This window comes from Patagioenas fasciata, unplaced genomic scaffold, assembly GCF_037038585.1.
Source record: "Patagioenas fasciata isolate bPatFas1 unplaced genomic scaffold, bPatFas1.hap1 Unplaced_261, whole genome shotgun sequence".
Classification (NCBI taxonomy): Eukaryota; Metazoa; Chordata; class Aves; order Columbiformes; family Columbidae; genus Patagioenas; species Patagioenas fasciata.
Window position 1 is genome coordinate 2767 of NW_027288690.1, and position 72089 is coordinate 74855.

The following is a 72089-nucleotide window of genomic DNA, read 5'->3' on the forward strand; positions in this document are numbered from 1 at the left end:
GCATGAGTGCATCCATAATCTTGAACCCTTTCAGCCTCTGAAGTGGGCTGTGGGCAAACAGCTCCTGGGCCTACAAAGAGTCAGCAGGTATGCCCTGCAACTCTCCAGGAGAGTGCTAGCTGACCCAGGCCAAATTGGGCCGGCGACTGTGGAGTCTCCTACTCCAATAACAACAATAACAACAAGCAGGTATATATACTATTACAGTTTACTACAAACTTACCATTATTGAAGCAAGTTTATCAACAATGTAATAGCAGATATGCTTATGGCAGATTACTTATAGTAGATCTATGATACTGGTGTCAAATGAATTAGATAGATTTCAGAAGGGGCCAAACCATCCTGGAGGTAGGAAGACAAACCAAATTGACCCCAAAAATGAGCCTAAAGGATGACTGATAAGACAATGGAGAGCATCTCACTTCAAAGGTGATCCACATTGCAGAGCCTGGAGTCAGTCAGCTGGGCCCTCAATGAGAGTCCAGGGTCTTGTAGAATGTTCATACGGAGAATTCAGTCTTTTAAAGAAAGAAAAAGTATGTGCAGTACACAGGGGCTCTATTTTGGATAAAAATTAAGCCCTTTTCATATCATAGGGACATAAGAGAGTGTAGACACTTCCACTTCAAGCAGCCAATAAACGCTGTAAATTTTGACTTTTCACATGAATAGTGAATAGACAATAGATGATGATGATGTTTTCTGTTTTTTTCAGAGCATTTTTTTTATTTTTCCAGACTTTTTTCCCCCTTTTTGGATGACAAGTTGCTATTACAGTCCCTTGTTTTTGCACTTATCGGTGGTATCTCAGGATGTCCCTAGTTTCTAGGTACCCCAGGTATACTTCAAAGAGGCCAACTGCTCTTTTCAAGGTTGTTTTTGGTTCCCAGGCTCACAGCTTTAGGCTGGAAGGAATTTTCTCTGTCAATATATTTCAGCAGACATTTTCTTCTGTTCAGAAATTTCCCTCGTCTAACCAGGTTGCCTTTGTGACTGCTCACATTACTTGGTCTAACACATACTGCCCAGAAATACTCCCTGAGGTTGTTTGAATTATAAAAATAAACAAAACCTATGATTTTATAACCCTCATCCTGGTCTGAAATGCCTGGCAACACCATATGAGAGTTTTTTCTGTGTACATTGGTCAGACTCTTTGAAATAAATATCTTCAGTAATAGTTTTGGGACATGATTCTTAGTGTTGTCTTTCCCCTCAGAAGAATCTCTGAATTTCATTAAATTGTTTTGAAATCAGTAAGACTCTGAGTCTCACTGGTATACAGAGCACACACATACACACGTTGTGAAGAGGACTTAGATCATCTCCAGAGTCAACTGTTGTGGACAACCTGGGCCAAGGAGAATAAGACTTTTTTGTTGAAACATTTACTATGCATTGTGGATGCTGGCAATAGGCCTTTGAGCCATATCTGAGTATACTGATTTCTTTGATATTTTCTTTTTTCTGAGTGAATTGTCCTGTGTTGTACTGATTCAGTAGTTCAAAAGGCAGCTCTTTACACTGATTTGGAGTCTATCCTGGGAGAAGAGAGAGAGCTCTAGCTTTTTGTAGGACAAAATGTTGTTCCAGGGAAACATGTACAGTGAGGCTGCCCTTGTTGTGGTGGGCTTTTTCCTTCAGGGTCCAGGTGAGAAAAGGCTGGTTCCCCATGAAGTGTCTGTTTTCAGAAAGCTCAGAGAGGGTGATCTAGGAGAGGGGGCGAATCCATTCCATTAATATGCCAAGCAGCTTTCAAATAATGATGGGACATGGAGATGTTATTTTGAGGAACACCTATATACATCTGTTCCTTGACCACCCCTCTTGTAAGTGAGAAGATTTTTAACCTGAATGAGGTAGTTGTTCTGCCGTCTCCCTTGTATGACACTTGGGTCTTGTCTTCTTCTGTTGCCCAGGGAACATACTTGGCTCTAGTTTTGTCTTTGTCCCACAGAGAGACAAACAGACCCTGAGAGGTAGCTGGCACTCGCTCTTCTCAAGATGGCCTGAGCTTTGCATCTCTACTCCTTGGGATGCTTTAGAAGGTCTGGTCTAGGCCTCCAGGATCACACAAGAGAGGGGCACCCCAGGAACACAATGGAGAAAAGTCACAGGACTTGCTGGGAGGGTCTGGCCACAGTGTATTCAGCAAGAGTTCCAGCTAATCCTGTCTCTTTTCTCTGACTTGGGCTGGTAAAAGAGGTTTAGCAAAGCGGTTTGAAAATAGTGCATGTGTGAAGGGACACTTCCTGAGTCAGAGATAATACCAAGACTGCTTAGCAGCTTTGGATGGGCTTTCTCCTCACTAACTTATCTAATAATTTTATGAATCAATCTGAACTTCAGGCAAACACATGATTGTGTGATGATTAATCCATGGATTAATCATTCACTTTACAACCCCCACCACCATCTCCTTTAATGTTTATAATCTGCTACCTGAGAATTAATCGGTTTACCTTTACATATTTTGTTGTGAGAAATACGGAATGTGAATTTCTACTCACTCTTACATGCTATTCATGACTGTGTACACACGAATGTACAGAGGCTCCTCTCTGAGCCTTTTCTTTCAAACATGAGAATATTTTGATCTCTTTAACCTTTCCTCATATAAAAGTTATTCCATATCTTTGACTGCTCCTGCCTTTCTGTGTTTTCTACTTCTGTCCTCTTGGAGGAAGAAAGAATCAGTACAGCACATAACATTCACAATAAGATCATGTTTTACATATGTACAGTGGCAGAGGATTATTATTATGTTTGTTCTCTGTTCCTTTCTTCAATATTCTTAATGTTTTATTTACCTTTTTGATGGATCTTGAGCATGACATTGAGATTTTAATGGAATTATCAACAGTAACTCAAAGATCTTTTTTTTTTTTTTTTCCTGTGTGCTGATAGCTAATTTAGAGCCCATCAGTGTCATGCATGCTTCAAAACGATTTTATCCATGTGCGGTTCTTTGTATTTATCAGCATCTCATCTGCCATTTTTTGCCCAGTCACTTGATATTGTCAGCCATCTGCAACTCTTCACAGTTGAATTCCATTTTATTGCCTTAAATAATAGAGTATCATCAGAAAATTTCATTACCTCATTTTTCCAGATGACAAATGAACACGTGGGCTAATGAGTTCCAGCACTGATCTTTTCAAAGAGCCGCATAGCACAAAGGCTGCCTGTTAACTTCGTGATTTAAGGACATGCAATGGGAAAAAAGAAGATGAGCAGGAGATGGTCTCTCTGCCTTTCCCTGTGATATTTTTTTTTACCATTAGTTGTTCTCTGAGGACTCAGATTGAAAAACATCTACAGAGGACATCACTGAATGTTTCTAAAGATTCTACCTTTTACTTCTTTGACTATTCCATTGATGCTACTTATGCATAACAATCTGCTTTGTTTCAGGGTAAGATCTTGTTTACCACTCAATAGATGCTACTGCTCCTTCACGCCATATTGTACTTACGCTTCTCATCATCTCAGAGATACATTTTTCATTTTCATCCAATACTTTCTACCTGCAATATCACAGAATAATAAGTCTCTAAGTCATGCCTTCCCATAGTATTTTCAAACAAGTGTTGCAAAATCTGTTGTATTTTCACGTTGTGTCTTTTGTTTGCTCTATTAGCTCCATAGCACAGATGAGCATTTCTCCATCCCCATCTCTGCCCTTTCTCCCAAATACAGTAAAGGGCTGCATAACCAAGAACTTTTCAGAAAGGACCTGTTGATGGCCTCTTAAACAACTAGATAACAGTCAGCAGCTTTTCCCCTTTCTTGAAGCCTGTTACATTGTATACAGCAGCTTTGTATTTAATCAGGGAGACTGGTGTACTGTTAACCATATCTCAGTTTTAGTGTCTGCTTTGAGACATACACACATATGCAGTTCCTTTCTCTTCATCAGCATTTTAGACCAGGCGTCAGTAATTACATTTTTTCCCAGGTAAGTTGCATGGTAGTATACAGTCCCAGTTGCAGTATCAAGAAGTGACAGGCTTCATTAGGCCTCTGAGACCCACCCAGCACAGTGGGAGTACCTAGCCACAAGAGCATTAATTTCTCACCGTCCTTGGGGCAGCTGGAGGAAGATTATATTAATGTTATTATTCCTCCTCTCTCTTCTTCTTGGTCTGTGGTATTTACAGATCAGGAGTGACTGTACATTTATGAAGATGCTTGCCTGCAGGAACTTCACCCACCCCATTAGATGGTTCAGGAAAAAGAGGTCACATTGGAGCCAGGAATCAGGGTACCAGAAACCGCACAGTTCTGTACCCTGTCCCCATACTGCTCTCCAGCTATTGCTGGTGCCTGGGCACACACAAGGGCAACCAGGATGCAACAGTGGGTTGCTTCCTTGTGTCAGGTGTGCTCGTTTCCCCCCGCCACCCACAGCTAAACCAGCAGCAGTTTGGTCCAGGCTCCAGAGGAGGGAAAGGCCTGAGCTGCAGCCTGGCCAAGAACTCCTTTCAGGAGACCCACAGGGAAGCAGAATGACACACTGACCACCGGTGACTTGTGGGTGAATGGAGTCTCGTGAAGACTTTTCCTACTATATGCAATTTGACTATGAGTCAACCACTTTGTTCTATAAATGCAACAGCCTGGATGAGGCCACTTTGAGCTCTCCCTGCTAAATAAGTGAGCTGTATGGCAATGATTTTACTATTCACGGGTTAGTGGATGAGCCCAGTTCAAGTTCGATATTGATCATTTAGCTTAAGTAGATGCACGCCAAATGTAATGCATTGTTTAGAGATATAAGGTTGTATGATTTTTAGTGTACTTTTTGATTCATGTTACTTGGTAGACTAGATTTGCTAAAATTTTAAACTGTAAGGTTCTACTTGTATTTACCAAAAGTAACTGCAGACTACACTAAACAGCTGGAAGAGAAAGTCTAGACTGCATTTTGCTGGGAAAAATGGGACTGACTGGGAAAACAACAGTCCAAGGCTAACACAGAGACATCACAGACATCTGGAAAGTGGGTCCTATTTTTTCACTCCACACTGAGAAGAAAGGATTTATGCAGACAAAATAGCACCTTCAAGGATATGGACCAAAACCAGTGTCTACAACTGAGCAGAACAGGGGCCTACATGAAGTCAGGGAAAAGGGTTCCAATGGGGAGCAAGGGACATGGTGGCAAAATTTTGCTATTGGACATAAGCTTGGTGTGAATGGTCTGTAAAGATATAAAAGTTTGTAGTTTTCTATGCTCGGGCGGATCTCTGTGCAGGTACCCACCTTGAGCCAACCCTTCTGCTATTCTACTCCATAATTTTTTTTATTTTCTGAGAATCTTGTCTCCTGAAAGTCTGCTCTGCATGTAGTCATAAGGCCTTGCCTGAAAGTTTGCCTTTGGAGATCTAAGTATAGAGTCCAGAGCGAACAGTTATCAGAGAAAGAGGAATCCTGACAGTTTGCACTGCGATGGATATGGCCTCACCTGAAAGTTTGTCTGCAGAGCTCCAAGACACAGCCCCCTGGAGTGAATGGTTATCAGGGAGGGAAGAAGCCTGAAAGTTTGCTTTGTGAATAGGAACAGGCACCTGGAAAGAAGGAAAGCAGCCTTCGGCTTGGCATATTTCCCCCATGCAGTAAATAATAGAGTGAACCTGCCATCGAACTCTTTTAAGTAGCGCTTCTCTTTAAGAAATCTAAACATTGTTCTGCAGCAAGCAGAACCCTAAATTACTCCCCTGCGACATCCCTCCTGGGGATAAAAAGGGAATGGCAGCCACTAGAGACAATGAGGATCACTGGGTGATCTCCAAGGTCTGCCTGCTACTGATGGAGCGCTGCCACGGACACCGCTCTGTGTTGAGCCTGTGCTTCTTCTAACTCTCTCTGTGAAACTTTGAGAATTCACTTTATCTGTCAATTGCCCTTATTTAGTCACCAAAATCTTCATATTAATCATGCGCATCGCTCAGGGAAGATGGAATAGGCATCTCTTTCCACAGAGCAGATGTACTTGGGCTCTTGTCAGGAAGCAAGGTATTAAACTGAGTGTTAGCTTGGATGGAAAAGAAAGAGGGCAGCTAAGTTAATGTTTGGTATTTCCTCAGGATAAAAAAAATCTGCTGAAGACACTCATAGTGGATGGATCTCTCTTCCTTGACAAACCAGAGCCAACATGAGGCTGCCAAAGGGATTTAGGGAGCGGACTAGTGTTCCTCATGTTTGGTGCGATGAGATAAGCCCTGTTTCTCAGCACACAGACATCTGCCTCTTTTCCAGTAGAGGAGTGGAATGGTGTTGTAAAGTGGAGTGGGATGAAGTGTGGACCAAACACAAACCCTTCACTGGGTGAAGCTATCCAAGGAGTAAATCACAATGAGAGATTTACTGCTGGATACAGAAAGGAACAGTTCAGAAAGGGGTCTGGCAAAATTGCTGCATTTAGCCACCCAAGGCAGCACTGACATTCACTTTATATCTGTCATAATTTAATTGGTTCAGACATCATCTATAAACAGCTCGGGTAATCAGACAACCAAAGTGCTACATAGCAGCTTTATATGTCTTTTAAATGTACACAAGACAATTGAGTAATACGCATATTTACAGTAAACTATGTACAACTGTTGTATAAGTTGGATACAGATCACCAGATACCTAATACACACACAAAATAGTATTTCCTTGAAACCCTGACTGAAGAAGAAGAGAAAAAGAACAAATTACCAGGGCAGCAAGAAGGAACAGCAGATACATGCTGATGGTGCCTGTGGTCATGGTAGTCTGACACATTCTGCTCCATTCGAGGATTCGGCTCTGGGAGCTCTGCCCATGTTTCCCAGATGCAGCATTCATGCCCCTCCCCGGTAATGGAGATGTCAGAACAATTCAAGTCCCTTCTCAGCCAGCTCAGTGCAGTGGGAACTGTTACAGGGAAGAAGCCCTTTTCATTTACTGCCCATTCACCCCTCCTTCTGTCACAGCTCTCTAAGCATCTCGTTTCCTAAGTCTTTTGACCTGGTGAACCAGAGTAATGGAATTTTCGTGAAAGGTTCACTTAGCTCTGAGAACATTGCTTGCTGCACATCACTGTGTGAGGTAGCAAAATTTATTACTACACTTTCTAACAATCAGGGCATGAACTACAGGTCACCAACACACAGGAGTGTTTTTTCATTAGCTGCAAAAGCCTTTGGATTCAATTGTCACAACCAGTTCCCTTTGAAGGGGGGGGCAGCATGAATGCGGTGTATACAGCTACAGAAGCTGATGTCACACATTGCAACCTGGCTGTTTTTTGCTGGGAAACTTTTCCAAGAGAGAGGTAATGTTAGATGTTTGATAGGCTGTCCAAAAGGATATAATCCAAAATATATTATAAAAAGTAAACTAAAGAACATTTTTTATTCTTGCTTCTGGCTTCTACTGGAGGGGGGGGAAATTATACCTCTGGAGTTAAGAGAGCACTAGAGACCATTTTACATTATCTGTTCTATCTGACCCAGCTAAAAAAAATGATTTATTAAGCTCCACTTCAGCCCCTCTGATTCCACAAACACAAGCATCCACTAGGGGGACAAATGCGATATATATATTTTTGTCTTGGTAACAAGTCACAAGAGCGGGAAGTTGAATCTACTCTTCCATCTGTTGCAGGTCACTTTGACTGACAGGAAGATCTGGCAGACAAAACTATAGCACAACAGATTTTTCTCTCACTTCTTCCTAGCACCTCCAGAGATATCAATATGGCAAGTAATCAAGATAACAAGCAATAAACAACCCAAATATTTATCTTACAGTTCCACAAAGGATTCTAGCTCACTGCTGTTTTTCATGTCCTAGTTTCCTGCATATTATACTGGATAATACCCTAATTTCCTGGTGATAATAATAATTCACCATTGAAGTGCAGACTAAAAATTATATTAAAGAAGATTTCTACTATCTACAACACTAAAATAATCCCTCAGGAATGCAGAGAAGGTTGCATAATTACTGAAAAATCCAAAAGATTAGCAAGTTCCAAAAGGCAATTTAGAAGTAGTAATAGAATTTGTGCCTAGAGAGATTCAGGAAAAGAATCTACAAAGACAGGAAGGATAGGTGTAGAATATCTAATAAGCATTTTACTCAGGGCACATGAGTCATAAGATACCCTGAAAGACTGGGGCATTTTGGAAGATGGAACCAGAGCAGATGTCATGATGAAATTTATTTCTCATTTTGGACTCTCACAAAGTGTCTTAGAAGCATGCCTTCAAAGCATTAATTAATTAATCTAACGGGAATTTCAGGCTTGGTGATCTACTTCAAGAGGTATAATAAGGCATCTCCTAACAAGGTTTAAAGAAGATTACTTTATCATGGGAATCGAAATTTCCATGGCATAAGCAATAAATAATGATTTTATGCACGGTGCTATAAATCTTAAATACAAGCATGTCCCCACTGGAAAATGTCCTTGAATCCCTCAGCATGACTGGTGTTTAGTGTTTTCTGTACAAAAACTGCCATACAAGGAGGTTAGTAGAAGGAAACGTGGAGTGTGAGCTTGGAATGCTCTCATACAGTAGAGCATTCACCTACTGTGTCTCCACGGTTAAGTGTGATGTTGCTGATCCCAGGGTGAGCAGAACAGGTATTTTGGACAAAGGGCTTGCACAAGGGCTGGTGTCATGATGTCCACACTTGACTGCTGCTACTTTTGCAGCTCCCAATGCATCAGCTGTAGGAAGACTAGAGGTGTTGTAAGACAAAACAAATTAACACAGCTAAATGAAAGTGTTCTAAAAATCCCAGCTTTCTGCGAAATACAATATTGGCATGAGATACCAGAAAAGGCTAGGAACACAGAGCTGTAAGAAGTTGGTGACAACTGATAGACCTGTATCCGATCAAGTGTGAATGTTGTTCACCTTTCCTTTAATCACTATCAGAGAGATGTATTTGTTGAAAAGAACTTTGGATCTACGATCCAAGTCTTCAACCTTGATGACATCAACACCAAAGATTAAACTGGACTTCAGTGATACAAATGGGAGCTGCCAACATGATGCCTCAAGATGGTCTGTTACCAATATTTGTGTCTAGAATATATGCTTTAAGTTGAGAACTTACTGTTAACAAACACTCATCACAGGAATGACTCATAATATATGTACATGGCTCAAATAACAGTTAAAATTGCAGTCTGAGAACCGTTTGTTTGTTAGTTTGTTTTCACTTTTCTACATCCACACCACCATGACTAGCTTCCACTTCGGCCTTTTACCTTTTGTGGAAAAGTGTTCTGATAAGACCCTGTACAACCAACTTAAAAAGTAAAAGGATTTGAGAGTGTCAAACACCAACAGACCTGCTGATGTGGAGTACTGGATCTCTGCCCTCCAAACACTGCCAGAGAAACACAAGAGCAACGATCGGTAGACAAGGACCATTCAGGGACATCAAGGGAAGTCCCCCACTCACATGCCTCTGTTCAGTATTTAAGATAGATTCATGTTTCTTCACTTTGAAAGGTGTTGAGGGCTATATTCAATTCAAAACAACATCCAAGTCCCTGTGTCTGTGTGTAAGAAGAGTCTAATGGGTTCTTACAGTCCTTGAAGCTGACAGACCATCCATCCCCAAAACGAGTTAGGGATGGTGCTGTGCTCTGCCATGCATCCAGCTCATAATCATTGCAGCACCCAGGGAAAAGATGAACTGTGTTTGTCATTGGGACTATGGTTTAAATTGATTGACAAGACTAGTAAGTGCTTAATCAAAAGGAATACTTTACAAAGGGGTTGTCAAGGTTTTCTACAACTTATCATTTAGAAGAATGAAAATTAACATTAGCTTTTTAATTTTTTCCTTCATGTTGGTATAAAGCCAAACCCTTCCCTGATGTTTGTGGAGATGTAGCTCTTGTAATAATGGCAGTTTTGAAAGCACAGAGCCAGTATTTTTCTGGTATTTTAATTTTATTTATACTGCACCGGTTTTAATCACAAAATTCACTTCAGTGAGAAGCAAAACCTAAAAACAAAGAATAATATTTTTTGTTTAGCCATGTGCCTTTGCTTTTTTTCTGAAATTTTGCTTAGAACCACCTTAACGACCTCCATATGCTGCCAACAGCTATGTCCAGATGAGAAACTGATCCTGCACACACAGAAGAAGTCAGCATAACAATTATGCACATTCAAATAATGTAATGAAAAAGGTTCATTAAATGTTTAGCAGGAGTGGTTTGACTCCCTCTTTTCACTGAACAGGGCTCAGCCAAGGCTAGGTAAGGCACATCTCTAGCTTACTGCAGTGCCCATGATGGAGGTCATGGCAGGGGTTAGGATGTTCTCAGAAGTGTCTTGATATTTTGACTCTGAAAAGGAGACTAGGGTAACCCTGTTTTTCACACTAGAGGAAATGCTGGCCTGTGTGACCTGCCACTTCTGCAAACTTCAGCCTTTGTCTTGGATTTCTCCATCCATTTTTTTTTTTTTTTTTTTTTTCTTTTCCAGCTGTCTCCCTGCCCATTTCCCCAGGCAGAGCAACTTGATCTGCTTTTCCTTGGGAACTACAGACTTGTCAGTCTAACCTCAGTGCTGGGCAAGGTCATGGAGCAGATGATTTTGAGTGACATCACATGGCACTTACAAGAGAATCATATGATCAGGCCTAGTCAACATGGGTTTATGAAGTGCAGGTCCTCTTTGACCAACCTGATCTCCTTTTATGACAAGGTGACCTACCTAGTGGATGAGGGAAAGGCTGTGGACATTGTGTACTTGGACTTCAGTAAGGCCTTTGACACCATGTTCCCCAGCATTCTGTTAGAGAAACTGGCTGCTCATGGCGTGGATGGGTGTATTCTGCGATGGATAAAGAACTGGCTGGAGGGCTGGGACCAGATAGTTGTGATGAATGGAGTCAAATCTAGTTGGCAGCTGGTCATGAGTGGTGTTCCCCAGGGCTCAGTATTGGGGCCAGTTCTGTTTAATCTCTTTATCAATGATCTGGATGAGGGGATTGAGTGCACCCTTAGTAACTTAGGTGGGAGTGTTTATCTGCTGAACGATAGGAAGGCCATACAGAGGGATCTGGGCCAGCTGTATCGTTGGGCTAAGACCACTTATATGAGGTTTAACAAGGCCAAGTGCTGGTTGCTGCACTTGGGTCACAACAACCCCAGGCAGCGCTACAGGCTTGGGTAAGAGTGGCTGGAAAGCTGCCTGGCAGAGAGGGATCTGGGGCTGTTGATTGACAGCTGGCTGCCCAGGTGGCTAAAAAGGCCAACAGGATCCTGGCTTGTCATACCAGTAATACCATGGCCAGCAGGACTAGAGAAGTGATTGTGCCACTGTACTCAGCACTGGTGAGGCCCTACCTTGAATCCTGTGTTCAGTTTTGGGCCCCTCACTGCAGGAAATACATTGAGGTGCTGGAGAGAGTTCAGAGAAGGGCAACAAAGCTGGTGAGGGGTCTGGAGCACAAGTCTGATGAGGAACAGCTGAGGGAACTGGGGCTGTTCAGCCTGGAGAAAAGGAGGCTGAGGGAAGACCTTATTGCTCTCTACAACTACCTGAAAGGAGGTTGTAGCATGGAGGGGGTTGGTCTCTTCTCCCAAGTAGCAAGTGATAGGACAAGAGGAAATCGCCTAAAGTTGTTCCAGGGGAGGTTTAGATTGGATATTAGGAAAAATTTCTTCATGGAAAGGGTTGTCAGGCATTGGAACAGGCTGCCCAGGGAAGTGGTGGAGTCACCATCCCTGGAGGTGTTTAAAAGGCCTTTAGACAAGCTTCTTAGGGACATGGTTTAGTGCTAGGGTTATGTTAGGTTATAGTTGGACTCGATGATCTTGAGGGTCTCTTCCAACCAAAATGATTCTATTCTATTCTATTCTATTCTATTCTATTCTATTCTATTCTATTCTATTCTATTCTATTCTATTCTATGCTATGCTATGCTATGCTATGATATGATATGCTATGCTATTCCTAAAAACTACCTTGCATTGCTTGAGAAGACTCTACTCATCCTTCTCCACAGTTTTTTTTAAGCCTTGTTTCCACATGGCATCTAGAAGACATCTGCTTACATGTCAATGCTGCCAGAAAGAGATGACTGGGAGTGTTTTACAGGGACTTTCTGTCACCTTTGTGCTTGCACACCCCATGTGCTCTGGTCCTCTGATCTTTCTTCCCAGTCATCAATCGGTGGATGACCAGCTTTTATGCTCATGATCCATACCTGCTTGTACGCACAGACATACAAGCAGCAAGGTCCTGCTACAGAAAGCAAAGAGAAGATAACACAATTAATAAAGGCAGAGTATAGGGTCTACAATAGTAGTGAGAGTTGCTTCATGTCCTGTTGTTTGCAGTAAAGAAATCTTGCTGTGTGAGCAGCAGTGGCACAGGTTTATGCAGGTGGACACATGATTTTATAGACCTGCTCTTGTGCTCTCTAACGCGGAGCTGAAAAAGACTTAGGTGCATTGGAAGGATTTGGGATACTCCTTAAGACTGATCTACCTCTACAGCCTTGGACTCAGAGGCTTGTTAACCAGCTACTTTAAATGAGATTTTATTGAATGAATGGAAGGCTTTTCCTTTCCATAGGGAACATTTTATCTCCAGCATTGGAAATGTTTCAGCTCAAACTTCTCAATTGCTGACACAGCACAACTGTTTGTAGCAATGTTTCAGTTGGTCCTTCCTGCATAAATTAGTGTTCCTGGAAAAGTTTTGTGTGTCAGGCAGACTTTGGAGAACATCATTGTAGAAAGTTATCCAGGGCTGACAAGACAGCAGGATGAGCATATTTTTCTGTCAGCAAACATTTGCCTGTTACCACCAACACCATATGCTATATTTCCTTTTTAAGTGCAAGATAATTTGTTGCTTTAATTTGAATTTTATAGTACTTTCTAAGATCTGTTTGCATTTGTATGACTGCATAGTGACCTCTTATCAGATCTGTTCCCTTTTTACGTGAAAGCTGCAGTCCCAAGTTTACCGGAGTGTCTCATGTAGTTAAAAAAAATCAGAAACAGTTACTACTAACAAATTCAAACTGATAATAATGAAAATAATAATTTATCTATCTATCTCAAATGCCAATATTCTCTGCTCCAGCAGGGCTAACAGGCAATTGAGTTTATACAATACTTTGCAGGACTGTGCCTTTCATTACAAGGGGGTGGGGAAAGCATAAGAATCAGTTCTAAAACATTTAATTAAATGGAATTGATTAAGTGGCCTGAAGGACTCTAGAGTAACTCCCAGTGAAAATATACTTAGCCACATTCGACCAGATCTGAATGAGAGTGCAGCTAATCCTCCTAATACCGATATAATACGGGAAAAGAAGCTTCATTAGCTCGATTGCCTGATAAGGGTCTCCTTTAAACCTGTGTCAGAAAACTTAATAAAGCCCAATAATCTGAGGAGTTTCTAGGCAAAGATTTGAAGTATTTTCTTACTGAATATCTTAATAAACCCTTATTTCTGTGATAGGAAATGTTGCAGAAGTATATTTTCCCCGTAGAGACTCTGCAAGATCTCCCATGCAAATGGGAGAACCACTTCCATTTATTAGCACTTGTGAAGTGGTAATAAATGTTAACATCCAACACTGTGCAGCAGAAATTAAGATAAGCACAGAAAAGTGGGCAGAGACAGAAGTTCTACTCTGTAACATTTCTACTAGCTGCAAGTAATTTAAGGCAGTAGACGCAATTTCTGTGATGTATTTCATGACGAAGCTGTTCAAGAATTGCTAATGCATACTACCATACAAAGGTACAAAACCTTCCTAGATTTATTAATAGCTGCCTTAGTGTCTTTTTAGAGTATACAATCTAGCATTAATATCAAATTCCCATTTAAATTTTAAAGCTATTCAGATAATTTCTCATACTCCAGATTTTTTTTTTTTATTTCAGTAGGCATTCAGATTTAATTAAAAATTCCAGTTTTAAAAGCTATATAAACATACTCAATTATTTCTTTATTCTTTCATGTGCATAATTCATGAGATTGCTGATGTGCCAGCACAATTCGTACTAGCCTTGTTTGCCTGAGCACAAAGAAACAAGAATGCAGACGTAGAATTCTCAGTCTCCCGGCACTTCAACACATGCAGTGCTATAGGAAATCTTGCAATACTTTTCTCCATGCTTCAGGTTTTCCAAGGAGTAACAGAGACTTTCCAATTTGTGCACAATGTGCTACACTGAAAGCAACAAAAAAATTGAATGGGAGAGTATTGGACTCTATACCTTTTCACGTCAAATTCACAGTGAAAGGTCTGAGTTTTGATACCCCTACTGCCTGAAAATACCACTCAAATGCAGTATTCTGCTTATTTCATGGTGTTTATTATTGTAATACACTGATCACTTGCACAAAAAAGCAACATCAGAAACGGTGTTATGTAATAATTTATAGCAGAACTGTAACCAACAGGATGAAAAAAGAAATTCAAGCTTTAAATGATGGATAGAGCAAATGTGTTGAGAGAATTCCTTCAATAAACAGTCTTTTGTCAGTTACCTATACTGTTTATGCTTTAAATAACATTATTAATAGTAAGTCAAACATGAAGCAAACTGTGAGCAGCAATATAAATCTGAATTAAACAATACCAAGCAGAAGAAACCGAGGTATGAAAGACCCAAAAAACCCCCATTTGTTAGTTTGACTTTCTGTCCATGCAGCACTCTTACCCATGGTGTTGTTTGTAATGGGGATGTTTAAAAGCTTGGTGGAATGGAGTGATGACCTCAAGTGCAATAACGCTCAACAACAGCACTGTCCCCTTCAAGCTGCAATTGGTTCTTGGAGAGACAGAACTGTTATGTCACAGATGTTCGAAGTAATGTGGATGTTAAAGCAAAGGCCACTCACAGTTTCTTTCTGGTGAGCCAGATGCAAACCTCACTGATGCCAATGTAGCACAGGAGAGCTTCCATAACATGCCATTGTATTTTTCCTTTAATTAATGAAACTAATGCAGCTGAGTTTCACAGCCAATAATTGTTAGGCACATTCAATTATTCTAACACAATTGCTCTGAGACTTTTGTTTTTATAGGAGACACCGACTGCAGCTTTTCATGGCTGTTTATTGCTGTGGCCTCCTCTGTCCCCTGCTACATCTACAGCCCCCTCATGCTGCATCTGCATCTCTGTTGCTGCTGGTGGCAGAAATGGGAGTAACAAAAATTTATAAAAACCTCTGTCAAGTCCTTAGGGTCTGTACATCTGTTGTCAGTCCAGTGTTGATCACGGGAGCAAAATGAATCTGGGATGAGGATACTCACCAGGAAAAGATAAATCCTGTTTATTTGTGTGTTTTGTTTTATTTTGTGTGGTTTTTTGTTGTTGTTGGTTTTGGTTTTGGTCTAATGCTTGAAAATTGACAAAAAAAGCAAGTGAATAAAAATGCTTATGAAATGAGATTTTTTTTTTCTGACTGGAAAGCAACAAAAGCCTTCTTATTTTGTCTATCATGCTTTATTAGCTGTCAGCTTTGTGTATTTCAGTATTTAACTTTTGACAGAGTGCTCAGTTTGACTCCATATTTCTCTAGAGGCCATTTATGAGCATTTTTTAAATCATGGTATATAAAATCAGAAAATATATCCAAAGGCAAAGAAAAAACATCAAATTAAAATGCATTCTTTCACTTTTTGACTTTTTTTTTTCTTCTATATTTCATTCTAAATGTTATTTCAAGGAAGTGGAAACATTTAACATTTATGCAGATTTTCATTTGATGAGGGAATTAGTTTTCAGTGCTTTTCACACCAGACTACACAGCCTCTGGAAAAGAAAAAGAAATGCGTGTTTCAAGTAAAATAAACTGCCTTGCCTTTGTATACAACATTTGAAGGCATTTGCATTCTATACAGATGGCTGAATGCATACATACATTACTTTACAAAACAACAAATAATATTCATAGACGATACTAAATTTACACACACTATATGAAATATGTACAGCCTTGTAGTTCATAACAAAGCTTTTGCACACATGCACTTGGAAACTGATATGAAGCAGATTGTGTCTTCAGCTGTCTTCAGAGTGCACTGCTGGTAAAGCCAGTCTATGACATGTAACTAACTGCTTTTCTCTGTCATAATTTTTATAAAAAACAAACACTGTGTGGTCTTGTTAAGATATTTTTTAAGTGCATGTCAGAGTAATGGATTGCCAAGCTTCCTGAATCAAGTCCTGGCTTGTTCTAGACTGATATTTCTTCCAGGAGCAACCAATAGAACTGGAAATGCCCATCTGGACTTCAGTGTTCACCTGCCATTCATAGGGCTCTGCTTCTTGGAAACAGATCAGTTCCTCTTGAAGACTCCTAATCACTGAGTAAGGGAAGTGTTTTTAAAGTTTTTTTCAACCTAAACTCAATCCCTCAGATTGCAGAGCACAGTTTACCTATTCCCTGAAATGCAACACAACACTTACAGTAAGAAATGCACCTATCTTGCCCAAAGAGCACCACTTCTGGACATCAATCAGAGTAATCTCAAGGGATGACTGTGGTCATCAGGAGTGTATTCACAGCAAGTTCCCTCTATCATGCCAGTAGGGAGATATACAGCTCAGGGAGTCAGCCAAGGCCTGAACCACCATCTGAAGAGGTCTCCTATGTGCCTCATTAAGATGACTTGGGAATAAAAGCCCCTTTCTCCTTGTTAAACCACCTTAACACCCTGCCCAATGTGGCATCAGATGGTGGTGACAGGGCTGTAGGCAGCAGTTAGTAAGAAAAGGAGAATGGGGTATCGTGTTTGACCTTCTGCTGGCCAGCATGGAAGCATGGCAGGACAGCGAGGGGCCCTGGGATGAGACTTGTGAGAGGTGTGGTGGGACTTAGATGGACAGACATCAGCTATTTAAAAGTTAGGCATCTCACCTGCGCTTGTCATCTAGAATTGGTCTGAGTGCTGAGAGAAGGGATACTGTGTTTTGTGCGAAGGGAGGTGTCTGAAATAGGAGGTATGATGTGCACTGGATGTGCTTGTCCATCTCCAGTGGAGAAAAGATGGCAACTCGCTGAGGCTGGGTGCCTGATTTTTCAGGGCAACAGGTAGGAGAGAGGTACCTCACCTCTGGGGACTATGGTCAACTTTGTTGCTGACTTCTGGGGACAGTAGGCCATCCATTTCTATGTGCTTTGGCTTGGTACTAGGTGAGTCATAAAACATGGATGGAAACATCACTATTGTTTTGCAAAATTCGTTGAACTTTTTGGATGAGAAGACTTGTTTGAGAGGCAGGTGTTACAATCATTCTCTACCTCATGGTGCAGAGATTAGTGTCAAGACCAGCTCCCACTAAAAAATAACTGCAGGGGTATAGGGAGATGGTGGTGTGAACAGCTGTAATACACTGACTCCAGAGCTGGAAATGCTGACACAAACGCAAGGTCCGTCTACTTCAAGGCAACATACTGAATGGACCTGAGGGACTGACTTGCCTTGAAAACACACTTACAAAGAGATGTTCAGCATAAGTCAGGCTTTTTAACCATTCAGTATAATTAATTTTCATTAAGATAGATTAGATCCTTTATTTCAAAAGAATTCTATGTTTAATTCTCTTTAATCCATATCCACTTATGGTAAAATAATCAAACTAATCACAGAAATAATTTCAAGTAGCTATTTCGATAAACAGGCAATGAGGTACTTTAAAATGAGTTTTGGATGTGATTTTAGTATAAAATTAGATATACCCTTCTTTGATAATCTTAGCGTTAAGCAGAGTGCTATTCAGTCTCTGTTCTTAAAAGATTTTCCAATTGCAGTGATCAATTATTATGAAGTGCAAGGTAGTCACATAAATACTCATCCATTCACCTAGCAATGACAGATTTTCACATGGGGGATTCTTTCCAAAGGGGACTCTTTCATCCCTTTTGTGGCATGACCTGCATGGACACCTTATCTGGGTGAGGACTCATGGGTTAAGTGTGAATCCACATCCAACTCCATCAATTTCAAGGTATTGAGCCCTGCAAGGTGGCCTTTGCAGTTAAACTTTGAGCTCCCGAGGGAAACTGTTACAGACGACAAATAAGTTACAGGAGATCTGTAACATGGACCCAAGTTAACTGCACATGGGGTACTTGGAGTGTGATTTGGAGATGACTAGCACCTCTTCATCCAGCTGAAGTCAGGATGAGTAGGGACAAAACCCTGCCGGGTCTTTTGGGAAGAGAGAGGGGCTGGGGACAAGGTGGTCTTTTCAGAAGAGGTGTGTGGGCAGGCAGCTGGCGCAGGGCTGCTGGCTTTGGGGGAGCAGCCTGGCTGTGGCATGTGCGTGTTGGATAGGCCATGGGCAAAAGATATCATGTGCTAGGGAGGGCTGCAGCAAGAAAAGCTCATCCACCTCACCATCCACCACAGAGACCCAGTTGCAGGCTGGCTGGACTCTCTTGTGAGGGGTGTCTGTAGCTACCCAAGATGGAATTCATTTTATAGCCCAATGACAACTTTTCTGTTCCTAAAATTTCAGCTTACAGAATATCCAAATCAACTATCTCTTTACATGCACCTTTTTTTCAGGTTTAAAATATAGTATATCGTGTGTAAAGATGGTGTCATAAAAATAAAACAATAAAAAAGGAGTAAGAATAGCACAAATATTTCAGTAAAGGCAGAGAAAACTTTCTGTTTTAAATAATTCCATCTAAATATTTCCTCACCTCCTTGAACTGCTGCTCTATTCCTCTTGGAAAGGGCAATATAATAAATCTCTAATGATTTATTGTGAATGATACAGGTCTATCACCTGCCGTGATTTCCCAGGACGGAGAGGATGAACTTCTCTGTTATCATCATGGTGCCTAGCACTTAGGATGAGCCATGCAGCTAACATTCAGGGGATTGCTTACTGCTCAGATAAGCAGCACCAAGCTTCCCTTTAAAGAAGGTTGAAAGACAGGTTTTTCCCAACTGAATACACACAGATGGTTTTCTACTGTAAAAAAATTGTATTTTGTCAGAATAATGAGGAAGCAGGTATATTATTTCTGCCAAACCATGCATAAAACTCTGATCTTTCAGTTTTTTAACATTCATTCCATATAAATCAAGCTAATTGGGGGAATCAGGATTACGTGTATCAATAGCAAATATCCTGGTATTTTTTGTTAGGTAAACAGAAGCTCTTCAACTTTTTTTTTTTTTTTTTTGTTAAAACAAAAATTCATTACCTTATATATATTTTTTTTCCCAATAAAATAAATATTTGTGTTCAACAAATATTTCCATAAATAAATATTTGTGTTCAACAATACAACCCTTCCTGTCCACCAGGAGGCTTTTTTTTCTTGGCTACAACTATTGTTGCCATGCAGCAGAATCATGCATCTTTGATTTTTCATACTTAAACACTTCCTACAAGGCAATATTTGGAAACACTGCAACACAAATGTTCCTTGTAGGCAGTGCTGAGGAACTTCTAATCCTTTACCTGGTGTCAGTATTAGGAAATTTCTATACTTTTTGATGCTTTGTAGTAATTTTCCAAACTTATAAGAAATCATTTTAGACCCAAAATGTGCTGAATAATTCTAAACTAAAGCAAGAACAGCTGAAAGCTGTGGTTTACTCAGCATCGTCTCCCACTACATTCAGTGGGAGCAAAGGGAAATCAGGACTCTCAGGAAATTCAAATACATAATGAAGAACACTGTTTCATCTTATTCAGATTCTCCTGAGAAATCATGGACATAATTCAACATGTCCCTGTCAAATATCAGTTTCATATTTCACACCGATTCATATAATGACAGCTACATATTTTTAATAACCCTCTGACCTGTAGTACTTCTGACCAGGGGTGAGAGCATGACTGCGCTGCGGTAAATAGCAATACTCCCCTGGTGTGAAACGTACAGCATCCTGACCCAGAGACCATTTTTCCCCCACCCACACCCTGCAGCTGGTTGAACATGACACAACTGCCACGTGTCAGATGGAAGGACAGCGAAACCAAACCCAAAAGGCTATTTGGTTCCAGGAGAATTTCACATGTTTCCAGTTTTGGGGGTGTCTGGATCAGAACCAGAGAATTCCTCAGCCTCCCAGGAGCGAAGGATGTAGCGTGCAGCTCTGTAGCTGCCTGCCCAAGCAGAGGTTTTATCTTGGGCACTTTGAAAATATGTCAAACACATGAAATGCTTCAGACTATGCTCCAGGTTGAAAAAATCAGTGCGGCAGGTGTGCCAGCAAACACTGAGACAGATCTAGATAAGGGATTAGGCTGTTGCAGCAGTGTGAAGTACATCATGTTTTTGAAACCAAGGTAATGAGACAAGGAGTGGGAACAAAAAACAAAACAAAACAAAACAAAACCCCACAAATCGAAACCAACAAAACCAATTACAGCTACAAATATTTCAATTATGTGCTGGGAAATTTCAGAAAACTTTCTTGAATTGTCTTTTCATGACCTCGACTGCTGTATTGACATTTTTCATTGTTTTAATACAAGGATGAAACAGAAATCATTCCAACCTCAGATTTGCAATGTCTATGGTATTAAAAAAATACTGTAATTTTGTGAAATACATGCCAAAGTACTTTTTTTGCAAGGAACCCTTTTCAATTTTTTTTTTTTTTTTCACAGAACCACCTAATTTTCTTAGAGATATTAGAAGGGAGAACAGGAGTCTAAATAAAATTAAGAATGTTACTGAAAATTTACATCTCATCTGAAAAGACTTGGTTTAAATTGCTAAAAATTGAAATAAGTTGTAAGTATCTTAGATTCTGATGAAAGGATTACATTTTGCATGGAACTTTCCTGAATTTTTGCCTGTCACCTCTGAAGAGAAAACAATACTAAGAAAATTAAGCAATGGTGAAGCTGTGACACATGTGGACACCTGCAGCTGCAGCTCTGGAAAGCACTTTCCAGATCAGAGCCAAAACCATCTTTTCTTTCCTCCAAGGAGTCACTAACTCCGTTAGGAAGAAAACGATAAAATCAATAGCAGTTATTTAATCCCATGGTGCTGAATTTTCATAACTTTCCTGTGTTCAAAATAACATGTTTATCAGCGAGGTGGGGTGCGTATTCAGCTTAACCCTGAGGAAGCTATAGCAATGCTCTTTTCCTCATAGTTGTGATCTTCCCACATCACAGCTGTGCTCTCTCCTTCAGAAACAAAAATTCAGAAACTACCGGAGTCTCTTGTTCGTTATCAAACAGGAGGACACATCATGTAGCACAGATGGTGTGGCTGCTGCTGAAGTATGTAATTCCTGCTTGCCTTTGATTAAATTCTTTCAAGGCTGAAGAAAATATTCAACAAAAATTACTCAGGCCAGATAAAATTTTTTCATTTTGCAATTAGAAAGTAGCTCAAAACTTGACAAAACTTTATGAAATAGCTGCAGACTGGGCTTCTGGTACTGTATGTAGCTTCATGTTAAAGCTCAGGGGAAGGGCCATCCTGCTGAAACTTTCAGGAAATGAGGACCTCACATAGCCCAGTAAATTTAAATTTACATCATAGCTACCCAGTCGGCTAAGCAAGGGAATTGCCTCAGCTGTAAAATAACCCCATCACAACAGCGTTCAGGCTGATTGGGGCATGGGGGCACTCATGCCTGCAGGAGGGGGTGACACGGGTGGTGGTGCCCACAGATGGGGGGGAATAGGGCAAGACAGCCCTTATCAGCCCATCAGCATGGTGGTGTGGTCACAAGCTGAGCTCGTGTACCTGTGTGTTGAACCTCATACAGAGATGCCTCTTCCAAAGGCAAAATCAGTTAGAGTTTTCAGAGCTCTGCCTTTGGCATCACAGCCCTTTTGTGGTCCCTGGAGACAATAGCTCCCACCAGCATCCCTGGACAGCTGCAGATGCAGGGCTGAGTGTTTTTACACTGCACATAAGACTTCATCTACGTTCACAGAGCAAGTGCAACACAGAGTCTTACTAGTTTTCATTTTTCTTTTGCTGTGGTAAGGAAAAGGATTATCATCAGAGAGGATGAGGGCCATTAAAAACTCAATATTCTGCTACATTGATTGCTTTATGGCCTCATTTTGCAGCAGCTTCCTTTATCAGGTGTGCAGCTGCATTGCCTGTCCTATAGCCCACGCACTTCAAGAGTTTTTATCTGTGGGACACTGTGCTCCTGTTTCTGAAGAGCTGATACCTGGCACAGGAACTGCTCTGGAGTGAACATTACAGAAGACCTGCTTCTCCAGTCTGTTGTCCCATTTTAGCACTCTGTCTCCACAGATTTCTGTGAAGACAGAAGGGAAAAACCTGTGGCTTGTAAATCTAGGGTGTTTTACAAAGCACTACTGCATAAAGACAGATGTGCTTAATTTTCTGTTAATTACCTGCTCTTAACCAAAACTATCTAAAGTTTTGTGCTGCACTGTAGGTGTTAAACTTTTGCTATATCACACCTTGAAGACAGGAAGGGCAAATCAGTGAGGAAAATGCTTTGCTGTTTCCTCTACAACATGGCAAAAGCTCACACATTTGAAAACTGTAAACATATTCCAACTCACATTTATTCAGGTTACTGCTTTCACATTGATGTGGTGCAAGATACTGCTCATTTCAGATGAGTCTACTGATTTAGCCCAGTAAACTCTTGATATCTTTTATACCATGAATTAATACTGTACTCAGAACAATAATAAATACTTTTGAAGTCCATAAATGACCTACACTGAACTCATTTGTAAAAGTATTTACCTTATTTAAATGTATTTATTTTGGTGTCAAAATATATTACACCACAAACTACTGGATGCAACTGTTCTGACAAATTTTGTGCACCCAGTATGGAATTTGTCACTGCTGTAAGTCTGCCCAAGTTCAGAATTGAGCAGAAAGTAACAAAAAATCTGCAGAGCCAAACTAGATTTGATCTTAAGATGCTCACTTTGCTCTCAATAAAAGCAGCAGGTTTTGAAGCAACACAGCGCTTCCTGAGGAGTTCCTGTGGGCTGGTGCTTAATGATCTGCTGCTTTGGCAATGTCTCGGTCCAGGATGAGATGATGGATGCTTCAGCTTCAGCCCAGGATGAAATGTTGGATCCTTTAAGCTCCTCTGAGTTCTCTGAGCACATCAGACTTCCTTGCACACACGTGTGCATGTGTCTGTGTGTGTGCTACTCACCATCCCCATGGACCAAAACCAAGCAGCCACACCAGGTACGTGATGTGGTTGCCCCTGACTGTGCCCTTTAGACGTAGCCTTCGTGGCATACATGGTTGCCATTGATAAGGCTGAAGGTGGCCAGGGAATGGTTGGTGCTCTTGAGGGAGGTCATTCGTGTGGTGCTCCTGGCCATGCTCTGGGACCGGATGAGGAGTCGAGCTCTGCAGCAGAACAGCTGGTTGTTGAACTGTTTCCGAAAGCTCTTGCTGAGCAAGTAGAGAGCAAATGGGTTGACACACGAGTTAGTGAATGCCAGGATCCGAGCGCAGATGCTGGCAATGAAATGCAGCACTGAGGTGTCCACCTCTGAATAGTGGTAGGATCGGTATAAATAGATGATGTGAGTGGGGAGCCAGCAGAAGGCAAAGAGGCACACAAAGACCAGTACTGTCCTGGCCAGACGCTTACGTGATTCGATCTGTAAGAAGAAAGAGAAATGCAGATTAGCAGCTATTCCTAGTTCACATCAGTAGCTGTTTTTCCCAGTGCTGCAGCTTTGGGGCAAGTGCGTGTCAGGTGTAAAGACAGAGCAGGGCAACCTGGACCACAGGTTAACATAAACAGGGTCAAGAACCCTCCTTGTTTCTCCTCAGTCCCCTTCCCCTAAAAACAAGTAATTCTGAAAATTTATTACACAAGGAAGTAGTCGTTCCTTTCCTGTTTAGGTATAAAGCTCCAATGGTTTGTCATTTTGTAAAATCCAAGCTTAGGCAAAAAAAGTGCAGACACCTACATTAGTTATCCCCATATAATACACACGTTCTTACGTAATTTATATATATCAACTTATTACTATTGCTGTTGTTATTATTATTAATTATGGGGTAGGGGTCTGGCATATTTCACAGAACCTAGAGGCAGGACTTTCTGCCTTGGGGCCATATGGTATATGTACACAAAAGTGTTGCAAACAGCTCACGGTCCTTAGAGACCAGCTTCACTCAGAGGCCAAAAGAGCTGAAGAAACCAAGAGAGGAAAATCTGTACTTGGAGAAAGACGAAGGCAGAGGCAAGCTGGACCCTTCAGCTGAAAGAAGTGGGGACACAAGGAGAAGGCAGATGTAGGTGCTGAACAGGTGGATGACCACCCCTCAGCATAATTTGAGTTTTGTCAGGGAAAGGTGTTTTTACAGTGTCAGCTAGCACACAGCATAACCCTTATGCAAACTAGCCACACTTTTGTTTTACTTAAGTATACAGGCTTGGAGTCAACCCAAAAGTATTGCTCAACTGAGGGGAGCTGAGGTAAACTGTACCTTGTCTTTTGTCCACCAGCGCTGCACGCTAAGATATCCATGACACTGAAAAACACATCTTTCTTCCTAATGAAGACAAGATCCTGACAAAGGTCACCCGAAAGGAGAGGACAGACAGAGTTGCCCAGAAAGATGTGCTGAAATACACTGTTCCCTGGAAGAGGTTTTGCAGATAGATGTTTGTAGGCACAGAAAGTGTAACCACTAAATTTTCAGGGTTTCATAAATATTCTCTTCTCTGGTAATCCCTGCACATTTTTGCAGTCACTCCTAGGGAATTTGTTGCAGTTTGCTCCCTGTATTTGAGGAAAACCTGAATGGCCTGAAACTGCCCTTAGCCCCAGCCCTCTGCCCTTGTTCCTGCCCTGGTGCAGCTGTGGTGCCCCTCCTGGGACACTTCCCCATCCTCACTCCCCTTCCAAGCTGCACAGGCACATCAGAAACTCAACAGCTCACACAGGCTGATCTTTCCTCAGGGCAGCTGCAAGCAGGAAGAAGGCAGGAGAGACCTCACAAGACCGTTTTGACTTTATTTTGTGCCCCGTTAATGGTATCGACCAAAAATCAGCCATTGAGCTTGGGAAGGATTGACATGTACCAGATGATAATGTCTCCAGAGAGCAGGCTAAAAATTAAATCCTTAGAGGAAGGGTTCTCCTTGGCTAAACCATATATTCTTTTTAAATGTATCTTTAATTCGATATAGGGCTGTTGAGGCCACATCTGCACTATGAAGAAAGGAAGCAACGCAATAAAGAAATCGATATCAGTTATCTCAGATGGAGACCTATAGCTCCTGAATGCACTGCAGGATGGGAATGATGGACCAACGGTGCTAGACTGCAGCCTGGCCTATTGCTTTCTTTAGAGTTCTCTCCCCAAAACCAAAGGGGGGAAATGGCTTCTTTTACTACTTGTTTTATTGTTACTAATCTGAACAGTCACCAAATCAGCAGAAAAACAGCCTGCAGGGAAGAAAGATTTACACACATTCAGAAGTGGAAAAGGATAAGGATTTCATGGATCACACATCATTTAATGGGCAGAAAACACAGCTTTCCAGGCCTGCTGTTTCACTTTAGCAGCTGAAGGCCACATGAGATGATTGCATTAGGTCAGCCCAAGGTGGAGATGTCAGTTGGGTGCAATTATGTGGACCTTTGTTCAGCTGTAGAGTGGCTTGTGTCAGTTCAGTTTAGGTTGAAGCACAGCTCAGTTGAAAGGAAGAGGTAAGGTAAATAAGGTAAATAAGTCAAGGTAAATAAGTTTTCTTTTTAGAAATCAGTTACTTTGCTGTTACTTTCTTACTTGGACAACCTAAGTCTCAGTTGTACTCAAATTTGAGCACTCACCTGAAACACCCAGTTGCTCATGCAGGATTTGGATTTCCCCCCTGAAGAGGACTCTTTCTTTCTTTTCTGCAAAGATCACACCAACCACAAGGCACACAGCTTCAGTGCATCTGTGAGGACCCCACACTGTCTTGCTCCTTCCTCCCTCTTGGGCACTCTGCACCTGCTACTGTTCTCTTCTGGTCTTCAGTCCTCAGGTCTCCCTCTAGACTGTACTGGTTTCTGAACATGGCACAGCACCAGCAGATGAAAGCTGGAGTCGTGGCGAGCACAGGAGGCATTGCCACTCTCCAGGGGTAGCTGTGTACCTCCCTGACTGACTAGTTCTCCTGGCCCTGCGGTTCCCTTGCAGAAGGAACTTTCTCCACCTCCACTCTTCCGCTGCTGGGTCCCATTTAGAATCATTTTGGTTGGAATCAGGATCATTGAGTCCAACCATCAACCCATCACTGTCACTAAAACATATCTCTAAGAACATCATCTACGTGCCTTTTAAACACCTCCAGGGATGGTGACTCAATCTCTTTTCCGGGCAGCCTGTTCCAGTGCCTGACAACCCTTTATGTGAAGAAATGTTTCCTAATATCCAATCTGAGACCCCTTGGCACAACATGAGACCATTTCCTCTTGTCCAATCACTTGTTATTTGAGAGAAGAGACTAACCCTCTCCTAGAGAGTGATAAGGTCTCCCCTTGACCTCCTTTTCTTTGTTTTTCAGTCCAGAGGACTGAATTACAGAGCCAGAATTTCCCACTCTGTGAAGAGGGGCTGCTTCATGGAGCAAGACTTCATCCAAGGTCCTCTCTCTGACAAAGTAACTTTGATGAATTTTGCTTTCCTACTGTGTCAGCCCTCAGCTCCAGTCTCCAGACACCATTCCCAGCTCTGCCTCTTTCCCTGCATACCAGTCAATACCTTCCCAGGCTTTGGCATGGGTCTCCTGCTGTGTTTGCCATGGTAAACACCCTGCCAAACCCTTTGAACTTAGAAACTGGATAAGATGCTTTGCCCGTTAAGAGCTGTGACATGGCTTGTGCCAACCATTCTTTTAGCCCACCTAATCTGTTAACATTAGCACAACAGATGCAGTCTATCCCAGTGCAAATTTCCCTGTATGCACATTCTTTACTCCCAGATTCATGGGGAATGTAGATTTTTGAAGAAAGTTAAATCTCTACCTGTTTCCTCACATGCACGTTTCCTTCCACAGGGATGTTGTATGCACTCCGGATCAAATTCTTAGCAATGAAATAATAATATACTGAAATGACAGATAGAGGAATGATATAAAAGATCAAAAATGATGCCATTGAGTGAATTTTAGGATGCAGCCCATCAGAATGTGGGTAAGGAGCACAGCTGACAAAGGTTCTGTTAGTCCCTTTTTCATGGAAAGGGTGCAGATCTGAAAACACTGCTTCAGGTATAGCAAGCAACATGGATACAATCCATATTATAGCAGCTCTCACACAAATCTTCATCAGTGCATGGGATGCTTGGATCTCCATTGGCCTTACTATAGCTTTATACCTAAAAAAAAAAAAAAAAAAACAAAAAAAAAGAAAAAATTATTTATTGACCTCAAATCTCAGGCATTACATTCTTACATTCTTCCTTGTCCCTTCCATTTATAAAACAAAGAAACAAACAAACAAAATCCTTCTTTATTCAAGAACCTGATTTTTTTTCTGGTATTTAAAGTTTCAATGTTTTCAACAGATTTCTCATTTTAAGCCAGAGACACCTGTCATGGGTCAATTCAGTTTCATGTGTATCAATTCTGAGTTCGTTAAATTTGTAATCAACCCAACAAGGCACGGTGTTGCTTGACATTAATATGTATGTGTACAAATAACATTAAAAGGAAGTGCAATCATAAACTTCTCTTCAAAAACATACAGCAGTTCACACCCATTCCAAGAACAGTGTTGAAAGAAACTGGAAAGAGGTTTTGCCACGCATTTTCTTTTGAACTGCGAGTACGCTGGCATCCTGCAAACTGACTGTTATATTTTCTTAAGCTGCAAAGAGTATGTTGCCCATTTTAGTTGCTGTTTGGTGGTGTAGCTGGCAATTAAGAGTTGTTCATACCTCAATGGACCCAGGCTAAGTAGCCAGAGCTGCTAAGTGACCTTCCTGAAGAAAATAATATTCTTACTTACTATGCTAGATATGTAGATGATGGTTTTGTTTTTTTATTTGAAATTTCGTTTTTCACTATTTCAGCCTTTCAGAAAATCAAACTTTAGAATCCAAGAATATGAAAGAAGCAAACTTATTTGAACCTGATGTGTGTCATGAAAGGACCAGAAAACAGAAGAGCTTCTTGTTTGCTGGAGCCCTGCTCTGGCAGGAATATACACTCCAACTAAATCATGATTAGCCTACATATTAAAGGAACATGGCAGAAGAAAAAAAAAATACAATTAGAAAGAAATATCTACAGGTTTCACAAGTTATTATTTAGGGTCATTATTATAACAATTTTGATCTGTTGGTTGTTTTTTCCAGGATCTACCTCACACTGCCCACAGTCCATTTGGTACCTGTCAGCTCTCTGGGAATTGATGGGTGCCTCAATCCCAGGCTGTCCCAGCCCACTTTTCGCATGGCAGGGTACATCCCCCATTCCCATGGGACTGCTCCAGAGTCCCTTTCTAATCTCCTATCAGGATCCTGGCGCCTTCAGCCAGACAAATTGGGCACTGGGGTGGGAGCAGAGGTAACAAGAATACCAAACTGCCAGAAACCAAGGGGTGTGAAGCGGGGTCTATCTGCCTGGCAGCCCAAACCAGAGACACTTCATGTACCTGATTGATTCCCTACATACTGTAGACCACAGCATTCTAAAGCTCGGCATTTCAGAGAATACTCTGTCAGTCCTGCACTGTTTTAACCCGGTAATTGCCTTATTTGCAGGATAAGCACATATTAGAATTCTAGTTGTAAGCAATACCCTGTTCACCATACTACCCCTTCTTTCCATGTGCATACATATCTATATACACAACTGTATACACATGTGTATATGTGTACACATATACACATGTGTATGTGTGTATATCTGTGTGTGTCTTTTATATACATACACATTTATGTCCATATGTTTTATACAGATGCATGTATATACAGGTATAAATAAATACATACATACTTACATTTGCATTTATTTATATTTATCTGGACACCTCATTCATGTATTTATGTATCTGGACATCTCATAATTTGCAGGTGTTTCTTTTTACAATCCCACAGGTGTTTTGTCTGGGTGATCTTTCCTTTAATGAACTGCAAACCCTAACCAGTTATTCTCCAAGCTCTCCAACTCCCTTTTATTCCAGCTATACAGCTGCAGCAGCCAGGCACAGGATTTTTCTGGCTTGCCTAACACCTCCTTAACTTGCACTCTGAAGCTGGGGATTAAGTGGTGTCACACTGCAATGCACAGTCTTCCAGTGCAAGATCATCATCTCAGGTGAAGAAAATAGTAGTATGTAAACAAAGATCATGTTATGACTATTGCAGTAATAAAAGTGAAGAGCTAAGCAGATTACTAAAACAATGTAGCTGAAATAGCTCAATGCATAGTCTGATTAACCAGTTATAGATTATTGACAGAGATACTAGCTAACTGAGCATCTTCAGTAAACCCTAATGAAGATAAATGCAAAAGAAAAATAATTGCATATCACTTAGTTAATTCAAATGTATTTCTGCAGGGGTTTATTGTATGCTTATCAACATGATATGTTAGCATAATATTTTCTGATATAATATAGCCATCTGAGAGAATATTTTCCAATATTAATTTCCAGTAATATGAATGATTTGAAGAATACAGAGAGAGATTCTGTTTTGTTTTTATTAACAGAGTAGGGAGAGTCAGAAAATGAATCCATTTCAAATTATTAGTACATTTTAATTAGAGAGGGCATTTCCAAACAATATAATTTTGATACAACATAATTAGAAATTGCTAGGAATGCTGGCATTGATTAATAGGCATTTAGTTTATTTTTAAAGCCTCCTACAGCAGACATAAAAGAAGATCTGAGACTTGTTTTGCTTGTAAGAGGCTCAGTGTAGACTCAAAACATCAGGCTGAAAGCACAAAAAGAGAAAACAGAAAAAAACCCCCAAAGCGAGAAAATAGGTTTTGAAAATATAAATTCTCATGCTCTGCATGCCAGATCAGTTGCAATCAGCTTCACAGCAGCTTCACAGTCTTGAACACTTCCAGTTTTCTAAGGTAGACCACCCCTTTGGGATATGAGTGACATTCAGTCCATGTCATTTGCTTCTCCAGTAAACATCTTTAAACTCTTTCAACGTCTGCTTATGTTATAGCACCTCATTTTGTATCCTGTGAAAAGCACAGTCTGAGGGTAAATAGCTGAGGTGGGAAAAGCCACCTGAAAGCCAGCTGAAGCTGGATGAATTGAATCCAATTCTCTGTGTCTGCATTAGGCCATGGAGGTGCCACGCACCTCATCTACTACAGCCTCCCAAGCACAGGACACCTGCCTAGGTAGCTGCTGACAGGCAACACTGGGGATGATTTCTCCGGGCCAGAAATAGGTGCCTGAGAGGAGTGAGGAGGTAAGTCCTCTGGAGCTGCTCCTCTGTCTGTTTTCTGTAGACAGACCCTGGGCAATGAGGCGACTTGTTTCATAGCTAATTTTAGATGGCTAAACTTAGGCATGAGCCCGAGGTACATAACTTTCCCATACTTAATATCTAGAACTTGAAAAATCTGTTCCACTTTGAAGAGGACATTGATGGATATGTCTATATAGCTCAGTGAAGGCATGGACCTAGGGGGCCAGCCAAGTGAGCCCTCATGTAAAAGTCTTACAACACTGTTATTTCCCACTCATGCAGTACCATGGGCTCTGAGAGTATATGTCACATCGCACCCACAGCATGTCTGCAGTAGATCCAGACATGGCCCTAGACCTCTGCTTGCTCTCACATTCAGTCTTTCTAATTATTGTTTTCTGTTGCATTTTTTTCTTTTTTCCAGTTAAATTCCTTTCCAAACCTGTTTTTAGAGAGTTTTGAAAAAGATTAAAACCCAAAGGTATGAATCATGCCCTACAACAAAAGCCAAATCTTAGAAAGAAAACTCTGTCTTTTGAAGATTCTGTTGAATGAAAAATGATACAGTTGAGAACTACCTTCAGCTCTAGTCTCTCTCATGTTGTCAAACAGCAGAGATGAAAATGACTGGGTTGCTGATCTGATAGGAAACATGAAAGAGACGCTGACCTTTACTACTGCTCAGTCTTTGAACTTCTCTGTTCCCACTGTGCTTGTAAAGCACCAACCTGCCTTGTGCATAGCAGTTGCCAATGACCTTCTGGCCAGGATGGATGCCACTGATCTGTGTCCCACAGTCTTGTTCAAAGAAGCACACACAAAGAAATTACACATGGGCCTGTATCTTAAGTGCAATTAATATAATCATAGTTCATGAGTCACTGTGAAGATTCACCCCATAGGACAATTCTGCTCTCCACCGGCAACAGTGACTCCAGTGTTGTCCTTCTTCTCCAGCCCAGTCTCCAGGCCTCCAAGAGGGCTCTGGTGAGGGGGTGGCTTCAACTCAGAATGCCAGAATTCAATAACATAGAATGCATGATCACTTCTTAACCTAATCCCCAAAATTAGTTTGGGATGGGTAGGAGCCCACAGAATGCACGTCTCCATTTAATCCTGTAATATGTCTAACGAATGTCTCTTAAGGTCTCCATTGTGCTCATGCAATAGTTGTTTTTCACAACTGAAACTACTGAAATGATCATAAACTGCTAAAATGTGACATGCACATGGTAAATGCTGTGGTAAATGCTTTTCCCACTGAGTTTAATATGCCAGGGAAACTGGAAAATTGTGTCATTATCCTTCTGTTAAGAACAAAGTAACTAACGACAACAGCACCTAATGTACTCTAAAACTTTGACTATACAAACACTAGTTAATACTGTACACATAGCCCCAAAGCCACAACTTCGACTATAAACACAGAAGTAGCTTTATCATGAAAAAGACAGTTACAGATCTACTCTCCAAAGACACAGATCAAAATAAAGCCCCACATAGATGCCAAAGTTTCCTAGATGCAGTTTCTCTCCTGGTGCAAAGTATTTTAGCTATCTTTGTGCTCCCCAGCTGAGCCAAGAACATACACACCAGCTGAAGTATAAACAGGCTTTGCCTTCAAAGCCATATTGCCTATACGTTCCTAAGCATAGAGATATGAAGGATTGCAATTTTGCTCTCATATTGGGGGAGAAAGGACCTTATCCCTAAGACAGCAACCTCAGTGCATCTCTCATGTGTTTTTCCTGTCACCTTCATCTACTTACTTGTGTCTGCTACAACAGTCACAAAAATTAAATTTAAACAAACAGAGCATGGGAGGAAAACAAAATGTTTCGCTTGGATTTTAAATTAATTTATGTCCATATATCTCACTGTTTGGTTTTTTTGTTTTGGTTTGGTTGGTTGGTTGTGGTGGTGGTGGTTGTTGTTTTAGGAAGGTAACTTTACGCAGTGTGGGGAAGTTGATGTTGTAAACAGTCTGAGCTTGCTTTCCTTTTTAATGTTTCCTTTGTAAAACGCCTTTCCCCCATCCCTCATATCAGCAATTAAAGCTAGCACAGATTGCCAATACAGCAGCCATCATTGTATATATTGTAGGTTTGGGCTGCAGAAAAAGAGACAGGCTTTTTTCAGCTTGGAGATACCACCTTCTGCAGTATCTTTACAAGAGGTACGACAATAGATCTTAATTTCAGCCAAAATTATTAGTGTCCTCTGTAAGAGTAGCAACTTGTGGCCAGGAGCTGAGGGTCTTATAGTACAATGTACCAGTGTGTGGTTGCAGGTGCTGCCAGTTGCAATGGGACAGAAACATCCCTCCCCCACAGCAGTGAAGGTGACAGATCACAGAGGTAGGTGGCTGTCCGAGATGATCCTGGTGACTGAATATGACATCTAGGATTGTACAGCAGCTGTGTTCCAGCCACTACATCCCTCTCATCTATCGAATCTGACTTAAAAAGAGGCACTAAGTTGCTTTCATAGCGCTTACTTCCTTACTTTTTCAGCAGTAGGTGTGTAGCAAGAGAAAATGGCTGAAGGAGGCTCTGCCACAGAGTGCCGCCCTGTTTTATCACAGTCCTTCCAAGCATGCCTATCTTTCTGCAGCTGAATCTCATGCTTGCAAGAAATATAAGAAGAGAAAATAATCCTCCCCATCCCTCCTACAGGGAAATGGGACACTGCCCCTCCAAAATGAATTTACAGAAGTACTTAAGTTTCAAGGAAAGTTTCCTCCAAATAGTATCACCCATTAACATGTTGCACACTGTTTACATAAAAAGACCCCAGGTCTCAATCCTGAATTTCTATAATAGTTTAAAAAAACATGTACTAAAACCTGTTCAAACAAAATTTCAGAAGGCTTGTCTGCCTGTTCTTCATTACCAGCTCCACTGTTTAGATTGCATCAGGCTGGTGGAAAGATTTATCATATTACCTCTTTCTGCTTTTTTATCTGAAGTTAGAAATCCATTTACAAACTTTCAAAACTGTTTAAACTGAGCTCTATTTTGAGATGTTGAACTAATGTGAACCTGAAATTTCAATAAAAATCAGGGATTAGTTGTAATGGACTGATGTTTTACAAAAACAGTAATGTAAATTGCTGTGAAGTGAAGAAGCTGACTTCTTTCCAGCTCTAGAAAATGAACTCCTGAAATTGCCACCCCTTCCTATTGTCATGGTGAAAGAACTGCTTCTCAGTCAGCACGTCCCCATATTTCTTCTGTTCCCACCTGCAACCGAAAGATGGAGAAAAGATGTGCAATTCACAGCTCCTCTGATCCCCATTTGTCTGTTCCAGTTTGTAAGCTTGATGCACGCACATTGATCTGGACTTGGCCCATGAACAGACTGAACAAAAAAATCTTCTCATTAAGATTTTGTAATTATGTTCTACTGGTATCACATTTTTGTTTTGCTCACATAACATGAAGGATGTGCTCAATTACCATGCAAAAAAGCCTCAAGCAAGAGAGAAAAAGTTGATGTGACACAAAGACTGCATAAACGAAGTATGTGGAGACTTGTTGAGTGTGCAGCTCTGCTTGGAAAGCAAAGAAAAATTCTTACTAAATATCTGAGGAAATATAATGCCTCAAACTTTCTTTGTTGTTTCCACTACACACGTTATGAATATTTATAGCTCTCAAGACAAAAAATTCAATAAATCCCCAAAATTGCTAGACTGTCTAACACATCAACACACTCCAACAATCTATTCTGGGTCTATCTGCTTTCTGTATACTTAGTTAAGATTATCATTATTATGCATGATTCTTGGATGAACATCTGTTATTAAAATCTTTAATAAATTGCATATAGGCACAAAGACTTCTCTAATGGGCTAGTTTTAAACATATTGGCAGGTATTGCCTATTTTCTTTTTTTAATTAATTAACATTTAAATGGAAAGAAAAAGCATGCATTGATGGAAGTGACACAGTTCTCATTTTTTGAAGTGTGTGTTCAAATTTCAGTCTGTATGTCTGCATACTACTACATCATCCTGTAATCTGGATAAACAGGAATTTCAGCCCAGGAGTGACTAAGGTCAAAAGTGAGACAAAATATTTTAGAGACTGTTGAACTGCACTGCACATTGGGGAAGGAGAGCTTAAAGAGTAACCATTTGATAGTGACTATGCTGCTCCCAATCATGACGAGCCAGAGTATAAACTATTTCAGAAATTAACTATGCATATGGAAAACTCTACTGCAGGAAATAGTGTGCTTCCCATGGACAATGCTTTCCTTATTAGAAAGACCCACTTTGCACCCAGGGTATTTACTTCCTGTAGAGGAACTTCAGCCAAGTCTCTGAATGAAATAAGAAAGATGGGGACAGACTCTTTAGTAGGGTCTGTTGTGATAGGACAAGGGGCAATGGTCTGAAACTAAAAAAGGGGAGATTCAGGCCAGGCATGAGGAAGAAATTTTTTACAATGAGTGTGGTGAAACACTGACACAGGTTGCCCAGAGAGGTGGTAGATGCCCCATCCCTGGAGACATTCCAGGCCAGGCTGGACAGGATTCTATGATTTCAATGGGGCCAGCCTCACAGCTTGCCACAGTCCTTGCAATTGGATGTGACACCTGCTGTCTGCAGGAGGGGTGGGACCCATTCATTTAAAAATATCCTTCGACTTCAAAGCCAACGAGTTCCCCCCCAGCCAATGTCCCAGTTCCTCAGCACCAACTAACCTCTGTGCATGTTTCTACATCCTTAGTGCCCAGAACAGGCAGAGGCAGATGTCCCTGCTCACACTCAGATCTTGGCGGAGTAGCTTGCTGCTGCCAGGTTTGCAACGCAGTGTACATCCAGAGCTGAGTTGGGAGGGATGGTGTTGGCACCTGCACTGCCAGGCATGGGAAGGAGCAAGCCCTGGTGATGCTTTCCATCCAAGGCTTTGCTGTCTCGGCTCAGATCCCCAGGACTGTCAACTGGCATGGGACTGTGGGCTCGGTGTGCCTGCAGATTGAATTCTTACTACGCCAACTAAAGCTGGGGCCTCAGACATGGACCCTTCATCTCACTAGAGAATCAGCCTTATTTCTCCTGAAAGCACCACCTTCAGTGCATAAAACCAGCATCGGTGGGTAACCTAAATCCATGGTGTGATTGTTCGATATCTCACAGAACCTGCTATGGAAATTTATTGGAGTTTCTGAAAATGGTTGTTTCTCAATCCAAAAAGTCCTGCCTGTGATATGCAAGAAATCAACATTGTACCACGTTCTGACGGGGAAAAAAAAAGTTCATCACTGACCTAAAAATTAGCAGTTCCTTAAGCAATAGCAGCTGTGGTGTGTTTATCTTAATTTTGTGGAAAGCGAATTAAAAGATATATATATATAGATATATACACACATATGTGTATCTATATATATATGTATCTATGGAACTTTAGAGAAACGTTTTATAAACACAGCTATCAGATAACTGACCGGGAACAGAAATCTAAAGGGGACAATGCTAACAAAACATTAGGAGCTGACCCCTGGCCTCCTCCCTTGTGTCCCTCACATTGACCTGAAACAACTATGCAGGGCAAAAAGCTGCCCTGAATAAAAAAAACCAAGGAGTCATGCTAAAATCTCAAAGAAGTAATTACAAAAAAAAAATCAATGTACGACAGATGGGAAAAAAAGCAAAAGTAAATGGCAGCAAATATCGGAGTCTAAAAATGTCGGTGACTGATAAGGAAAGGTGGAGGAGCCAACAAAATATCAAAGGTCACTGTGTAACAGACAAACATGAATTTTTAAACACAGCAGGAACAAAAAAAATCAGTACGCCAGGCATACACGTAAATGGTGGAGACATGAACAATGATGAGACAAGGCAAAAAGCAATGATTAGATATTTGCCTTTAAGACCAAATATGGAGGAAGCATCCATACCATGTGTGCAGTGCTCTAGCTGTAGGAGAAAACTCGTCAGCCGTATTAGAGAAGCTGTGAGCTAATGTCTGCTAACACAAAACACTTTCACAGCAGCAGACCTGAGTAATTTACACCTAAGAATGTTAAAGGAACCAGCTGGGGAACGATGGTGTTTTTTTACAAATCTCAAAAAACTGGAGAAGCCCCTAAGTGGCTCCAAAGTTGTGAAGTTCAGAAAGGTGGAAGCTGTGACTGAGAAAACTGCAATTACTTGGGTTGCCCAGGGTCAGCTGTAGATAGAACAACTGAGAGGTTTATCCTACTCACAAATGATAATTAGTATAAGTCTGTCCTGTTTAATGCACGGCAGATTTAGGGGGGTTTTTTGTGTGTTTTTTTGTTTGTTTGCTTGGGTTTGTTTGGGTTTTTTTGTTTGTTTGGGGTTGTGTTTTGTTGTTTTGGGTTTTTTTGTCACAACAGTGTAGGTGAAGTAAAAACGGTGTGGGCCATGCTGGTGTGCAAGGGAGGTGCAACCTGCATGGGCACATTGGCATGGGTGACCATGCATGTAGATGTGCGTGTGACAGGGCACACATGGTGCTTCCTCTCCTATCCATGCTCATGCAATCCCAGCTTCTCTCCGATGGGACAAGTGTTAAAATCAGCAGTCCTGACTGGGCAGGTGGAGTTGTGCCAGATGGGGACCTCAAGCCCCATAGCCTCCCCAGCAGGTTCTCAAACATGCTGGTAAAAAGGTAGCAGTGTGTGAAGCCATTTCCAGCCTAGGTTCTGGGAACACGTTCTAACTGCAAAGTTATTTATTGTGTATATCAGCTGCCTTGAGCAGGCTATAAAACCTTTGCTGGGAAAGTTTGCAGGTGACACAGGGGCTGACCAGACTGTAAAAATGTTGTAGAGTCATTGAGATAAATGACCACAGTCTAACAGAAGCCATTTTAACTCAGTCAGGTGTAAAATAGTTTATTTAGCACTCAAGTGAGCAGATTATGCCAAAAAATTGTGGATCTTTCAAGGAAAGAGGAGACGAAGAAAAGGCATTGGAGCATCTCTTCGGCATCTGACAACATGAAATATCCTGTGCCATTCTCAACATGCCATGGTCTTAGTGTAATCAGTACCTGAGCTAGATTGTATAAAACTAAATCAGTTATACGATGCTTAAGTCCCTTTTGTGGTTTCAAAAAACATAGGAGACCATCACCTCCATTTGAACTTGCATCTGCACGTTGAGGCTGAACGATCTAATGTTATCCCTGACTGCTCTATCATAGAATCACAGAGTGGCTTGGTATGGACAGAATCTTTAAAGATCAACTAGTCCAACCTCCCTGCTGTGGACAGGGACATCTTTCACTAGATCAGGCTGCTCAGAGCCCTGTCCAGCCTTGCCATGAACATTCCAAGAATGGAGCATCCACAGCATCTCTGGGTAACCTCTTCCAGTGTCTCACTACCCTCATCATAAAAGGTTTAGGTCCAGCCTAAAGCTACCTTCTTTCAGCTTAAAACTGTTGCGCTTTGTCGTGTCGTTACAGGCCTTCATAAAAAGTCTCTTTCTTAAAAGCACACTTTATATACTGAAAGGCTGCAATAAGGTCTCCCTGCAGCCTTCTCTTCTCCAGGCTGAAAAACTTCAATTCTCTCAGACTTTCAGTTGTGCTATTAGTTAGATAATTATGCAGTGGTTAGAGGTCATAAAATTTTCAGTTTGAAATATGACATAATTTCTAAGCAGTGAGGATAACAGGATGCCAGAGACACATCAGGGGAACAGAGTAATATGTGCACCCTTGGTCTGAATACTCAGAAAATTGCCTAGTGTCACTGAAAAGATCTGTTTTAATCCAAATTATGAGATATTCATCCATCTTTGTAGACAAATGTGGGCAAGAAATGCTGCTGGAATAGATGGCTAGTGCAGTTTGTGCTAGTCCAGTATCTGCATCTTTGTTTCTCCCAGGTAATTCAACCATCCATGTCTAAATCTCATGTTTCAGGGCTGTCTGCAGGTGTGAAGAATCATTTTTTCCTCTCAGGCTCTTGTGGTAGTTTTCTCTCCCACCTTCCCATGGAGCTGCAGAGACCAGCCGTCTCTGCTGGAAGGTAGACAAGGGCAGGATGGCCAGAGCTCTGACAACATCTCTCTCCTTCATGTTTCACAGTCTTCTGCACTCTGGTTAAACTAATCACTAGCCTGGCATCAGGAGGGGAGTTTCCTGCAAGGAACTCCAGCTTTCTGCCTTTCCCTACAGTTTAGCAATTGGCTTGCTACCTTTTGGTGCCTCAGCAACATGAGGTGCCCAGGCATCCTCCTGAGTTTCTGCCCGAGGGTACAGGGTGGTCTTCTGGATGCTGAAATCCTCTGCTCCACCTGAGGTCATATGCAGTAAGTGTGTGTGTGTGTGGGGGACACAAATCAAAGAGCCCCCCGCAAGCAGGATCTCAGACAGGGTTTCACAGCCCCTGGTGTCTTACCTGGTATGGGGTGAGGTGGGCACATGGGTGCAGAACTGGTGAGAAACAAGGCAAGGGGACTTGGCAGGGCTAGCACTGAAGTATTTTTTCAAAATAAAAGGAAAACAGATTATTGCAAGGGCTATCCGTGAGCAAAGCAACTACTGGATGTTTCACTGTGTATACAAGGCAGACTAGGTCTGCTTCTGCTTTTTCAGCTCAAGCCCCATCTACTCTTTTTGGCTAGGCTGTTGTCTGTATCTGGGCATCAAGTACTAACACCTGAGGCAATGTGACCACTGTAGGCTTGCTGCAGCGATGCTGATGTCCCAACCCACCGCATTCAGCCTGACACACAGCTGGCAAATTCTTCGTGGCCAGTTGTTCTCCTTATTAACGGTGCATACACCTCCTTGTACCATGAGACCATGACAACTGATTGGGGTTTTTAGGTTTTACTGAAATGTAAACAATAGGTAATCCGACTTCTCTTCCTTTTGATTGCTTAAATATTGACAGTTTCCAGCACATTAGCACTAACTCTAACCTTGGATTTGCGCAGCACTCCCACTGATATAGATGGGAGCTCTAATGTTCCTGGTTATAGAAATGCATCTATTGTGTTTTGGCCATCTGCTCTGGCTAATCAAGATACTCAGAAAGTTTGCGCTGTTTGATCTGTTTCTCTTGGTGCAGACGGATGCAGAGCTGAGGAAATGGGAGCAAAAACCAAGGGTGTTAAGAGTGTTGACATTGTATTGACACGGTGGCCAGCAACACAGGATCCGAGACTGTACATCAACTGAGATACATGTATCTCTCGCTGTACCTATCCCATGCCGTCAGCACAGGAACAGCAGGAGCACAAACACCCTGCCAGCATCAAGGGTCAAGGAGAGGCTGCCTGGTGCTTCAGCAGGAAGGATGGCTTTGAGCTGGGATCAGAAGCCCCTCTGTTTTTCCTCCCTGGACTGATGTTCTGGCTGAGATGGCATTTGCGGATCCAAAATGTACTTGTGGGAGTCATCATTCTGTTGACTTGCATCATTCAGATCAGGGAATGTTATGCTCGTTCAGAGTGGCTTTCTCTGCCATGCTCTCAAAATCCTCCCTGGGGCTGCACAATGAACTACAGGACAAGTAAATTACCCCAAAATAGTGCATTAGTGGCCTAAAAGGATTTAATGAATGAAGACATTATACTACCCTGAATAAATTCATAACTGTGGACCTGCCACTTTACAACTGATGGTATTAAAAAAAAAAAAGGTATCACTCTGTAAATCACCTCAGTGGAAACCTAGTTTGACTCTCCATAGCTTTATTTTAGGGGAGTACACTTACTTTAATCCTCTAGTGAAGACATAATCCAGTGACTGTAAAATAAATGAACTGATACGCAAATATTACTCCTCCTTTGGTATTTTGCATAATGATATCAGAGGCCAGAGATATCCAAATCACAGAAAAGATGAGTCTACCAAAATAAGATTTTTGCATCGCCCCTTGTCCTATCACAACAGACCCTGCTAAAAAGTCTGTCCCCATCTTTCTTGTAGGCCCCTTTTAAGTATTGAAAGCTCCCTGCCACCAGTGGAGTAGTCCTACAGAAAATCCATTTCTAATAGTGTTAATGCTTTTTAGCCCTTTCTCACACACTCTCTCAAATAATTTAACTTTACCCTGATGCTATCTCAAGATTGTACACAGAGGGACCCTTTGGTGATACCTTGCCTAACCAAACCTGTACAGCCATGCTTGTCTGCGTCTCTATGCATGCAAAGCACTTTGCATATTTAAAAACTTCTTTCTAAAAATTCTAGATTTGTTTCTTTCCACTACTGTTCCTTTGAGAGAGAGAGTTGTCTGCAGTTTTTTATTGCTTAGATAAATAAACTGTCATATGAGTTCAGAGGAACATCAAAAGTTGGGGCTGTGAGCTGCTCCAAGGGACCAAATGCAGCTGGAAGCACTGCAGCATCCCTGCATCCAGTCACTGAGGTCAATGTTTCCAATGCTCTCATTTCAGGTCTCAGATCTGCCACACAACTGCAGCTCCTGCTGTATGCAGCTGGTCTTACCAAGGTAAGCCACCTAACCTCACCTGTAATGTCACCCCATGTGTCTCACTATGCCATCACTCCCACCACAGGCAGGCAGGCAGCTCTGGCTGGCAGCAATTGCTACAGTTTTCCAGCACTAAAATCCAGATAATCCAAGGTGTTTAAAGTAAAGATGCTGCCTGCAAACTCGAACCACACTTTACACTTGTTCTGCTGTGTGCTTGTAAAAACAGCATTGTTTCAGGAAGGTTTCACTTAATGAGCACCAGGACATTTCAATTTTTTCCTCTCTCAGCAAAATAGTGGGGAAGTATGATCAGTGCTTGACAGTTTGGGTAATTAGGATGCAAATGTATAAACCTTGTCACTCATGGCAGAAACAGCCAATTAAATAAAGACATCTCCCATGACAAGGGCAATTAAATGGGTTGCTTTTTGTCTTACTGTGCAAAGATTTTGCTTAATTTCCTGGAACTTGCTGAGCCAGCCTTGGCTTTTCTGCCTGGGCTGGCGGCCCAGGTGTGACCGCTCTCACAGACGCCTCTATACCCTGTCCCCTTGCACTGAGGAGGAGGGCAAGCAGACAAACTCTGGTTTTGTGGGGACAAAAGGGGTAGTTGAAGATATCTGCTGCCTCAGCAGAGCAGCAGGGCAGACAGATGTCCTTCCCCTGCCAACCTCATTTACAGCCCTTCTAAAACACACAAACATGCATGCACACGCATCGGCTGCATGTTTTCTTGCTCGTGTATACTCAGCCCTGGCACCTTATCGCTCATGGAGGGTGGCGAGGGTGGCTGTAAGCACACCATAGGCCTTAACCCTCTCCTGGTTGCTCTGCAAATTTGCCAGGCTCACGGGAAAAAAGGTCTCGCTGACAGCTCCCACTGCTCCTGCGAATGCAGCAAGATAGATCATAGAATCATAGAACAGTTTGGGTTGGAAAGGACCTTCAAAGGCCATCTAGTCCAGCCCCCTGCAATGAGCAGGGACATCTTCAACTAGATCAGGTTGCTTAGAGCCCCATCCAGCCTGGCCTGGAATGTCTCCAGGGATGGGGCATCTACCACCTCTCTGGGCAACCTGGGCCAGTGATTCACCACCCTCCTTGTAAAAATTTTAATCCTTCTGTCTAGCCTAAATCTCCCCTGCTTTAGTTTAAAACTATTGCCCCTTGTCCTATCACAACAGGCCCTGCTAAAAAGTCTGTCCCCATCTTTCTTGTAGGCCCCTTTTAAGTATTGAAAGCTCCCTGCCACCAGTGGAGTAGTCCTACAGAAAATCCATTTCTAATAGTGTTAATGCTTTTTAGCCCTTTCTCACACACTCTCTCAAATAATTTAACTTTACCCTGATGCTATCTCAAGATTGTACACAGAGGGACCCTTTGGCGATACCTTGCCTAACCAAACCTGTACAGTCATGGCTTGTCTGGGTCTCTATGCATGCAAAGCACTTTGCAGGCTGGGAGGCTCCCACTGCAGGAAAAGCTTAAATCAGCAGTTTGTCCCAAAGTTTCTACTTGAGAAAAGTTTACACGTGAGCAGTCAGTCCTCTGGATGCCCACCATTTTCTTGGTGGGTCAAATCACCAAGCAGCTTTGGGTTTTCTGTGGTGGAGTTTTGTGCCTAGTTGAGCATTCCATTCACCAGCAGATGATAGATCCAGTATTATCAACCCTGCCGAACACATGGGAAAGTGGAAATGAAAGGTATAAAAATGTACCCTAGTAAGGTACACTCTTAAGCTCATGATGTGGGCTGTGCAAAAATCCATTAAAACTATGCCCCTCATTTTCAGAAACTGATCCAAAGCAACTGAGACTATTTGTACAATTATTGTAACATGTAGCATATGTATCTCACTGCTCTCTCACTTACTATATCTACCTATCACACCTACCCACTGCATTTCACCTTGTGTTTTGATGGTCACCTCTTTGGAAATGAGCCTGTAGCATCACACTTCAATGCTTTTCTTTACACAGCAGATTTCTGATCCCAGAGATGCCAGGTACCTCTAAGCATCACCACAATATCTTCAGTAATCCTGTCAGTCATTCACACTTGCTTTTGTTAATGCAAGAAAACTGGAACTGAGGTTTTTGTACTATTGTTTTTTGTAGAAGATGAAGTGTAGACAAAAGATCTGTGGTACCCTGACAAGTTTCCCTTTCCTTGGAGACAGCGGCATACGATGTAATTCACAGCACATGGTTTATAGTTTTCCTCTCCCATGGTCCATGGCTTTGATTCATGAGAACAGGGACATTTACATTCCTCATGTGAGCATCTCAGGTAAGGTTCATGCTGCTGAACATTAGCTATCTCAAATACAGGTGTCTAATCCATGCTAAACAGCAAATCTTCCTCTATAGCCCAGGAGGGAGATAGGTATCCTGACAAGATTTATGCTGTCTCCTCCAGAGGCATCTCTTTCCATGGACTAGGTGACCCCTTGCTGACTGTCCTGGAATGGCTCCTCACCTCAGAGAGCAAAAGCCAAGTGAGATGAGCCATGCCTGAGCAGTCTTACCTGCTAGATTCATGAGTCCTTGTGTTACCCTGCTCCCACCACCGTGCCCCTGTCTTCTGCAGGTGTTTCCCTGTAGGGTTGAGCTGCTGCTCATCCTTCATGAAATACTACATTTGACCTCAGAAATGCTTGTCTGTGAAACCACTCCTGTTTCCAGGCTCAGTGTCTTCTGTCTTGTCCACTCACTTCAGGCAAAATCACTATTGATGCACTGCTCAGAAAAAGCATTTGTAATATTTGCTTTATGTGGCACATGATTAGACAGCATCAAATCTCTCTAACAGGATCTTCTTTATGATGCATTTTTCTTTTCCTGATACTCCTTAAAACAACTTACATTATAGCTTTGGAAAGATGGGGTTCCTGGACAAATAGTTATTATTTTCCCAACGTTTTCCTCAGATCATGCAGGAATGGCCCAGTCATCACATGAAACTCAGCAGTGAAAGTATAGGTGGTCCTCTACTAGAGGATTTGTGCGCTTTTCCTATTTTCCCAAGTCCTTTAGAGCAAATTGCTTGAAGAATTTTGTCTGCATGTAGGCCTATTTGTCATCTGCTATTGGGGCAGACAGGGCTATTTCTATACATACACCAACATGGAGGAGTTAATAAACATTAACCATTCTGTCTCCGAAACACTGCTGGAGTTACCTGCTTTCATTGTGTATGTATATGTATATGAACTACCTTGAAAACTGAATAAAAATAGTCTGATGTTTTAAAATAGCAGGTTAGGAGAGATACAGTGGTATGCAAGGGACTACATAGAGCAAACCTGGTTTCACTTCTTTGAGATCAAGATATAAAATCCCCATGTCTTTTCTGAGCAAAGCAAAACTGAAATTATTTTTCTCATTGGAGATCTTGGTATTTATGAGATTTTACAGCTATACGGTGGTGACAACGTATTCCTTAATCTCTTTCTGAAGCATCCAAATTAGAAACAAAATGTCCTGGCTTCCCTGATGTACATAGGAATTTCTATAAAAGCCAATCTAATAAACACTTAAAACTTTTCTGGAAAGGTAGGCTTCACCCTTCCAAATGACATTAAAATTAAAATGCCTTTTGAATTTAGATCTGAATGCTCTGAGACAGGTTTCCAAAGCCTCCCAGGAATCCAAAATAGAGCTGGCTTATTAGAAGCATATAATTTGTTAAAGTCAAACTTGTTTTCATGTATTCTAAAATATCATAGCTTTTACTTCTTTTTTTTTTTTTTTTTTTTTTTAACCTAACGTTATTGGAAGACAAAGTTTCTGAACCAACAGCAGAGATTAGTTTTGACTGGATAAAGGGCAAATGGTTTAATCAAGGGAAATATACTGGCTATACCAAACTGAGATGCCTGGCTTCAAACATCCTCATTTGAATATTTGGAACATATTTAATGAATTATTGCCTCACACGTAATTAGCCTTTAGGAAGCAAGCCACTAGAAAGAATCTACTCTAACTGCACTTTAAAGTGCTACTCTGGTGCCTTCAAACTTCATGAAATATGGATCAATTGTCTTTTGGCAAATATGAGCATGCTATCTTTTAACAGTCTCATTAATAGTATTTTCTATCTCTGGTCTTTAGCACGATCTGCTCTTGTTTTTCTATTAATTAAACTAGACTGTTAGCTAAACTGCACAAACATTTAGTTTAGCCTAGAAAAAGTATCCTGTCTTCAGTCTGCATCCTCCTCGTGTGCTCATAACCACTAGAAATCAGCTGAAGTTGTTCTTTTTCCCTCATTAGGTTAAAAACATACTTGTTACCTAAAAATATGCATTCATGATCATGCATTTTTATGGAGTTGTAATTATGCAGACTTCTTTTCAAGGCTACAGCAGTCAGCTTACCTGTCAGCTGAGAGAGCAGTGAGAGTAAAGACTGATACCCCTACAGAAGTGAGCTGTATGAAGGGGATAAGTTTGCATCCAGTTCTGCCGAACAGCCACTCGTCAGCAAGGTACCTACTGGCATCCACGGGCACACAAGTCACTAGAAGCAGCAGGTCTCCCAGAGCCAAACTGGAGATGAACAAATTAGGGACATTTCTCATGGATTTCACAGTACAGAAGATCTTAATCAAAGTGATGTTGCCAATAAGGCCGATCAAAATGATGATCCCGTAGATGGTGGGGATGGCGTAGAGGAACGCTGGGTAGAACCACTCGTCACCAAGGAGGGAGAAGTTTGCACTTCGGTTGACAGAGAAGTTGTAGAGAATGAAGTTATCTGTTTCTAGGTCTAGCAGAAAGCACTCTCCAGATGCCATTGTCCTATTTTGCTCTTCTCAGAAGACAACTTTCTGCTTTGAAAATCCTCAAATAAGATTTCTCGCTTTAATTTTGCTGCTACTTTCTGGCTTTAAACAGTCAGAAGAGTTTAAAAGTCATATCACTTTATGACACATCTTGACAATAAACAAACCAAAAAGCAACTGCAGCTTGTTTAACAGTACTGTTTCCATAAGGTGAAAGATGAACATATTTTAGCATAGTTTGAATACTAAAACTCGCCTTTTCCTCATTGACTTGTCTTGCTGTTAGGCATTCCTGAGGTCTGGAAGGCCATTTATCAATTTCAATGATGAGTAAGTGGGAAGCATTTTCAAAATCGAGGCTTGTTAAATTCCCAGCTTCAGGTTTGCTGAGCAGAACCAAGTCCGAAACAAAGGTATTACAAAAAGCAAGAACTTTTGGTAGTTGCTGTCAGGCTGCATTGCCAATCTCTCCCGGCTTTCAGCACCTGCACTCGTCAGCTGGATTTAAAGTGAGGAAAAACCAGGACTCCGCTGACGGCTTAGATCCTATAGGCAGGCTCTCCTGGACGTCAATTCTTCCCCTGCTTCCCATGATGAGAGCAGCCTCGCTGAAATGACGGCGGTAATTCCGGCGGAGCCGCCAGCGAACGCCGGCGAACGCCAGCCACCTGCTGGCCGCTCTCATCACTGCCGGGGTGAAAGCGGGAAAACCTAGCAAAATCAACGTTAACTCTTTAGATTTTAAATAAATAAAAAATAATTTTGAAAATCTGCTTATTTATAGCTCGTGAGATCAGGTTCACCACCTCGGAAAAAAAAAAAAAAAAGAAAAAATAAAAAAAGAAAAAAGTAGTTTATTTCACACTGCAAATAATGTGAGTAGAAAAGCAATCACACCTTCTTAAATAAGGGCACGCATGCTTTGTTTGCACTCCAGTATTCAGTTGTCCCAATGAAAGAGAATAATGATGTGAAGCTAAATCCATCTCCCAGGGCAAATGAACTGGATAAAGCCAATTAAGATAAAATCAACATTATAGTTAGGGTAGGCAAATGAGTATTAACACTATGCACCTGCAGTTAATCAGGGAAGCCTGAACTCTGTTAATTTTTTTGTAATGCTTTAATTTGGAGATAACAATAACAGGGGACAAAGTTTACCATTCAATTTCTGTTTATGCGTTACACATCATACTGGCATCTACAAGTAATGCATGTCTAGATACAACAGAGAGAATCTTGTTTGGCTTATAACAGTCTGAAAATGGTCTTTCTTAGACCGTAATTATGATATAACTAGTACTGATGCCTTGCTTTTTATAACAGATTTGCTATATATGATTATATATAAGGACTTTCTGGATTGTGGATAAATATAGTTAATTTGGAAACCAGCCTGCAGAATTAAATGCAGCTGTAATTTTTATTTCCCCTTGCAACTGCTCATTTTTGCAGGAAAAACAATGTTTTACTGACTGTTAGAATTACTTAGAAGTGAGGAGGGTGGCAATTCAAACCAGACATTGAAGCGTGATCACTTGTCTCTAGATAGAGGAAACATTTCAGGACATGATCTGGAAAATCCCCAGGCACTTAGGTATTGTGTACCAGGGTGGGAGTCTGAGCGGCAGACTTCAGTAACTTTTTCTGCCTCATCCTTGCGACCTGGGTCAGTGTTTTCAGCTGCTTTGCTGCTGTTCACTCTAAGTCAACAAAGGACTTATGTGTATCCTTAAGTAGGGCTCTTTATTTTTTTTTTTCCTTTTTTTTCAAGTCAAACACACGAGAGAGTGTTGTGCTGAGAGCTCGAGGGAACAGAGGAAAAGCAAAATTTTCTGGTATGCTTTTCAGACAAAAGCCTACTTTTGAGAATAGACCTGTGGTTGACACTGTTAAAAGCAGAGGAAGCAGAGAGCTCCTGCACACACCCTGGTCGGGACTCACAGGCAAAAGCACTTTGGTGGGTCAGGGCCAACTCTGGGCAAGGCTGCCAGGTTGGGTAGGGGCCAGCTGGAGGCAGTGCTGTGTTCAGCACAGGAGGACATGCCAAAGGCATGGAGAGGCACCGTGGAGCTACTGCAGCAACCCAGCTGCACTTCGTGGTGGGAGACCTCTCCCAGAACTTCCCCTAGGATGTTTGCAGGTCCGGTCATAGGGGCTGCATGACAAAGGGACACACACTTCCCCCTCTTTGCTTTCCAAGCTTTGCGGTAAAGCAGAAAGGACATTGCTGGAAGTGAAAGGAAGAATTGGGAGCAGCCACTTAGTATAACCCTGATGGACCCCTGTGCCCAGCAGCCTGGTCCGCAAGCTAGAGTGAACCACTCTGAGCAGGTGGGACCTGAAACCTCCCATAGTTCCTTCCCATTCAAATTACTTAGTGACTCTGTAATATGTAAACCCACCAGTCAGAGACAGAACAGCTCTAGCTCTCATCATCTCATCATTCTTCTAGATGGACAACAAAATGGTCTTTTTGCCAAAACCCTTCTATTAGAACCACTAAATCATTATTTGTCGTGGTATAAACTGTTCTACACTGAAATCTCTCATACTGTTACATAGTAAACTATGTGAGATGAGCAAAGAGAAGCAAGGGAAATAATGATGGAACCACTTACGTTCCAGCTGACAGTGGTATTGATCACTCTTCTCATCTTTTGAAGGGAATGTAAGCAGATCACCATGTCCCAGGTGTCTCCATCAGTGACAGAAGGGGCTTTCATGAGCTCTGGGATGATTCACTTCACCTTCACCTTTGCAATACTCATATTTTGTTCCAGGAAGCACTTCAAGTCTACAGCTATAGCTTTCTAATTGTTGGTTTTGACAAACCCAGGCTTCAGGTTTTTTGGACAACCTCTTTTGACCACAGGAAAGGAGAAACTGAAAAGGCAAATGAAAGAAAGGGAAACCAAACCAAACCAAAAACAAAGAAAAAACCACAACCAACCAAATAAAAAACCCACAAAACCAAACAGAACCTGTGAAGCTTGAAATTTCGTTTAAATTTTAAAAACAGCAATTTTTTTGATGTCAGATGTAGTAGACTGTTTCAGGGCACATGACTACTACCAACATGAAGGACACATGTTTTGTTCACAATTGCCAAGTCTGCAGATGTTCCCCTGAAATAACTTAGAAATGTTGAGGATGTTTCCCAGAGATGTTTTTGTCTCATCATAAATTACATATAAGAAGTTTTGTTTGTTAGATATGGTGCACCTTTTTCATCATGTCACTTATCTTCCTGGATCAGGCAAAAAGTCTGGGCATTTGTATGAGCATAGACACCTCTGCTGTAATGTTCATTTCAAGCTCTCAAACCTCTCTCCAAAGGAAGGTAAGCATCAATACCCATATTTTACCAGTGGAGTAACTTTCATGCACACACACACACACAAAAAAAAGAAGTGATTGGCACAGTTACTCAACAGGCTGTTGGCAGAGTCGTGAATAGAATAATGCAGGTCTCTTGAGCCTGGTCTTGCATTATAATGATTTTGTGTTGGACAGCGAGAGATTCCACAAATACTTTCAATAGATGCTTTTTTTTCAGCCTTCAACCTTTATCCAGCCTCTAAATGACAGCTGCAAAGGGACAATCTTCTTACTCCCTCATTGTGCTCAATGAAGGAGATTTGTAAAAGAGCTTGATGGGTAAAATTTTCAAAAGCAGTTAAACCTATTTGAAAGGTAATGAAATTTAGGCTTCTACATTGCTCATGAGCTCACCACCCAGAAATGGAGCCAGACTACTGAACAAATGCAATCTGCATTGAGGAAAGTACATGAAGACCTGTTTTTCAAAGGCACTTGGAGAGCTGCAGCTGCCAGGGTGACAGCTACGGGCAGATTTTCAAAGAGCCCAGACACCCAGTGTACTGAGAGCTTTTGAAAGACACTGATCATTTATTCTTCATGCCTAAATGGACTTCTTTTAAAAAATCTAGTGTAACGGGGTTTTTCTGAGACCCTGTGAGGTGCCACAAGAGATGATCTGGTGATGGTAGCCAGAGGATGCTGCTGTGGCCACCTGAAGACCCTGAGGCTGGCCAAGGCTGGCACAGCTATTGCCTCAGAGGGTAGGAGCATGCTGGATGCCCCAAGGTGGGCAGCCCATGCACTGCCCTCCACAGCGAGCACCTCTGGCACCCAGGGGACAGAGGGGCAATGGAGATCATACCCTGGAGAACATGGCTCTTTGCCAAAGGTATCACATTTGTTATCTTGCCACAATATGACTTTTCTTTTTAGTGGCCTCTCACACATCTCCTCGGAGAGGAGATGGATGAACTCCCATCCTCAGTCACGTGTCAGGAAAGAAGTCCCTGTGCTCAGGGCTCTGCTGTTTCCTAATAACTGGTATAACAGGGCTAGGAGCCAGTGAACCAGGGATTACTCGCTGCCGAGCCTGTGGAGTGCAACATCCACTGATTTACCAAATATTCTCCTTCTGCAAACTGTTCATACCCCAGAGGGAACAAAATAGTGGAAAGCATCCTGCCTATGACCTCTTCAAGCAAATTTTTCAATTTTATTGCTGTCACCCCTACATAATTACATCATTCTCTTTGTCTCAGTTCACTACTCTGTTTCAGTCACCAAAATTAACAATAACTATTCACAAAAGAGTAATTCTCTAACTCAGTCCATTCCAGGGACCTGATTTACAGCAGAACTTTACAGACAGTTAATTACATTAATTTTTTTTTTTTTTTTTTGAACAGTGATCTGGGCACATACCTGCATGACTGGAGGTCAGAGAGGCTGTGGAGGGAACTGAATATAATTCATAGTCTGAAAGTCCCCTGAGTGGATGCTATGTCTTGGTTTCTTTGATGTGTAAAACTGGAAATGAAGCATTGTCAAGTTTTGCCCTTCATCGCGCAGCCTTGCTGATGCACAGCCTGTACTGCAAATGAAGATGCAGGCCACACAATGTGAAGCACTCCCACTGTGCCTTTGAAAATAGCTTATTCATCCAAAATTGGACAACTCCTTCGGTTTGTTATTGAACTTCACAAATCCTCTACTCACTCCCAGCATCTCATCATGACATACAGTCATCAAAAACTGACACAGCTGGAAGGGATGTCTGAACTACATAACACCTAGGATGTGTGCTCACAGAGAAGGAATTATTTGAAGGAGAGACCATGCAGATATTTTTTACAGGAATTTCCTGCCAGGCTTGAGGACTAACACAGCCAAAAGCAAAACGGCATCTGAAAGCACAGCAAGAGACTGAAGTTGCATGATGGGTCAGTAGGAGTAGGGAACCAGCCTGTGCCTGGTAAACGAGGGATGAGAAGGAACTTGAGAATGAAAAAAGCTTCCTGTATGAGATGCTCTTAAGAAGGGGGCAGCTGGAAAAAGTGCATAGAGTGCTGGTGTGAGCCAATTGCAAGGAAAAGGACCTTGGCAGCAGCCCTCTGCACAGATTGGAGGAATAACACTGCGTTGTTTTGAGAGCAGAGAATGCTATAGCAGGCAAGACATGAGATAATGGGCATTTGGGCAAGAAATCTTAGCTATAAAAGGGATGGGAAAGGCTACATCCCACATACTTTATACAGAACTCCTTCCCTTTCAAGACAGACAGACCTGAGGATGTGGAAAGAACAAGTAGAAAGTGGGCTTGAGTGATAAGCAAACAAGAAAAGTGCTGCCACCTTGGTGCAGGGAAAACATTAACATCTCTTTTAACCATGCTGAGCTCCTGCTGGTAACTGATAATTCCCAAGGAAACATTGCAGGACAAGATTCCCATCCTGATAGATGGAGGCAGAGTCACAGAGATTTGAAAGTCATCTGCATGAACAGAAGACACAAGTTAATGGATGGAGACAGCTCAGAGGGGCAAAGAACAATACAAAGGAAAGAGCATTCCGATATCCCACAGACAGCTGAGAGGAGATGAAAAGAAGCCACCAAAAATCTCCAGAAGGCAAAAAAGTGGGCAGAGGAACAGAGGTCAGATGAGGAAAGCAGGTGAAGCCAAGATTTTTTGGGTTGAATTTCTAATCAAATACATCATCCTAATTAACTACATTGCCAAGGAAGGTGAGGCTAATGGCACAGTTTAGGCTAGGTTAGGCTAAAAAGAAAGAATTATAGACCTTTGTGCAAGAAATTTCAGTGCAGTGGAAGGGGAGAAAAACAGATTAAATGTCTGAGCTGGAGCTGAAAACAAAGATACTCTTCTTCCGTGCAAGTCTGTTTTCCAGGGTGAGAGAAAAACAACAACAACAATAAACCAACAAAAAACAACAATCCAAACAAAAAAACAACAAAACCAATCCACCAAAAAAAAAACAAAAAAAAAAAAACAACTCAACCAAACAAACACTCCCCCCCCAAAAAAAAAAAAAAAAAAAAAGAAACCAAAACATCTTGGTGCAAGGAGGTTGGGGACAGCAGCATTAGAAAGGGTGATGAAAGTGCACATATCCCATACTTATCCTCAGTACCACAGTTCTTCACAGAGGATGCTTCACAGCCAGGTACTTTGGTCCAAAGTTCCTGAAAAGAATACCTCTGGTCTTGGCTCTCAGCAGAGCTGGCACTTCTCTGCAGCTGCTACTCCCTAGCAGGGATGTGGAAGTATTTCCCTGGAGAGACAGCTGAAGAGAACACAGCGTGGGACAGCATATGTGCTGCAAAATACCATGCCGTCTGTAACAGCAACGTCGACACTACAGACTCATCCTACTAACACATTTTTTTCAGGACCTACTGCCAGAAAGCTGTGAACTCTGCTGGGACCATTAGGGATTTCCTCAGTATAAATTTAAAAGACTTGGTAGGTGAAATCCTGGCAGAATCAGCTTGAGTGTTTAATCAGATATTAACTCTGGCAGGGCTGGACAGGAATGCTAAAGGCAATAACATCATGTTAAGACCTCAAATTGTGAGCCCCAGCCCCTAGCTGTATGACTTCACAGGCATCTGTAGGTGCTGATATCAGAAGACTAAATTTTCCTTCCTGGAGCCTGGCATGCAGAAGCAGCACTCAGGACCTGCCAGCCCTTGTAGCTCGTTCTCTGGACTGAGCCATACTGATGGTTTCACCACTGGTTTTGCTCCCTTCCCTGCTACACCCCAGTGCCCTCCTGTGGGCTCCTGGGGTTGGAACATTGTCTTTTTTCTTCCAGTGCTGTCACTGGCAAGCAGCTGGCGCAATAAATTATTGCTGAATATATGCTATTCTTTCCCTTTTATAAGGAAAGATGTACTGAAGATGAAATTCTTTTTTCTTCATCTTAGTTGTCATGGGAGAAGACAATTCCTCATCTAACAGGAAAATAGACAAAACAGCAATATTGTTATTATTAATAATAATAGAAACTGTACTCTGGGAGACAGGAACAAATGAAACAACACAGCATTGAAGGCATATTTAAAAAAAAAAAAAAAAACAAACAGTAAAACTTGTTATCAACAAGGTTGTTTAAACTTTTATTCTAAACAAGTAATTTCAAAGATACCTGGCAAAATGACCAAGAAATTTACTGGAAAAACATACCAATATAATATTATCATTTGCTACCTTTGTATTGTACTTGAGGGATATTTCAGAAAGAAAATCAGGTACTATAGAGGCATTCAATAATGATAACTGTGAACAAATTGTTCTTCTCTACATCTAGTATTTGATTTGCTTTCTGTCATCTTCTGGCACATAAGAAATAGAGCAGTTCTCAGATAAAAGCAATTATTTGCCTTCTTAGTTAAAACTGAGGACAGCTGCAGTTGTGACAATAGGGAGCAGACACGGCTGAGCCCCTGATGATGCTCTGGATTAAGCCCCTGGTGAATCCCATCACCAGCCTTGCACCTCTCAGCCTAGATCTGCATCCTTTCAGTGTGTCACAGCAGTTTTCCACGGGGGAAAATACCCCGCCCAAACCTTTACAGAAACATTGAGAGCAGGGATTTTGTTTGAGAAAGTCCTTTGTGATTTATTCAGGTTGATGAGATGAGAGCCCATGCAGAAGCTACTCAGTGGGGCTGGACGAAGTTCATCTCTCCCTGGGACTGGCAGGTGGGAGGTTGCCTTTCCTTGGGGGAGGCTGAAATACCCTGGCCATCCTTCCTTCCTCTCCCTGGATGATGCTGAGTGTGGTTGCTAGAGAACAAGGCTGAGGTAGGCTCCTGGTTGAGTCCAGCTCCATGGAGCAGGGCCAGGGCCAGCTGAGACTGCTGGGGTCCCTCTCAGTACATCTGTGTGTAGGCTAGCGTATACCCTTGCTAGAAGTGCAGGATGTGGAGGTGGCTCCCCCTGCTCCCTGACTTGGCTCCTTGCAGGGTATGAATTTTCTCATCAAGGAAAAGGCCCTAGAGAACAGGGCCAGGTTTTAATCATGGGGAGTTCTCCCAGTCACGAGAGCAACCCTAATATCATCTGATCACAGGTAGCAAGAGCTGGGGGAGACTGCAAGAGTGGGTAACTAGACACTGCCCCTGTTTTGCAGCAGTGTGTCATCAGGAGAGATAAGACAGCAAGGTACAGGTAGCAAACCATAAAAAACAAAACCAAAGCAAAACCAAAACAAAAACCAACCACAAAACAAAAGTAAAACCTTTAGTAATGTCACAAAGCCAGGTAAAGAGGATGGAGAGCTAGCTGTGAAGGTGATTGGAAAGCACCCTGTATGAGCACTTAAAAACAAGTCCATCCTCTACCAATGGGACAAAGAATGGCTAAGAGGATGTCACTATGCCCTTGGGAGGATGAAATGGAAAAATGAGTTGCAAACACAACAAACCACTCCACCACACTTAGTTGTGTTGATGCGTGATGGATGTGGAGGATCCTCCTACAACAGTTAGTAGAAGAGATAGAAGTTTGACAGAGCTTCCTCTTTTGTCTCAGTTTAATTTAATGTCAGTTTAATTTACTGGGCTGTGGTCCCTTATCCCCACCATACATTTGCAGGATTCATTTTAGTGGCTTTGTGTGTCAATGGAATGTATCTGTTTGACTGGCTCCATCCTTATTCCTTATCTCCAGCTGAATTTAAGATATGAGCACGTCTGAGGAGCAAGAGAAGAATGGAGTTTTCTGGAAAGCAAAACCACCTACCAGTGTAGTCTATATGAATTTGGCAGTGCTGGGTTTTGTGCCAAGAAATGGGTTTGCTCTGTCGAAGCACAGCAGAAGGAAAGATGTTGCAAATGTCACATAGACATCCAAAAAGTGCGGAGAGAGATCTAGGGTGCTGCAGGACAAACATCTTGCTTCTGGTGTCTGAATAAGAAAATATATATTAAAAATAAAATCAGTAGCTATGTGGAAAAATATACTTTGTTGGGGGAAAATGAACGCAGAATTCATAGAAGGAAGTCACAGTTCATAAACGTAACACTGTTTAAGTTAGGTGTGAGTGAGGTTGTAAATAAGGGTAATCAGACAATACATGAGTGCTTGGGCTCTCTGAAAACTTTCAGAAACTTATGATTTAATAACAGCTAATAAATAAGAAACAAAGAGTGGGAATGAGTCACTCTTTGCCAAGGAGAAAGGCAACCAGGGGCACTCTGTGCAGCCCAAAGTATTTGGAAGTGATCTGAAAAAGGAAGTGAGCTATGAGGCGCCAAAGTCTGTTGGTGGTCCTGAGTTTCTCAAGGCAGTAATGAGGGAAGCTGTTTGTTAAGACTGGCAGAAAATTTTTTGTTTAAGTTGAGGAGATGGACAATAAATGACAAGAAACATAACACGATACCCATGGAAATAAATGACTAACAAATCATGCCCATATTTGATAAGATCTAAACACCCTGTTTCCATTTTCTCTGAAAATGTCAGCTCAGTGCACATAGACCTAAAGGTAAACAAAGAGGAAGGATCAATGAAGGAATAAGGAGGGAATGAGTAATTCATTTTAATGCCTGGGCTTCCTCTCCCTTACAAGCTGTACTAATAATTGCATGAAAGAATGGGAACTGCTCTCTGTGGCATGAAATGCCTTAATCTGCATTTGCCAGCAGCTATCACATAGTAGCGTCTGAGGCTCCTGGGACATACTTATTCGTGAAACAGCAGAAAACTGGGCAATGTTGAAGCATTGGCTGGCGATCTTCAGTTTTTAGTGTTTTCAAGTGTAAGTACTTAGATTGTTTTATGATGAGAAACTAGTTATGATGTGCTACCAAAAACATGGACATTACCGTCCATACCTTCAGAAGTCATTCGCAGGCTGAGCAGAAAGGTGTATAACCACCATTGGCCCAGATCCACAGAAACATTTGGGAGTTTAAGTCAAAATGTGATCATTGGGAGTTAAATACCTAAGTGCTTTGTGAATCCAGTAATCTGCAGCTGACTTCTTATTCGTTGTCTATAGATCGACAGAACTGATACAACACGGATTAAATTTTAAATAATGATCTTTGGATGTTCTTGACTTTCTTGTACTAGTTAACATATTGACATATCCAGGGTTTACGTGCTCTGATGGACACTCATGTTTCACCTATAAAGACAAGATACGAGCCCTGGGCTTTGCCAATCTGCTAACCAATACATCACTGTCAAGAATATCCCAATATCATCAGAATCCAAGCTGAGATGAAGTTGATGACCTACCAGTACTCATTCTTGGGCTCAGAGCAGAGAGTTGATGTTTGATGTAATCACCATCTCAGTGACATCTGAAAGCACTCCACAGTTCTACTCATCAGTGAAGTTCACGTCTAGTGCTAAAGATGCCATAAACTTTAGTCAGAATATTAGAAAAAAAAATTACAAGTCAGTTTCTGCCATCACCATTATTAGATTATCTAATTAGCTAGACAGAAAGGCAATGAAAGGGAACTACAGTTTCAGACACATATGGATTTCTGTGATAGCAACCATGCTTTTAGTTTCATATTCAGTTTCCCTGAAGGAAATCCCAGATTCCCATCATAAACTGGGATAGCTCAGTCTTTTTTCCAACCCAAATGAACACAATTGACAAAGCACTCAAAACATTTTGTTTCAGTGTTCTCCAGTAAATTTAAATTAATTGGTTTCAATGCAGCTGAATAAGCCATTGCATTTCCCATTTTGTGTCATTACTGTGTGACAGTTTTATTTAGGGAGCCAACTTTCATAACCCTCTCTTTTAAGCCAAATCTTACTGCACTCCCTGGAATATGCCACATCACTGATTTCACAAGAAAAAACACATTTGCACCCTGGAAAATACAGCTGGATCCATAAAAGGGAATAGGGCCAGAAATTACAGCCTTATGCAGGAGTGTACTGATATGGTATGTAATTTAATGTTTTTTTAAAAAATTGATTCTGAATGAGACCTTTCTAATCTGTTCAGGAAAATGGAGGATTCCAATTTGAGCCAACCTGAATCTAAAGACATAATTTGGAGTTTCCTGATGAGAAAATTGATTTTTTATTTTCAGTCAGAAAATCATTTTTAGAAATGTAGTGTGCCATGTATATCATGCTGTCCTTGGCTCTATTGTAGACTGCAGAGTCATTGTTCTGATCTCGAAGGGGAAGAAGATTCAGACTCAAATAAATAAAGCTAAGACATTATCCCTAAAAAAAAAAAAAAAAACCAAACAAAAAAGCTAAACTGACTAAAGCAAAAGGAATTAATAGACTGCTGGATTGCTTTGTTCTTATTTAAATGTAGTTTGCAGCAAACTACTGTTTTATCAGTTTATGAAGAATTGAAGGAAATGTATGATGACTGTCACAAATCAAAATTATATAGGTGAGTGTATCTGACAGAAAAGCTGTCAAAGAATTTTGCAGCTAAAGATCTGCTGGTTTCAGGGGGCTCCATTAATGAATGAAGATCTCAAGGTCACAGGAAATTCCAGAGACTTGGGACTTTCTTCAATTTAAAACTCTGAGAAGTGGAGGGGTTGAAAAATGCAACAAAGCAAAAACTTGGGGGTTACAACCACATCAACAATAATTCGAAGACTTAGATACCTCTACTGAACCAGGCTCTCAATCTAAGAGAGTGTTCAGCAGTCACAACATGACCATGAGCTGCTGGCAGGCTGGTGGATGAAATGATCTTATCTCAGCCATCTGTGCATGCTCTCTCTGATGTAAAACCCAATTCAGTAGCTCCCTGAGAGAGGGTTTTGAGGACAGCAGAGGCTCAAATAACTCCCCTCTCCTCTCCATCAGCAAGAACGTTTCCTCCATGGAAAGGGTTGTCAGGCATTGGAACAGGCTGCCCACAGAAGTGGTTGAATCACCATCCCTGGACATGTTTAACCGGTACGTAGATGAGATTCTTAGGAACATGGTTTAGTGCTAGAGTTAAATTATGGTTGGATTCAATGATCTGGAGGTTCTGTTCCAATCAAAATGATTCTATGATTCCATCATCACACTGAGAAGGAAGAGAAAGGACAAGGAAAAACACAGCAGGGCCATGAGGCATCACACACTGGTGTGGGGCTGGGAGCAAGCACTTGAGGACTGGGACTGAGTGGGACCTCCTCACACCACGACCCCTGCTAGAGCCGTCCCCATGTGAAACTGCATCCTTGCTTTGGCTCAGTGGTTTTAACTGAAAGACAGATTGTTGGAGGGCAAGGTGAACCAAGCAAGGAGATGTATTCAGAGGAGCGCTTCATATAAACAACTTCTGAAAATATGCAAGCTGGCAGATATTCAGAATGGTCTTGTGATATCTCTGAGCACATAGTGTATGATGAGCTAATGAAAGAAAAAAGGGGAAAATCAATCATTTGCAACAAGCAGTTAGAGTAGCTACAATGAAGACAGAAGTAAAGTGAAGGCTTTGAAATAGAATTACAGGTCTGAAATAACTGAGCTTTTATTCTCAGAATAGATATTGCGTCAGGAGCAAACCTGAAAGTGTGAAATTGGCCATGTTTTGTCTTATTTGGAGCACAGCTTTGCTTGCAATGAGACACAGAGACAATTCTGATATCACACTGGTTTTCTAATGGCATAAATTCCCAGAACTCAGTGGTTTACTGTACTGATTTAACACAAAAATGCCCATAGCAATGTTTAGCAAATCAATTTTGCATTTTTAGCAACTACAGACAGAGGCGAGATTGAGATGCAGAACTATCCACACGCTTGGAAAAGTCAGCCCCGAATCAGGACAAGAAAGCTCACCACCTTTATGAAGAAGAAAGGCACAGTGTTCAACTCTCACTCTGTTTACAGAGAATTCAGTCACAAACATGTTCCTATACTTCACTGGGAAATCAGACTGCAAAAGATTTGTACAGAATGTGCCAATGGATATGATTTACTAAGACCTCCATTCAGTTATGTCATTCCACTAAAATATAGCTCTTCTTCGGCCACAGCTTCCTGTACTGAATCTTATCCATATGAAATAAGTGAGATGGGAGATGCCTGGAGTTTACAGCCCTAACAGTGGCTGTAATGCCTCACTGTGAGTGATATTGGAAAAAAATATTCCTGAAAGATGTATATATCCCCAGCCAAAATGAAACCAAAGTCAGTGTAAGACACTATCTGTATTCATGTACGTATTGAGAGGTCTCAAGACTCCTTTCTGAGTTTTGTTGAAGCAGTGTCGCATCTTATTTAACTGAATAAACAAATTATTAGTTTTCTGGGCAGACAGACAAATGAGTGAGAAATAAATGACTTTGAATCATTTCCTCAGCTTAGCACTGTGCTTCAGCTAACATCCTATTCATAGAAATCACAAATGAGTGGCTTCTAATAAAATACAAGAAGTGTAAGCATTGTTTTTCTGCATTTTATGGAAGTAAACCTATTATGTGTCAGACTGCAATACTAGAAGATACAGGAATTAAAGTACAAAGTGAGTATATCACCCTGGAAGTTCAGTGAAATTTTGAATAAAGGAAAAGACAAAAGCATCTAATGAATGCTTTGAGGATCCATTACCAAAAAGTTATTTTATGCAATCGTTCAACTGGAGTTGTAGTTGTGACACCTTTATCCCTTTGCTTTGATCCTTTTTCTTGGGACACATGCACATAGGGTATTTTTTAATTTTGGAGTGATTTTTGTCCACCATGCAATCTACTTATTAGCCGACTTCTAGTTTGCCAGGGTTTTTAGTTTGGATATGATATGCTGTGCTAGAAAATGCAAAAGAACTGTTAATAGCTGTCAGTAAATTTAGTCTCACAGAGATTACTTCCAGCTGAATTAAACAGAATTGATCAGTATATGCTCCTTTATGCTCAGTAGGTGTGTGTCACCTCTAGAAGAGCTTCACCTTTCAGCAGCCATAGGGTAGGAGCTACAACATTAATAATCACACAACACAGGGCTCCCAGGTGGTACGGAATACACACATTTTCACTTAAATTTCAAATATAAGGTAAACCTCTTAAGTAATTTATGATCATTGGTAGTTTCCCTGGTAGCTGAATTCCCTCTCAAACTATCCCTGGTTGAAAGCTGGGGTGGAAGAAAGGGCAAGAAAGTTCCCCATCATGAGCAGGTGTTGTACCATCACGTACACGGTATTGTCCAAAAAGTCACAGGTGAGTAGATTGAACAATAAAGATATCAAGTATGTTTATACAACCAAAAGGCAGCTTTCCAGTTCATTCCTATATCCTGGGGTCACTGATTGTCCATACTGCATGAAACATAACCCCAAGGCTGAACCAATTATTTTCCTCCCAAACCACACCAAGAGTTAAAAAACCCTCAGAAGTCACTGAGTGAGTAGGCTTCAACCAGTTTGCCTCCTTTAACCCAACACAGTCCTCCAACACTATTTTTGTGGACCTGATACCCTTATGTATTCTATAAATGTTCTTATGCCACCACACCATTCTGGTGGACTGCAAACAGACCTTCACGTGTTTCAGACACCACGAACTGAAAAAACGCATGACAAAGTGTGTCACTGTTGGACTGTGACATGGGATCCAGAAGAAGCCTATATCAAATGCTGGTACACTGTGGGTGCACCAGCCGAGCTGTGCAGGGCAGGCTTGAACAGCAAGGGTGAGACCCTGTGAACCCTGGCAAACAGAAACCACTTGCCATAGGAGTGTTTAGCAGTACAGATAAGCCTAGAAAAGCAGAAAAAAAAAAGATCTTGCACACTCATGAGCAGCACATTATCAACTGTAAATACTCGTCCCAAAATGGCTGCATGTGTCTTTCATTCAGATTAAATCAGCAGAAGTTCTTGACTGACACATACTCAAGTACCAGTATTGGGTCTAGCTGATATCCAGCTGGAGCTAAGTTATTCCCTTTTTTTTTTTTTTCATACAAAGAAATTAAAATCTTACACAATATGAGCATTTTGTGGACTATGTGAAGAACATCTGGGTCCTCAGCTTCCACCTTGCAAATCTGACAGGAAAGACAAGAACTTCAGTAGGTATTGATTTTGCAAAGGTATTGTCAAGAAAAGTAAAGAATAGCCACCCTCAGAAAACTGGCTGTTCTGGTGTGGTATTTGGCACACAGAAGGAAGCCATCAGAGGAGCTTGGATTATCAACACCTGTAACACATCACCTATGCTGCCACACTGCAAATCTTTTCTAGGAACCTGAGCAATGACTGAGAACAAAAGCATCCTTCACTCACCTTCTGTGAGGTTAAACTTTCAGTCTAATCCAGTAAGATATTCTGGTCATGTGAAAAAATATAGATATCATACTAATGTAAAAAATGATAGAGGAATCATAGAATCATATCAGTTGGAACAGACCCTCAGGATCATCGAGTCCAACCATAACCTAACTCTAACACTAAACCATGTCTCCCTAAGAACCTCATCTAAACACCTTTCAAACCCCTCCAGGGATGGTGATTCCACCACTTCCCTGGGCAGCCTGTTCCAATGCCTGACAATCTGTCCCGGTGCAACTTGATGCCATTTTCTCTTGTCCTGTCATTTGCTACTTGGGAGAAGAGACCAACACCCTCCATGCTACAACCTCCTTTCAGGTAGTTGCAAAGAGCGACAAGGTCTCCCCTCAGCCTCCTTTTCTCCAGGCTAAACAGCCTCAGTTCCCTCAGCTGCTCCTCATTAGGCTTGTGCTCCAGATCCCTCACCAGCTTCGTCCCCCTTCTCTGAACTCTCTCCAGCACCTCAATATCTTTCCTGTAGTGAGGGGCCCAAAACTAAATACACGATTCAAGGTGCGGCCACAGCAGGGCTGAGTACAGGCGGGTAATCAGTTCTCTAGTCCTGCTGGCCACACTATTCCTGATACAAGCCAGGATGCTGTTGGCCTTTTTGGCTACCTGGGCACACTGCTGGTTCATGTTCAGATGGCTGTCAATCAACACTCCCAGGTCCTTTTCCTCCAGTGTCCTTCCAGACACTCTTCCTCAAGCATGTAGCGCTGCCTGGGGTTGTTGTGACCCAACTGCAGGACCTGGCACTTGGCCTTGTTAAACCTCATATGACTGGCCTCAGCCCAACAATCCAGCTGGTCCAGATCCTTCTGTATGGCCTTCCTACTCTCCAGCAGATAAACACTTCCACCTAATTTGTTGTCATCTGCAAATTTACTAAGGGTGCACTCAATCCCTTCATACAGATCATTGATAAAGAGATTAAACAGAACTGGCCGCAATACTGAGCCCTGGGGAACACCGCTCGTGACCGGCCACCAACCGGATTTGTCTCCGCTCACCACAACTCCTTGGGCCCAGCCCCCCAGCCTGTTCTTTATCCATCGAAATAGTAGAAATAATTAAATGCTTTGCCCTTCAAATCTAAAAATCATTCAGTCCCTTAGATGAAAAAAAAAAAAATAGTACTGAGAAGACATTATAGCAGTAATAGTTCAGGCTGCTGTCTCTAATGTATAATGCAAGTGGACCATTTCAAGTGTGTTAAATGTGATGCAGATAAAATGAGACCATTTCCACAGCAGTATCTAAAACAATTTTCTGACAGATCCAACACAACCCAGTTGTAAAGCTTCAGCCACATCTGAAAACTCAGTACAGACTTCATGGTTCTTTTTCAAACTCTCAGTAGTCAAATGCAAGGTTTTCCATTAATGCTAGTAGGCAGAACTGCGAACACTCTCTGCCATGAAAACCTTGCCTAAACTGGAGATTAAAAAGTATCAAGTTACTTGTACACAGAAAGGCACCCTACATTTCCCACCTGAATAGCTCTAATTTGAGACTAAAGAACCAGAAAAGCTAGAAAATGTTGTTGTGAAATCTCTGTAAGGGAGCTGATCGATGAAAATACCTTTTTTTTTTTTTTGACAGCGATCTCTGTGTAAAGGTAATTTGAAATGCTCTTTTTATCTGGGCTAACACAGCAAGTGAAGGCACTTCGCCTCACTGCCCAGGCTGTTCTTTCACTCAGAGTGGTTATTAACAGTGCTCATTCAGTGTTTCATGAGGATAAAGTAACCCACAATAAAAAGCTATGAGCGAAAGTCTTCCACTCGGAGAAATCACGTGTCAACTTGCCTGTGGAGTTCAAAGACTTAGAATTGCAGGAAATGTACTTGGAGTTTCAGTATACATCTGTCAGTGTCTTCCAACCTGTAAACTTTAGTCTTGAACATGTAATTTCAGCATGTTAGGTTAATAAAACTGCAGGATTCCTCATGGATGTGGTCCACCTGACCAACCCCTGAGAATAGATATGGGTCCCAGGGATAGCTGTGGGACCCCTAAATGACACCAAGCTATGCAGTGATGGAGGCACAGGACTTCCAGAGAGACTTTCTCACCTGTAACCTCTTCACCTTGGAAAAATCCAGCTCTCCACCTTCTTCTCCAGGAAATGATTAGCAGCTGTCGCTAAATTTTGGAAATAAGCATGGCTGGTGAGAACCTGGACCTACAGAAACCAACACTAAAATGCACACTGACTTCCGCACAGTCACGATTTCACTCCAATGGCCTTGAGTGAAAAGCTCTGTGCAATGACAGAAAATAAAGATGCTTCTGTAACTTGTTTTGTTCATGTGCAGCTCACTGATGAGTGAACCAGCAGGACGATGGGGAAGGTAAGCACATGTCAGTATGGCAGGGCTCCCACTTCACTCACCAGACCAGGGCACAGAGCACCCACACAGTGCCATGGGTGGCCATCCTTACGTTTCTCACCCTGGATTTTCATCTTCTTCTCATTCTTGAACCTTGTACGCTTTTTGGCTCTGCACCTTCCCCAAATGCAGTGGCCATTGCTCCAACCAGCCCATCAATAATAATGTCTATCAATAATAATTCTTAGCCTTACTGTAGCTGGTTCAATTGAGTCATTAACGTTTTCACTGGACTTGGCCCAAATGGCCCTAATCAAGAGGAACTGGCATGACGGCAAACTCTCTCCAGATACCTGTCAAGGATGAAATACTACCACCTTTTCTGTAATATATATCAGGATTTGAAAAAATATCCATCTCCTCTTCTTCCTCAAGTTTATTATTTATTAGAAACAGAGGAAAGGATTTCAGATTATTAGACTGATGCCACAGGCCCTGCTCCTGCAGCATGGGGACAGATGCAGGATATGATGTGTGTAATTTTTTTTATTGTTTTTTATCTAAAATGGGTTGATGCTTCCTTTTAGGTTCAGGCATTCACGGCCTATAAATAAAGAGGTAAACATCTGTTTGCTAATGGGTTATGCCCTGAAAGTTAAGTAACTTATCTTACAAATGCAATGCTTATCAGACAAAAGGAGAAGAAATGTTTAATTCTGGAATGGCTGATTTTTACTGATATTTTATAGAAATACCAGCCTCAGCCAGATAAGCAACATCTTATCAGTATAATCCTCAAGCAATTTAATGGCCATTGGAATAAAGCCCTGTGAAGTGTTTGGTGACTTCTCTTTCACCAAAGAAAGAAATATCCAGTGAAGATGGACTGAGACACAGCTGACAGCTAATCCATCTCCCTGCAAGACAATTATCAAGCTTAGGTGTGTTAGCTTTGGCAGAAACGCTTACTCAGAGTAGTGATGTGTACTGTTTGAGGAATGCAAATAAAGAAATAGGAGTGCAGTGCTGTTATACAGTGAATAAGATGAAGTAATAAATAAAGCTCTTAACCACTCTGGAAATAAAGATTCTTCTCCTGAAAAAAAAAAGAAAAAAAAAGTGCAACTACATTAACACAATCCGTGCTCTGTCAAGGCTCTTATGTTGTTGTGCTGCATCACAAGCCTTTTGCCAGGTTTTGTGCCTTGTGACATCCTCTCTCTCTGTGTTTTAGTGACTCTATCTCAGCTCGTTGGGCACTTCTCCCATTTACAAGCGCAGTCATAGTCTCTTTAGACAGGTTTTAAAGTGTATAGGTCTGAATGATGTGAGACAGTATTTGGGTTGACATGTGAAACGAGAACTGTGCCTCTTAATAGCTATTTATTTCTCCTTGGAAATGCTAAATTGCCTTGTGCCCATGCTGACAATGATTTGTGTTTATGAAGATTTATAACTGAGTCACAGATACCAAGAAATAATCTCACGATCCCACAGCAAGTGTGTGACAGGAAAGTGTTCAGGAGTAAAGAGAATTGGACTGGGAACAATAAGACCTTTCATGCTGACATTATAATACCTTGATATTTTATTGCTCTTTCTGCTATGGCTGCCATTGCACCTGGGACCCTGCTACACCATCTGTACTGATGTTCGTCAACACTGTATTCCACAGGTGAGATCAGTGAGTCAACTTGTGATGTAGGATGCTGCTCCCTGTAAGTGGTGGTATTGTGATCACAAATGCATTTAAATTATTTAAATAGCACTGTCCTGGTTTTGTTAAAAAACAAGTTTCTCTTTTAGTGAATTTTGCCTGTCAGCTAAAGCCTTCATATTAGCTGCATTTTCCTGGAGAACCAGATACATGTTTTGGTAAACCTAGCAATGGAATGCAAACTTATTGTTAAGCACGGATGGACATCTCGCGAGAGGGACAATGAGAAATCGGTGACCAAGAGACTGACCAACGGTGTATAACATTCCATTCACGTGAATACTTCATATAAAAGTGGGAGATCACGAGGATCTCGTCCCTTCTTCCCTTTTTCCTTCCCTTCTGCTTATGGCTGACATTAGGAGAGGCCCTTGCTGGTCGTCCCTGCAAACTGAGACCTAGTGAGAGACTGAATCCAGCTCCGGTTGGCTACAGAGTCTAATTCAGGACTTTGGGTGCTGGCTCTGCAGTTGCTGAGAATTTCAAGATTGGTTTTGTATATTTTGTATTATTTTCTCTATTCTTATTAGTAGCATTAGTAAAACATCTTTAATTTTTCCAACTCTCTTCTCTCTGTCCTTCTTTCCCTCCCGATCGCCTGTCCTGAGTGGGAAGGGGGGAGAGGGAGGGGCAAACGGGGGAAGTGGGGGGGAGAGGAGGTTAACAATACATCTGCCAGGGCTTGATTGTCACCCCGCAATCTTAACCCTCGACAAGCACTTAAGTGACAAGTGTGGAGACTATAGCACCATACAAGGACGATGAGTGAAATTGTGTGTGTGAAGGTAAATATTTTTCTGTGTTTATAAAGGTAAAATATTTATCAAGGGATCTCGAATCATGAACTGTGCAACTTGCATTTGTATCGGATGTGTAATTTGTCTTTCCTCGTCTTTACAGAGCAGCATTTTTCACAGGACAACCTATAAAATGAACAGGCTGGGTGTTTTGGGGAGGAATCTTTCCTTCTTCATTAACCAAACATGCTAAGCATCACAGCCAGCTCTATAGTACATTAGAAACGTGTGAATTGAGATTAGTCAAAAATTATCTGGTATTGATTTTACATGTACTGTTAACTGACTAACTCTCATTTAACAGAAACTCTTGACACTGTGAAAGGTAGAGTCTTCAGCTTAATGTTGTTTTTTTACAAAGGTAAACAGTAAAACATTATCTGTGTTAATTTTCACAAAAATATTCTCATTCATTTTTTACCACTCTCAAATAAATACATTAGTAGCTTTCTTCCATAGGTAGTTTGGCAGGAATTAGTCTGCATTCATCTGAGGAAACTTATTCCCCACATTTTCAGGCAAGTAAATAGTACATTAAGTTTGAAAATAGGAATGCTTAGATCTAGCTTTCACTTATTTCTTGGTGGCTGTTACCAGAACATGGTCAAGGCGATTCCCTTGTCATGTGGGAGATTATGATTTCTCATTTAGATCAGTGAGATTTGGGAGCACTCAGCATCTTGCAGAGCAAAGCAAAAAGCCTCCCCTTTAAAAGCCTGTACTAAATAGTATCCATGGGCAAATCAAAAGACGATCATCTTTTTTGATTGCCCCCCCCAAAAAAAAAGCAGGCAACCAACTCCACCTCAGCTGTAAGGTGAGCAGTCATGCAGACTGGCTCTGGTCAGAGGGAAGGACATCTTGCAGGCCGTGCAGGACCCACGGGGACATCCACATGGAAGTCACGAAGAGTTAATAACATCTTGTTCTTGGAGCTGCAGTACCGTAACATGACAGAGGAGTCAGCACCAGGAGCAGTAGCAAGACAGGTGTTGGGGTAACAACTTTCAGAGAAAAGCAACCACTTTGCAAGAGCAAAGCACAGGCAAGAGGATCAGGTTGCCCAGAGAGGTGGTAGATGCCCCATCCCTGGAGACATTCCAGGCCAGGCTGGATGGGGCTCTGAGCAACCTGATCTGGTTGAAAATGTCCCTACTCATTGCAGGGGGTTGGACTAGATGACCTTTGAAGGTCCCTTCCAACCCAAACTGTTCTATGATTTTAGAAAACTTTGGAACAGAAGTGCCTTTGCTCCCAGAAGCAAAGCCGTGTTACAGCTTTAGCTTCATCAGCCTAAAGACACCCAGCAGCAAGCGCTCATTCCCGAGGGTCTGCTCTGAGTGTGCAGGGGGGTACTGAGCAGCCCATCCCACCCAGAGCTGGAAACTCGTCTGCAGGGAACTCTTTCTCAAAACTCTGCCAGATCTTCTGTACCAGGTTTCCTCTGCTATGAACTCTGGGTAGCTGTGTTACACTGGTGTAACGAAGACTCTTCTGAGTTATCTACACTTTATATTCACTTCACTTGAGTGTAATTTGATTTGGGTCACAAAGTTGTGTTATGGTTGGAGCCTGATACAATCTCAAGCCTTGTACCTCTCTTACTGATTTAACTCTCCTCCCCACTGAGGCCTCTGTGGCATTGTACTACAACTCCTTTAAGCTGCAAAAAGTGAGGGACAGCTGTCAAAAGGGAGGTCCTGCCTACCCCTTCACTGGGCCATGCATTTTCCACATCCACTTTTGTGGTCCCATGAGCACTCACGCACCTAGGCAGCCTCAAGAAGCTGGTCCAGCTGACAAGAGGAGCAGCGAGAAATGAAGCAGCAGTTTTTAAATCCAGATTAGCTCCCAGCTCTGGCCAGAGAAAGCCAACAGAGCAGAAGAGACTTCAGCAGGTAAGCCGCATGCCGTGGGGGGATGGGTCAGACCTTCCTCACCCACCAGCTACTGCAGTGAGGTGAAGGTTCTGGCCCAGAGAGGTATAGCATACACTGCATTTGAACTGCCTCACGCTGTGAAACAGAGGGCAGGATCTTTCAGCAACTCACGCCACTTTTCAGTGTCTGTTTGAGCTGTCAGGTACTCTGTAAGAGACAACTTGTAAGCCAGGACACAGCTGCCTCTGGTGATGTGCTTTATGAGGGTTCACTGGGATGCCATGTGGAGGGTACCATGAGCTCTGAGGTTGGCAGTGCAACTGGGCTCTGCCTCCTGCTGCCTGTAACAGAGGAGGAGTGCCAGAAAGGTTAGAGAAGGAAAATTTGTTCCCTCTTTCTGAGTTATAGGAAATCCTCCAACACATAACCAGATGCATGATGGTGTCTTCTCTCACTGCAGTATTGCCTTGTCTTCCCCATCCCATGACGCTCAGACTGGGAGTGGAGGTTACCAAGTGAGATACTACACATGAGCTAAAGCATGAGCAGGCAACACGGCAGGAGGCAGCAGGGCAGCCAGCTGCTACTTTATGCTAAGGATGGAGGGTGTGCCCCCACCGCTACACCACACAGCACAGCACCAGGAGAAGGTATAATATCTTCAGTGCCTCATGTGCTCTGACCCTGGCTACAAGGCACTTTCCTCCTGATGCCCATGACAGTATTAGGGAAAAGCTGTTGTTGCCAAACCCTGTCTAACAATTCACAGCCACCTGCAGCTTCTTCCCAGTCTCTGAGCTCCCAATGATTCTTGAAGTCCCTTGTTCATCCTCTGATAAAAAGCACTTTTTTTTTTTAATGACAGCTTTTTTCACTCTGCTGTCTTTGAAGCAGGACCATAAATCATACTAAATGCCTCCGTATTATGTAAATGGGATCTTTTACAGAACATTTTTCATTCAGTATAAACAGAGCAATTACACCCTTTGACATTTGCCCAAAATTGCTATTTCTTTTGCCCTTTCCAAAGGGGGACTTTTCATCTGTATCATCCTTTCTCTTGTGTTATGTATTAAGTGAGAATGTCTTGCAAATATTTCATGCCAAACCTCCTCTTTTAAAAGAGCAACTGTGTTTTACCTGTTATTGTTCTAGCTGTCCTTCTGATGTGTGTCCTTTCCACTGGTCCATTCTACCTCCCTCACTGTTTATTCGTTCGCTTTGTGTATTAAGTAATACTTTCCCTTCAATTTTATTTCTCTTTTCAGAGCTTATTTTATGCTTTGATACAGGGCATTTAAAAAGTGTTCTCTTTCACCATGTCACAGCCAAACTTCTTAAGCAGCCTATTTTATGTCGGTTCATTCATCATTTTGCAAAAGTTTCTCTAGGTTTCTGTGCCATTCACTCTAGGGACATCCTTGACACAGAGAGTTGGATACTAGAGCACTTCTTCCCCTCTGTGGCACTGGTGTTGCATTAGGTGCTGGCTTTGTATTTTGCATCAGAGTTACCTGTAACAATGAGGTTTTCAGTCTAAAGATCCAAGAGAGCCTGAACAAAATAAGGACAATAAGAGGAGCAATTCTATAACATGGTTTTTGGAGAAAGGCATGGGAGCTTCAAAAACACAGCAGAGCTCAAATATTTCTAAGTTATCTAGGGGATGACAGAAATAAATTGAGGCAGATATTCTCATTGAAGACTTTCCTTTATCTAGTTAATGGCTTAATTAATTAATGAGAATTAAGATCACCTTTGTGTGCCATTTTTATCAACTGAAGATATAAGTTGAGAATGCCTGTCTTTGAACATCCAAGATGATTGCTGAGTTGCTCGAAGTCTAAGCGACAGCACACTTAAGAAACTCCAACAATCTCTTCTGTTAAAAGATGAGTTTTGGTGCAGTTAAAATCAGATAAGCCTTCTTTATTGCTGTAACTATTTCAGATAGAAAAATCCATGATGACAGTTTGCTTCTCTATATCATTTATTTTCTTAATTGTTTTCCCGCAGTGCTTCTTTAGTAACAGAGACATATGGAGTCAGTCACCCTGATAAAGCGCTTTCGCAGTTAGCAGCATTTTTCAGACTGATGTCCCTATAGGTACTGCTAGAAAATCACTGTTGGTTTCATCCCTACAAAACTCATCTTTTCTTGTCCTTCTGTCAGTGTTTTTGAACAAAAAAGTCAAGTAATTCTTCTGCACCCATAGTTTTTCAGTCAGATTTATCTGCAAAGCTGTAAATTCTTCAGTACTTCTGAAGCTAAAGCAATGAAGTGTGTCAGTTATTCCCTTGGCTGGCACCTACAGAGCATCTTTAATTGATACAGACTTCACTTGTGTTTTTTAAAGAATGCTCTTTATAGTCTTTGTAGGAAGCTTGCTGCTGCACAATTATTTGAATGTTCTCAGTCTCAGATGAATTGACCACACTGTCTGCAGAATTTACCACAGAGTGCATTTTTACTGCTACAAGATCATTCTATTTTTTTTTTGTTTACTTTTCCAGATAATGAATGTTCCAATGGTTGGAGCATACATTCACTTCGTCCATCAGCATCACAGTTCTTGATAAAAATGTTTCTACCTCTCCAAAATCAGGGCTGTACTGAAGGAAATTTTGTCCGCTTCAGTATTACTGGCTGTCAAAATCTTAGCTGACTTCCAAACCAACTGAACATTTCTAACAAAAACTATTTTTTCTTTCACTTCGCTAGCTCCTCCCCCTACCAGCTGTACTATCTTTTTTTGAGGTAATGAGCTGCTTCTGAATCTTCTGCCAGCTAATTCTTTAACCATTCCATCAAACATCCTGTGACCTTGTTCTTGGAAACAGCTGATGTTCATTCAGTAAAGCACTGCCATGACCAATTGTCTACAAACAGCCCATGAAGGATACTGCATGCTTTTCATGTAGGGGGAAGGCAGATTCATGGCATGCTTAGAGCACTTAGGAACAAGATCTTGTTTTCTTGTAGATTGTTCCATTTGTATATTGTTTCCTTTCTGTGACCTGGGACAATTTTCTTTGAAGCTGTCTTCCCACTTGAGCTCTCCACTTCCACACACAGTCCAGTCCCATAAGAAGTGGAGATGAAAGGCAAGATTTTCCTTCAAGCGTCTGGCAGCTGCAGTCAAAGAGTCTGGCTGGAAATATTCTCAAAATCTTCAATTGCTCTCCTTCAAAATGAAAAATTACTTACCTCCTTACTGTAAAGTTGGAGATACTTACAGCCACTGACCATTTCCATGTGTGTGACCCTCTCCATGCTTTACCGTTGTACGTAGGAGTTTTTCATGAGGTGTCTTCCCCAGCCTCAGAAGAAAAGTGAGAAGGGAAGAATCTGTGGATTTTAAACCTATTAAGAGCCTCAAATTACAAACTAAGAAATCATCATCTGTGAGAGTCACTGTTTACTGTCTCCAGTCACAGAAAATTCCTCACAACCAAAATCTTAAATAGTGTTTATTTAAATGTTTAAACTAGTGACAGTTCTTTCATTTCCTGCTAGAGAAGTTTTAGTGTACCCTTTATTTTATTTGAATGCCCTGCAGGCAAATCATCCTTGTTTTCCTCCATGGCAACCACTTCTCGCTCTCTTTTAAAGTCCTCAGAGGGGGAAAACTTCCTTTCCTTTGGGCCTCCCAAGAGCTCCCTGCCAGCCCTGGATGCCTCTTCCACACAGTTCCTGATTCATTACAGCCCCAGGCAAGAGCTGTTACACACTGTTCCCACTGACCATGGCCTTTGGATGCAGAAGAAGGTAGAAGTCCTGACTTGTTTACAGTAAACCATTACCTGCCTTTGCCACACAGGGTCCCTCAGCAATGCCGCAGGACATTGGAAATGTGATCTGTCTTGCTAAAAGCAGCAATGTTAATTTTACAGTACTCTGTTTATGCAGCAAAAAAAGGGACAAATTTCTGGTCGCATAAGTTTACTCTGTAAGACGTCCTCCAACACAAATGCTGAGGACAGTCGGGAAATCTTCAGTCCAAGTTGGGTTTGACTGTGCTTTTGGCTGGATGATTTGAGAGGAAAGGTCAGATCATCCTTGTGGAGCAGGTGGAAACACAGAAAATTAAGTAATGAAAAGATTTCCTCTGGGCCTTACTCTA

General features: G+C 41.6%; 1 protein-coding gene across 1 annotated transcript; it reads right to left on the minus strand.

Moving 5' to 3' along the window:
• Positions 1-14354: 14354 nt before the first annotated feature.
• Positions 14355-46275, minus strand: LOC136111970 (gastrin-releasing peptide receptor). The gene is made up of 3 exons (XM_065856438.2): positions 45215-46275; positions 26978-27329; positions 14355-23608 (listed from the first exon to the last, which is right to left on the minus strand). The coding sequence occupies exons 1-3, from the start codon at positions 45631-45633 to the stop codon at positions 23216-23218; spliced, it is 1164 nt and encodes a 387-aa protein (XP_065712510.1). The 5' UTR covers positions 45634-46275; the 3' UTR covers positions 14355-23215.
• Positions 46276-72089: the final 25814 nt, after the last annotated feature.

What these genes read in the sequence shown, in the direction of transcription:
- LOC136111970 (XM_065856438.2), bottom strand. Translation starts at nt 45,633, where the DNA reads ATGGCATCTGGAGAGTGCTTTCTGCTAGACCTAGAAACAGATAACTTC. An exon ending in ACTGCTCTCTCAGCTGACAG is followed by an intron (nt 27,330 to 45,214) that starts GTAAGCTGACTG and finishes TTTTTTTTTTAG; the next exon opens with GTATAAAGCTATAGTAAGGC. An exon ending in ACGTGCATGTGAGGAAACAG is followed by an intron (nt 23,609 to 26,977) that starts GTAGAGATTTAA and finishes TTCTTCTTACAG; the next exon opens with ATCGAATCACGTAAGCGTCT.